General features: G+C 38.8%; 1 non-coding gene across 1 annotated transcript; it reads right to left on the reverse strand.

The window, feature by feature from the left end:
* Positions 1-21816: 21816 nt before the first annotated feature.
* LOC145071880 (small nucleolar RNA R71) lies at positions 21817-21923 on the reverse strand. The gene has a single exon (XR_013690841.1). It is a non-coding gene; the product is annotated as a small nucleolar RNA R71 (small nucleolar RNA).
* Positions 21924-72089: the final 50166 nt, after the last annotated feature.

Consider the following 72089-nt stretch of genomic DNA (forward strand, 5'->3'; position numbering starts at 1 on the left):
GCTACGAGAAAGCAGTCCGTCTAAACCTCCCGTCTAACGAAACGCTTATAGTCTACGGCGACAAACCTGGTGCGAGTCTTCGCATTATATCTAGTATTCAAGCACAGAAATATCTGCGCAAAGAATACCACGCATTCCTTGCTCACGTCGTCGACACGAACCTAGAAACGAAAGAACTAAAGAACCTCCCAGTAGTGAGTGACTTTCCCGACATTTTCCCAGAAGAGCTACCCGGGTTACCTCCGCAACGACAGCTCGAGTTCAGAATCGACTTAGTCCCAGGAGCTACCCCAGTAGCCAAGTCGCCCTACCGTTTAGCACCAGCCGAGATGCAAGAACTCTCTGGTCAACTTAACGAACTGCTCAGCAAGGGCTTTATAAGACCAAGTTTCTCACCCTGGGGAGCACCGGTCTTGTTCGTTAAGAAGAAAGACGGATCATTCCGTATGTGTATTGACTACAGGGAACTCAACAAATTGACGATAAAGAATCGTTATCCTCTGCCACGCATAGATGATCTATTCGACCAACTGCAAGGGGCGAGCTATTTTTCCAAAATTGATCTGAGATCCGGATATCACCAGTTACGAGTGTTAGAGGAGGATGTGCCAAAGACAGCCTTCCGAACTCGTTACGGACACTACGAGTTCGTGGTGATGCCATTCGGATTGACCAATGTGCCTGCAGTCTTCATGGATCTGATGAATAGAGTATGCCGACCTTACTTAGATCAGTTCGTCATCGTTTTCATTGACGACATTCTGATATACTCTAGAAGTAAGAAGGAGCATAGCGATCATCTGCGACAAGTTCTAGAGACACTACGGAAAGAGAAACTTTATGCGAAGTTCTCGAAATGTGAATTTTGGATCCGCAGAGTCGAATTCTTAGGACACGTGGTGAGCGAAGAAGGAATCCACGTGGACCCATCCAAAATAAAAGCCATTGAGAGCTGGTCAGCACCAAAGACGCCTACAAAAATTCGTCAATTTCTAGGTCTTGCTGGCTACTACCGCAGGTTCATTCAGAACTTCTCACGAATAGCAAAGCCTCTTACGACCCTGACCCAGAAAGGCGTGGCCTTTGACTGAGAAGAGAAGCAAGAAAGAGCGTTCCAAACGCTCAAACGAGCCTTGTGCACCGCACCAATACTATCCCTTCCGGAAGGAATAGAAGACTTTGTAGTCTATTGCGATGCATCCAATCAAGGACTCGGATGTGTTCTGATGCAGCGAGGTAAGGTCATCGCCTACGCCTCGAGACAGTTGAAGACACACGAGGTTAACTACACGACCCACGATCTTGAATTAGGAGCAGTAGTGTTTGCTCTGAAGATCTGGAGACATTACTTGTATGGAACGAAGAGCACTATCTTTACCGACCATAAGAGTTTACAACACATTTTCGATCAGAAGGAGCTCAACATGAGACAACGACGGTGGGTCGAACTACTCAGTGACTACGAATGCGATATTCGTTATCATCCGGGTAAAGCCAACGTAGTAGCAGACGCTCTAAGTCGGAAAGAATATTCTGGTCGCAAGGTCAAGTCATTATCCATAAACATCCATTCACACTTGACTAAGCAAATTCAGGCGGCTCAACTAGAGGCCATGAAACCTGAAAATGTGTCGAGTGAATCCCTTAGGGGAATGGACAAGAACTTCGAAGCCAAGGGTGACGGAGCTTTATATTTCATGAACCGGATCTGGACACCGAAACACGGTGGTTTCCGAGACTTGGTCAAGACCGAGGCGCACAACACTCGGTATTCCGTCCACCCAGGTTCAGATAAGATGTATCTGGATCTTAAAAAGCTTTACTGGTGGCCTAATATGAAAGTAGAGATTGCTACCTTCGTGAGTAAATGCCTTACTTGCGCAAAGGTAAAGGTCGAGTACCAGAAGCCCTCTGGTTTACTGCAACAACCAGAAATCCCGGAATGGAAGTGGGAGCGGATCACTATGGATTTCATAACCAAGTTGCCCAAGACGACGGGTGGACTTGACACCATATGGGTCATCGTTGATAGATTGACCAAGTCTGCACACTTCCTACCTATCAAAGAAACCGACAAGATGGAGAAACTTACAAGAACATACATTAGGGAAATTGTACGGTTGCATGGTGTACCTATTTCCATTATCTCCGATAGAGATAGTAGGTTCACTTCAAGATTTTGGCAATCCCTACAACGTTCCCTAGGAACAAGGCTGGACATGAGCACAGCCTACCATCCACAGACCGACGGACAGAGTGAGAGAACCATTCAAACATTGGAAGACATGTTGCGAGCCTATGTGATTAATTTTGGGAAGGCATGGGATAATCGTTTACCCATTGTCGAATTTTCCTATAATAAAAGTTATCACACGAGCATCAAGGCTGCTCCATTCGAAGCTCTCTACGGCCGCAAGTGCAGATCCCCTCTGTGCTGGGCTGAGGTTGGTGATACCCAATTAGCAAGAGGGCAAGCTTTCGACAGTACTCTCACTGGTCTGGAAATCATTCGGGAAACGACAGAGAAGATCGTTCAAATCCGTGAACGATTGAAAGCCTCTAGAGACCGACAGAAGAGCTACGCCGACAAACGAAGAAAACCTTTGGAGTTTCAGGTGGGAGACTGAGTCCTTCTGAAAGTCTCACCCTGGAAAGGCTTGATACGCTTCGGCAAGCGTGGGAAGCTTAATCCGAGGTACATAGGGCCTTTCGAGATTCTTGCCAGAGTCGGCCCCGTAGCTTACAAACTTGATCTACCCGACACACTGCGTAACGTACATTCTACATTCCACGTATCTAACTTGAAAAAGTGCCTGTCCGACGAGACTCTCGTAATCCCACTCGACGAGATCGAGATCAACGAGAGCCTCAACTTCGTGGAAGAACCTGTAGAGATCATGGACCGTGAGGTCAAGCAGACGAAACAAAGCCGTATCCCTATCGTGAAGGTTCGCTGGGACGCCAAGCGAGGACCGGAATTCACTTGGGAACGCGAGGATCAGATGAAGTTGAAATACCCTCATCTTTTCGCTTAATTGTTTGTAACTTTTATTTGCTTAAATTCTAATTTCGGGACGAAATTCCCTCTAACAGGGGGATGATGTAACAACCTGAAATTTCCAATTGTATAAACCTCATCTATTCAATAGAAGCTAGTTCAGTTTCAGTGAATTTCAAGCTTTTCCTAACAAATTTGTGTACATTAGGGTTTATGTTTTAGATGATATCAGGAGAGTGGATACTCCTGGTATTGTGAAACTTGGGCATTTCAAGTTTCATAATGTTACAGTCCAATATCAGGAATAAAAATATTTTCTGCCAAAATATTCCAGGACTATAAATAGTTTTCTGAATTAAATTAATTCATTATTCACAATTCCAAATAGAGAAAAGCCATATTCTCTCTGACGGATCTTCGGGTTTTCATCCCATATTGTGAGTTTACTTTTCTAAGTGTGTTTCAATACTTGTTAGATGCTCATTAACACAAATTACATGTCTAGATATCAAGATCCGGGAGTTTACCGCCCAAGAACGTTCTTGGGGAGTAAACTCCAAAATGGAACATAAATGCTTCCTAGTCCCGATTCCTTGTTAGAAGACTTGTTTAGGAGATAGGGTATGATCTTTATAGGCCAAGAAACATCCAAGAAACATAAAGTTCTAGGAGTTTACGGCCAAGGAACTCCCTTGGGCCGTAAACCCCTTTTCAAGGGCTTAAATGCCCTAAAACTTTCCCCAAATGCTTAAGGACTTTAACTACTAGTACTTGTGCTTGTTTAGAACACCAAAAGCTCATCAAAATCACAAGTTAGTAGGAGTTTACAGCCAAGAACTCCTCTTGGGCCGTAAACCCCTTTTTGTGGGACAAAAATCATTCCAAGCAACCCTTAAGCCTTTAGACAATTTACCTTGAAACCTTGGGACTAGAATGGAGAGTATAACACATAAAAACCACTCCTTGAAAGGAGTTTACGGCCAAGGAACATGTCTTGGGCCGTAAACTCCAAGTGAAGGCACCAAAGTGTGCCTCTTGTCCCCATAAGCCTTAGATAAATTCATGAAAGTAATCCTTGTTGTTTAAGTGCTTCAAATCAATTAAAATCCAAGAGTTTACGGCCGTAAACTCTAGGATGAAGGACTTTAGGCCGTAAACTCCCTTATGGAGTGTTCTAGAGCCTTAAAACTACTTCATGTATTATTCCAACAAAGCTAGGAGTGTTCTAGCAGCAAGATAACACCACAAAACACCCAAAACAACCCTTTGAGGAGTTCACGGCCATAAACCTATGAGTTTACGGCCGTAAACTCCAAGGTGTAGGGTTTGTTGGGTGGTGAACTCCTATACAAGGCCCTTTGATGTTTCAAACCCTTTTTCCTTGTCCCATAGCAACTTAGATGCAACCATTTGGACCATAAACACTCATAAAAGTGTTTAAATGTTTCCTATGTGTATTAACTTATTTACTAAGTTATTATTTGTCTAATTAGTTATATATATGCTTATTATATGATAACTAGGCTCGTGCGTGTAAACCAGTCTCCGTTTGTCACCTAGCACGGTAGCTGACACTGCAATTCAAACGACTCACCACAAGTGAGTTCATACCCCTTGAATCAACCTTTGAAATGATTTTAAATGTTTTATAACACTTTATGGGGGGGGGGAATACAAGTCAAATACTTATAAGTTATTGCTTCAATCACATGTGATTGTGTTTAATCACATGTGATTAATAACTAGGAAAACAACGATTTTCACCACTGTTCAAACTGTTTTTCAAACTGCTTTACTATTGAAATGTTTTACAAACTGTTTTACTATCCAAACTTACTTATAGGTTGTGATTCAATCAAATGCTTCTTATACTTAAACTGCTTTATCAACTTATGCTTTCAAAATGATTTATAGATCGACATCAAGTCAATCTTCTCTTGAAATTATATTTATGCTTCAAAATGTTTTATGAAAACTTATTTATGCTTTATATATACAATTGCATGCCCATATATGTATAGATATATAAATAATGTTCAAAAGGCTTAGGAATGCCATCCGCCCTATTTCCTTTTCCTCGATTTGGATGTGGTTTGGTGGGATTTCGGGTGACCATCCGAAGGTCATTTCCATATTACTTATATATCATATATACATGTATAGACATAAAAGTACTTCCAAATTCATAATCATCAGTACATCATTAGCTGGTTACCATCGGGGTAACGCAGGACAATACATATACAGATATACTAGAAACAATACATATACAGATATACTAGAAACAATACATATACAGATATACTAGAAACAATACATATACAGATATACTAGAAACAATACATATACAGATATACTAGAAACAATACATATACAGAGATACGAGAAACAATACATATACATGAATACGATATCAATTGTGATCCACTGTATCGGTGCATGCCTTAAATGTCATGTCCCGAGTTGTAGCCAGAATCCTCTTGGAGAGAGGGCGTGAGTTTGCGTATAGATCTATACTGGATTGACTATCCTACACCTTGCTGCTAGCTACAGCCGGACTTGCAGGTCTGCGGGTGCCAAACGTCATTTCTTTTATTACGACCGTTCATTATGTCGTTGTTACCAGTCGATAGTATGGTGCAATTTATCACAATATACCTTAATATAAATCCGGTTTAAGGTAGTAGTAATAATTAGTACAGCAGTAGCCTTAATATACAAAGCTACAGTACTACAATGATTTACCCATTACATATTTTAGTGATGACATCACTTAAACCTTAATGTACAAACTATATTTTAACAAATGATAGTTCTATTTGGTAAATTACACACTTTTATAACAGACAGGTTTACAAAACAGCTTAGCCTTGGTAGAAGGTTACTTTTATAGAAAATATAGGATTTTCTGAGAGATTCAAACTGATACAAACACTTTCAAACATTTGCTTACATTTTTTACAAACTTATACATTGAGACAGGTTTAAACGTTTTCACAAGAAACATTGACACTAAAATACTTATGAACTCACCAGCTTTATGCTGATAAACTCTTTCAAAATAACTTGTATTCTCAGGTCATCAGTAGACAGGTACCGAGGCCAGCTTTTGAGAAGATGGAGTGCATTCAAGACTCATCTCATATTATTTTGTGTTTCATTCTTTTTGGTGTCTATAACTGTACAGAACACACTTGTATTAAAAATATATATTTAATGCAATGGATGATGTTGTTTGCTTATTTACATTTACTGTGTTGTGATATTATACATGACGTCCTCCACCCCAGAACGTTTCCGCCGTTCTTGGTTTTGGGGTGTGACAAAAGTGAATTGATGCAATTCCATGAAACGACACTTTGTGCCCTTGCGAAGACGTTAGTGGAGCGTGTGTGGTTTACCGGCACACTAAATGGTTCTAAGAAAAGGTAGCAAAGGGTGACTCAATGTTTTTCATAGTTCGGTGGAGCGTGTTTGGTTTACCGGCACATCGAATAGGTGATTGTAACATGTGGGGGCACCATGTAGATTTGCATGGTCATTCACACCCGCTTTGTGATCCTCAGCATCCCAGTCACAAACTAGAGGGGCATATCGAGATTTAAACATGCCATTGAAATGTTCAATGAATCTCAAAGGATCTAGGAGTTTTCATAGATTTTAAAACTTAAATTTCTTTTTCGTTTTCATGGTGGAAATTAGTGAATCGTCATTCACTTACCTTCAAATATTCTGCAACTAGATTACGTCATCCCTTTTCTAGGTTGTAGCATATTGTGTTGGGTCGTAGCCTTAGTATTTCATTTGGGTGATTTACTAAGGACTCAATCAATCAACTAACTTGAATTCGTTTTCTCCCATTTTGTAGATGTCAAAGTATGACAATTATGGTCTTCCCAAATCCCGTGGAACAAGCATTCCGCATGAAGATGATATTCCACGATTCGATCGAGGAACAAGAGATCATGCTTCTCTTCCTCCACCTCCTCCAATTATTCTCCCTAACCCACAAGTTCGAAGGCTTGAAAAGTTCAAGCTCACTCAAGCCCTTTTGGCAAGTAAACATAAAGAAGGAAAGTCAGTGTGTGCACACGTCCTAGAGATGAAGTCACACATTGATAGGTTAAGAATGTTGGGATTTGTTGTCTGTGAGGAGATGGCTGTTGATTGGGTTCTTTAGTCACTTCCTAACTCATATAGTGAGTTCGTAAGAGAGTAATATATGATGAACTGCGACGTGACCCTTATAGATCTCACCTATATGCTTATTGCTGCTGAATCAGCAATGGTTTGGCGCAATAGAAAAGCAAAGTTGATTGGTGAATCTGCCTTCAAGAAAGACATGCTATGATCGAAAAGTTTGATCATAAGAGAAAGGCAATGTCTGAAGTAGTTCCATGCCCTGTTCCAAAAGAGTCAATTTGCTTTTATTGCCAAGAGAAGGGGCATTGGAGACGAAGCTGCCCTATTTACCTAAGAGATCTAAGAGATGGGAGAGTCAAAACGTATGGCTCTGCTTTAGGTAAAATCCATTGACTAACTCTTTTAAGCTCCTATTCTAGATTCTTAATACATAATGTGATAAGATTACCATTGATGTTTTGTAGGATCGAAGAAAAGAAAGGAAATTTGAGGGAAGAAGTGAGCAGAATCTAACCGTGAAGAAATGGATTTCGATCGCATTACTTGAGGATTAGATTCTCGAGCTGCTACTTAGAGTTAGAATTAGATTGCTAAGAAAGATGTATTAGCATAGTTTTTCAATAAATTGCATTGTAAGGACAAATTTTTCCGCAATAAAATAAATTTTGATTTTATATTATTTATTTATCCTTGCAATGGCGTATATGAAAAATTGATGTTTGAATGTTTCTAATATTAGCAATAATGGATTTGATTCTTAATTATGTTGTTTGTGGAAATGTCGAGAATTTACCAAATAAGGAGAGTTTCTCATCGCCCAAGTTTGAATTGGACAGAAACTTGGAATCATGCAACTTGGTTACATGATGAATGAGAAATTTCATATTTGGAAATTAGACTAATTCATTGACAAAGTGTCAAGTGAAGGACTAGGAGATCGAGTACATAAAGTTGCGTGTTGATCAAGTCCACCATAAGAGTAACAAAGATATTCGTCATGATTTACTAAAAGTTTAGAAAATATGATTATACTTATAAGATTAAGTGTAGTTCTGAATTGATTGAAAAAGTTTAGATCAATAGCAGAACGAATAAGAAGAATCAAGTAGGCAGAAAGATAAAAGTTTCTCTATTCTAAGAAGAAGGGAGAGTACCTTTTATTATGTTTTATGATAGGTCCTAATGATTAAGAACCATATCTCAATTGATCCTCTAAGTGAGTCTTAGTACAATTGTATGTCCAAGAAGAGGAATCAAGAATTGAAGAAATGGTTAAATCAAGAATTCGATCATACTTCGTTCCAAAACAAGTCTTAGAGTTAAGATTGTGACATTGAGTGACAAGTATTAGGAAGGTTTATAATGTTCATCAAATGTGGAAAGTTGTGATGTCTTGGATAAGACAAAGACCAACTAGGACCAATTTATGAAGTGTTTTGATAAAAACTACACTAACTCTTGAATATTTGTTTGTCAAGAAATGTTTATTGACAATAGAATCTTATATGTGAAGGAGTCAGTGGGAGTCTTAATGGTCTTGAAAGGTTTCAAGAACAAATCAAAATAGACCTTATCGATCATCACTAGCACACAAGTTGAGGTTTACAACCTATTGTGTTGACATTATTTTGTTTCTGTATCGTTCCAATAGAGTTAATTATGTATGTGAGCTCTATGAGTTCTCATTTGAATGCATAAATGGCAAGGACCTTGATCAATGAAAAGTACATTGATAGGAAAAGGTGAGCTGCTTAACTACTTGGAAGACATGGTGGGCAGCTGTGTTACCATAAGGCAAGAAGTCAAGATTAAGAAAGTTTGATCCATATGAGTTTGAATTTGTCGTAAAATTTGGTTTAGACAAATTCACATGGATAGGAACACATATTAAAATCTAAGTGTCATAAGATTCCCTCCTTCATGAAAATGATTGTGAGGAAATGCTTTCACTAAGAGAGATTTTAAAAAGATAGTGACTGTGAAAATTAGATTCTCGAATTCGATTAGGGTTACGGTATCCCTTTCCATGATTCGAATTGTGAGATTTGGCAATTAGTCTAAATTGGTTAGACACACATATGAGCTATCTAAGGGAAAGGAGTATAAGCTTAGATAAAGGATTATCAAAGCATTAAGTATTAGAAACATGAACTTAAGAAATTCAATAAGTATTGCTTTTCTGGAAGTTAAGTTGGTTTCTAAATACATGTCAAAGCTAGTGGGAGCATAAGTGTTATGTTTATAATAATTATCATGATAGTGGGAGCATAAATGTTATGATTGCATGATTATTATGGAAAGTATTGCAAGTTAGCAATATTAATTATAGAAAAACAAAAGTCATACTTTGCAAAGTTGTAAAGGTTGAATAGTTGTTTTGCTATAATTAAGGGAGAGAATATTATGCTTCATTTCAAATCTAAAGGCTTAGGTTGTGGAATGTTAATAATTTAGTCAAGGCAACATAGTGTGTTCTCAAATTTCGATTATGATTATAGTCTTCATAGTTCGAATTTTGAGAACGTAGCACATAAAATATTACGGCAGAAGATTGATAAAGTATCAAATCTTTATGTAAGACATTATGCATCGTGTCCCATACGCTTCGGGTAAAGGATCGATTGCAAATGCTATAATATTTGACCATTCTAAAATTTTCCAAATGTCTAGCGCATTTAGAGGGAAAAAGGACAAGAATCGGTTTTGACTAAGATAATTAAACAACTATCAAAGGACAATCCAAAGTTCGCCTTGGATTGGTCGCTTGTGAGTAGTTGGAAGTATAGTATTGGATGGACCATATCGACATTATTATGAATAGATAAGATTCTATTGAGAATGAGTTGTCATATGGTAAGTATGGAAAGTTTTCCATATTGGGAATTGAATATTGAAAATCTATGTCTAGATTAGAAACTTTATGCAAAAGGATGTTCAAAGGAATGTAATTTGAGTGAGAGACATCATCTCTAAGGAATTGTCTTGTAACAATCTCCGATAGAGGACTTTGTAATTTCATTGGCAATAGTCATTGTGACTTTAGTGCAGTGACATTACAAGAGGATCATTGCATAAAATGTTAGAATCTTGCATATTCCATAAGTGGCAAAAATTTGATATTCTTTAACTTATGAAAAAGGATTTGGAGTTGTGAAATGAGTATAATTGGAAATGTGTTCATTTGATCTATTTCACAAAGTAAGAACCATAGATAAACATTGTGTGCATGCTAAGAGCATGGGACAAGTGTTGTAATAATTCAAGTAAAAAGTTGATTACCCGAAACAACAAATAATGAGTAATCGATATGGTGATAAATAAAAGGTGCTTTATTTATGCTCAAAGGTTTGAGGCCATATGGGATTAGTATTATTCTTGTGTTTCACTTTACATGTTTTGACTTCCTGAATAATTTAATTGGTTTAGGACAGTCAAATTATTCGAACGGACCACAGTCGTTCATATGTTGGAAGTAGGTATGAATAAAGACTGTCGTGAATTGGTGTGTGGATTGTCTAAAGAGTATTAGACATAAGCAAATGTTTGCTGCAACGTTCATTGGATTAAACCCACGCTCACTTGGATCACTCCATGAATTGTATCACGAGTGATTGGTGATACGATAACATCTTATATTCTTGAAACCGAGATGTGTGAGTTGTATCTTGCGAATCAGTTGCACATTGATAATATGTAAACGCACTAGTAACTTGGTGTCATAAAACATATTGTTGTGTGTGATTCGGTAAGTGAGTGCAAGCGAGCATTGAATCAAAGTTTATCCGTTCCTTTTATCAAAAGAAGGATAAAAGCGATATCTTTGGGCCCCTCGATGATTTAGTGATGACAAACGTAAATGCTCGGCCGGGCTAGGGCTAATTTGATTTGTTCAATTAGTCAATCGTCATAAATCGGAAGTCGAGAAATAGTACAGAGAGAATGATTAGAAATCATGTCTCATACGATATCTAGAATGGAGGAGTATATGATCCCTTATCTAAAGGACACGCGTATCTGATAGGATCAGAGTTAACAGCGGCTTTGGAAAGCTACGATTGCAGATCAGGATCTGAAGTCATACGCAGAATAGTTATTAGACTTATCCAAGTGGGAGACTGTTGGATTAGTGTCTAAGTCCATAACTATTTTGGTATGTACTTGACCCGATGGTGCATGGTCCTTTTGGGTTGCCTTCACCAAAACAACTTGATAGGATGAATTATGGAGAGAAAGGATTAAATATGATTTATTAATATATTATGAGAATAATATATTAAAGGAGAAATCATATTATTTAATTAATATTAGTCAAGAATTAATAAGAATTAAGTTTGTGACTAAAAGAGATTGATTAAACTTAAGGGACGAGAATTGTAATTATAAGATAATTGCAATTGGGCCATGGATTGCCTTATATTATAAGGTTGGACGAATTCTATGGGGATACCCATTAGAAATCGTCCAAGGCCTTTAAGGAAAGGAGTCCATGGGTTGCTTAGGGCTTAAGCATCCAAATTAGGGTTTCCTTGTTAGATAACGCTAATGGCTCACTATATATAGAGCCCTTATGCCCCAAAAACGTGGACAAGCTTCCTTCTAGGGTTTCCACACATTTTGGGCAGCCTCCTTCTTTTCTCCCCTTCATCCTCTTGCTCTTGGTGTTTGTGAACCATTAGAGGAGTGACATTTGTGACTCTAAGCTTTCTAAAGTTAATACAAGAAGGATTTGAGATTGTTATTGCTACATAACAATCAAGGTATGATCTAAACCCTAATTATATGTTATATTGATTATCATGTACTAGATCTAGGGTTTATAGTCTTGGATAAATTGCATGTACAATAGAGAAACCTAGATCCAAGCATTAGGGTTTGTATGAGCACATAGGATGTTCTTATGACTAAAACCCCTCACGATTAACACTACAACTCCAATCACCATTGCTCCACTACCACCGAATATTTCTATGGGTGTTCCTCTTCCATAGATATCTATTCCTTTTTCTACCCTATCTTTACTATTTCCATTGTTCCTCCAAATTCTACATTCACAAGAACACCATAAATCACTGTTATGAAGTATGTTTCGGAGGAGGTACACACTTCAGGTATTCATGTCAACGTATCTGATATGGGGGCAGATGCCAACATTGGTGTGACTACAGAACCAGACACTTCTACAGCTTCTCCTACTTTTGATTCAGATCTTGTCATTCTGTTTGGGGATGATCAAGATAATTTTCAAGATTTTGTTTTTAGCCCTTTCACCATCAATCTGAATAGTGATGATGATGAAGCCCCGATGACTAAAGGGCAATTTAAACAGTTAAATGAGAAGTTGGATTCTATTTTCGAGTCATCTCAATCCTCATCTAATTATGAGTTTATACTGAAGTCCCATTGGGCAACGGTTGAGATTTTTATGAAGGCTAATGCCAAAGTCCTTGAAGACTTGACCAAGGCAAGTCAAGCTTGCGAGAAGACCATTTCAGAAACGAATGAAAAAGTCGAAAAACTACTCCAAGATGTTCGATCCTTTACGGCTTAGTTCAGATCCTCTACTGACTCCAACACTAAAGCCATGAACATGGTTGTTGTAGGGTTTCAGACTTCCATGCAGGCTAAAAAAGGAAGCTCTTTCCCTTGTCCGTTCCGAGATCAAACAAGAAAACATTGAATTGAATGCATCAGTTGTATCCAAGATTGAGAAGCTTCAGTCTGATCTTGCAGCAGAGAACAAACTTATGGATAAATTGGTTGAGAAGACTGCGAAAGCCAAGGTTCTCATAGTAAAGCTGCAGTATACGAACAAACACCTTGATGATCTGGAATTTGAGAAAACTGTCGTCAAAAGATATGTGTCTGAGATAAACCAGTACTTGCACAAGATTATGGAGACTCGTGATTCCTTGCTCACAGTCTCGGTTCGCCAACATCTTACAGAAAAACTTCAACCTGTTTTTGCGATGCTGAATCAGCTTGATGGTGTTTCGGATAGCAATCCTCTTCCGAAACAAGGGGGAGACAAAGCAAACAAGGAAGAACTTCAACCAAAGAAACCAACTAGTGAATAACATGAAGCAAAACCGAAGCCTCATGATCAGAAGGATAATGAAGCTTCTGCATCAACAAAAGGCAAAGAGAAAGTTGTGTTTGATGACAACGACGAAGAAGAAGAAGAAGAACTTTCAGAAGGAAAAAGGCTAGTCAGAAAGAAGCGTGATAAGGAGCTTGATAATTTGTTGCATCTTCGCAAAGAGTTAGAAGATTAGGAAATGAATGCTGAAATCTCCAAGTAACTCTTGAGACTCAGAATTCGCTCTTTCCTCTTTGGACCATGGAGCGAATTTAGAAGGAGACTATTGATCATCCGAACATCCACTGGCTAGAGCTTTCGGTTTCATTTGATTTGGACAACTCTTCGGAATATCAACTCGATTTCCCTATAACTCTAAGGGCATTTCTGTTTAGATGCTTTGAGGAGATTAAGAAGGCACCTCTCTCAGACTATGATGTCAATCATAAGCTCTTCTCTTTCAACCTTAAATATGCCAAACCTCAGTTCCAGACTTGGAGCTCTCAGAAGATTGTTGCTATGAAGGTTTATGCTCTTATTCCGACTGAAGACTTCATAAACGTCAAGTTCAAAGGATTCAGAGGGGCAAGTCATACCGAAGATGTGTTCACACTTACTGATTTGCCTTGCATGAATCCATATGATTGGATCTCTTTGTTCCTGACTTTGTCCAAAGATGAACAGAAGTACAAGCCAATCGTTGCTCATCTGAAGAGAATGTTGATTTGCAACATTCATGAACTCGTCAAAATGGATGTAGAAATAGCGCCTGTACTGAAGAAAAGGCCAATTCAGAACCCTGATCCAGAACCAGAGGATCTTCATAAGTTCAAACTGAGAAAAATCTGAAAAGACAATTGGTGTGTGGTGTACTAAAGGAAGGAAAATCATAAGGTTCAAAAGAGTATGTTCTTCTTGCAAGATAAATATTTATACTCGACTGTTGCTCTGAACTCTATCCTTGGACTAACCGAAGCTTGCAAAGCCAACAACGTTGCCGATCAGAAATGCTTTTCAGATATGATTCAGTAGTAGCTTGTAGTCAGAAACACACTTCTAAATTTGATGCCGAGACTGTTCAAAGTTCAGAAGAAACAAAAATGAAGAATCTCCTTTCTTATTTGACACAAAGGGGGAGATTGTTGGGCTGATTATTGTATTGTGTCAAATGTATGTGCTAGAATAGTCTCATCTATACCAGTTTGGGCCTATCCATATGTGGTTATTTCTTTATGGGGTTAGGCTATTTATTGTGCATGAATGTATCTTTTAGGGTTAACGATCGTATCACCCTACCTAGCTCTCACAGATAAGTTCATGTTGAACTCTTCTAAAGCTATTATAATTAATGCATTCGAAACTACTTTGATCTTCATTGTTCTTGTTATTTAATTCACTTTTCTTATAGAATCTATCGATCCTAGTAATTATTGTATTCCACAGTGCACCAAATCAATCTCCGGCTCTCAGGCTCTAGCTATGATGCCCTCTAAATCCGACAAGCTAAAAAGCGGACAATCTCCCTTATACCATCGCGCAACATATCATGGTACCTTGTCTTCTTCATCTCCTCATTTGTGGCATACTGTGAAACCAAAAGATCCTTCTCCCTAAAATTGGTAGTGATCTCTGCCACAGTCTCAGTTTTCTAGCGAAAGTCTTAAAACTCCCCCGCCAACTGCTGCACCTCGATAGCTAGTGCTAAATCTGCCTTAAAACCGGGTCATAAACTCCTCCTAAGTCATCGTCTCGATGACATTGCCTCCCAAAGCAAAGACAACCTACTCCCACAATTCTCAGACTATGTCTTTCAAAAGAAAAGAAACAATCTATCCTTTGACCCATCGAGGTAGAAACTTGACCGGAAAGCGTTGACCATATCTGATAACCACCTTTTAATAGAAATGTTGTCCTTCTCCCCAAAGAACTCGAGAGCTCCACGCGCACAATACTTGTAGAAGGAAAGAGTGTGAGGCCACACAATAGCATAAATCTCCGCACATAACGTGCCTAGGCACTCATCCAAAATATCCATAATCCCTTCCTTGACCAAACCATAAGACAAACAAAGGGCATCCCACACTCACTTGCTACTACCATGCTAGGAGATTCTACTCTCACTTTTGGTTTCCTTATGCATGTAAATTATACACAATCTAGGATCAAATAGACTATCGAATAAAAGATTCTACCCTAGGACGACAACCAGACAAGGAACATGAAATAAGGCCAAATCAGTCATTGTAGGGCTATAAGATCCTAACCGTATACAATTTTTAAAGTATACATTTAGCAATTACCGTTACCAATACATATTCCCAATCATAGCATCCAATGCTTCTTAGGCTACAAGGCATCACATATCAAGTTTATCATGCAATTCCTGAAAGTATCCCTAGCCTTATCCTAGCATGTGAACATTCATATCATATTTCATATCAACATGTATGGGTTTTCTGGGAATTACTTACTTGAGCTCAGATGATTGTACGCATCACACCTCCTTTTTATTTATAAAAATCTTTTCAGAAACTTATTTTATTTACAAAAATCTTTTTAGAATTTTATTTTCTTTTAAAAGATTACCTTCCTCCGTTTGAGTTCAAACATACCCAAAAGTGTGCCTGAATCCCTCAAACAAAGGCTCTAATACCAACTTGTAACGTCCTGAAAATCCAAGGTAAATTTTTTTCATTTGTAAAAAAATGAATCATCACATTTCTGATCACTTAGAGGTATAAACTCTCCACCTTACTCATTAATTCTATAGATCTTGTTCTATGTCACTTTATGATATTTTTGGTCTAAATTTTCTTATTCTTGGAGTTTAAGTGAACTCCAGAACCTCTGAGTGAATTTATTGGCTTCTAGACCATGGTGGTTAGAAAGATAACCTACATGAATTAGTTTGATATCCATGCCTTTGGTGCAGCTATTAAGAGCTTAGGTTTAGAGATCTTGGCTTATTGGGATGTTTTAATGGATAAAGTTGGAAACTTTATCCATCAAGACCCTGTAAAGGTTCAGATCTGAGCTTTGGAGCTCTGGGGATTAAGGGTTAAGAGCTTAATCCACTAAGATATGAGATCCAGATTCCACGATGTGGTGGTTGGTGTCACCACGACTATTTTGTCATGAAGCTGCCACATCATGGCCTATGGATGGCCACGACGTGGAGGTCGGATGAGGTTGAATTTGACAATTAAATTTGACCGTTCACTTTTGAGCAAGTTGGCTTTTGGTCAACTTGAGGGTTTTAGGGTGAGGATTGACAAAGTACCTCTATTTGATCTTAGGTGATTCATAGCGCCATCCATCACTGTCTAAGAGTTGTTATGTTTGTCTGCTCTTTGCAAGGTAAGTATTCTCAGTATATTATCTATATGTGCATCCTAAACTAGCTGAGTCTCATTTGTTTTTTAATGTTATATGTTGTTGAGTTGTTGATAACTCTAGGACTGCTGATAGTCCACAGGGTTGTTGATAACCCATAGGGCTGCTGATAGGCCTTAGGGTTGCTGATAGTCCTTAGGGTTGCTGATAGTCCATAGGGTTGCTAATAACCCATAATTGTTTATTTATGTTGTGATGTACATGATATTTTAGCAAACTCACTAAGCTTCGCGCTTACAGTTGTCGATTAAATGTGTTTCAGGTACTTAAGATGATTGGGGAATGCGGAGGCTTGACTGTACACACTCATCGACAACTTGTTGTGATTCCGCATTATGATGATACTTTGATTTTAGGGTGACTATATTTGATACTTATGATTTTCTTGACTTGGGTTTTTATGAAAATGACGTTTTACCTAAATTAAAAATGAAAATTTTGGTTGTGAAAATGGGACGTTACAAGTTGGTATCAAAGCCTTGGTGTGAGGGATTTGGATGAACACATGTGTCATTCCAGACTCAAACTAAGGATCTGAGAGTTTTTACAAGACTTTTTTTAAAAACGATTAATTATTAAACAATGAAAGAGAATATGAGATGTATACATTCAGCCCGAGCTCGAGGAAATTGATCTCCCAAAATATGCATACTTATTATATATGTTGTTATTTGAACTAGTATAGATGTGTGTTGGTTGATAGGCTAAGGATCAGTCGCATGATTTTGTGATGCCTTGTAGCCTAGGTGATTGCAAGTGTTTCCTTACTAGGAGTTGAAATTGAAATCATTAATTGTTATGTGTATACTATATAGTTGTACATAACTAGGATTTTACAGCCCTAGAGTGTTTGGTTTAACCTTACTTCCTATTCCTTGTTCAGTTGTGGACTTGGGGTGGAATAATTTATTTGACATCTATTGGATCATGGATTATGTATGATTGGTATACACAAAGCAATTGGCAATATTAGTGGAGACTTTTAGCGGTGTGGGAACGTGGTCTGGGAGAAACCTAGGATGAGTACCTAGGATTTTAGATGTGGCTCTTCGGAGCATGTAAGTGTGTGTGTGTGTGTGTGTGTATGTTGGTACACCTATTGTGATGTAGCTTAGTGACTTAAAACCTTGGGAGAAATTTTGAGTCGACCACAGATATGTATGGAAGGTAGTATGTGATGGGTTTTAGGTAAAACAAATAAACTAGAAAACAATTCCTAAGTTCACATGCAACCTACTTTGGATCTATGTTTTAACTATTGAACATATAACTTTCAATTGCAAACAAGAACCCTAGAGGAGAGAGGCTAATTTCGAAATTAACAAACTAGCGTTTAAGAGTTACATACCTTTCAATTGTTATAGCAAACAATTGATAATCCTATTGATCTTGATCTTGATTTTCTTGGAAGCTTAGCACCACAAATGTAATGCCTCTAATGGAATCACACCCAAGAACTAGCAAGAAGGAAACTAGAAGGAGAGAGAGAGAGAGAGAGAGAGAGAGTAGGGTATATAATTTCGGCCCTAGGGTTTCTTCAAAGGAGTGGCTAATTTTGGGAGTCAGGAGGCTCCTTATATAGCTGAGGGATCTAGGGTTTAGGGAAAAACCCTAATGCTCCTTACTTAGGGCCTAAGCAAACCCAAGGCCTTATCCAAGCCCCCTTGGACGAAATCCTTAGGGTTTACCCTATAGATTTCGTCCACCTCCTTCCAAGGAGATTCTGGAGCCTTCCACTCAACTATCTGATAATTGCAAACTAGTCCCTGCACTTTATAATTAATACTTTTAACCCCAAAATTAATTTTGATTAATTTCTGGCTAACTATTAATTAAACATAATGATTTCTAATTAATATATTAATCTTTTAACATATTAATAAATCATTTATATTAATTTATTAATCTTATAAATTAATATCTCTCCTTTCATAATTTCCTTGTCCAGTTGCTAGGTTTGAGGGCAACCCAAAAGGAATGTACTGCTATCAATTCAAGTACATACCAATTATAGTTATGGCTTAGACACCTAATCCAACTGTCTCCCACTTGGATAAGTCTGTAACTATAATTGCTAGTATGACTTCTAAATTTGACCGGCAAATTGTAACTTCCAAAAGCTGCTGCCGAACTCTGACCCAGTCAGTTACGTGTCCTAAGATAAGTGATCATATGACCCTTCGTTCTACTAGATATCCCTAGACATAAGACATGGAATACAATCAATCTCTTTGTCCAGAATCTATGTTTCCCGATTTCTGATTTGTGATGATATAGGACTTCTAATCGAACACATCAGTTTAGTCATGGGTGGTCCCAGCACATAAATCAACACCAAAATCATCGAGGGGCCCACAGATATCACTTTTCCCGTTAGGGAAAAAGGAACGAATAGAAATTGACTCATATGCTTGTATCTTTTACTCATCAAACCATACATGACAATACGTTTTATAAACCAAGCTACTGATGCGTTTTCGTATCACCAATGTATAGCCGACTTGCAAATTACAACTCATATATCTCTATTTTAAGATCATAGATATTACCGACTCAGCATTACTCATGATGAATTCCATGAAGTAATAGTCTGAGCATGGGTTTATCCAATACTCAAATCTCACTCTCTGAGTACTCATGAACATTGCAGCAATTCTATTGCTATGTCTATCCTTAGACAATCTGCAATCCAATTCATGACAGTCTTAATTCACTACTTACTTCCAAAAGTACAAACGACTGTGGAGTTTGAACAATCATATTATTCGGGAAGTAAAACATGAATAATATGAAACACAATAATAATCTAATCCAATATCGCCCCAAACTTTTGAGTATAAATAAAACTCCTTTTATTTAGTCACCATATTAATTACACATTATTCATTGTATAATGTTTCGAGTAATCAACCTATCACTTGAATTATAACAAAAATTGTCCCATGCTCCAAGCAAGCATGATATTTCCATATTCATACTTATTTTTAGGCAATATTTAAGTAGATTTTTATTAATAAATTGATAATATGTTTAGAATAATGATACTTATGACTTTAAATTGTTATTTTCAGTCAATATAAAGGATTTTCGAAGAGAGGGACCAAAAGTGCCAAAATGTGGAACATGGGAGGCTTGAAAGACAAGAAAATAATAAATTCACGATAAACACTCAATTCACGACGTGGCGATGAAGTCCACGACGTGGCACGGGTGTTCCAGAAGATAGACATCGCGACGCGGAGGATTTCCTTGAAGGATACGGATTGCTTGAAGCCCATGACGTGGCGCATCTGGCCACGACGTGGCGCGGGTTTTTGAGGATTATATAAGTCCTCCTGATTATTACGAAAAGGAGAAGCTTTTGGCAGAAGGAAAGAGTTCCAGGAGTCGATTCAGAGCGAAAGAAGGGTTCTGGAAGAAGGTTTTCAACACCAAAAAGAATAGAGGTTTATATTTTAGTTAAATAAGAACATGTCTTTCATTATTTTTAGCCGTGTTGGTTTAGTTGCTATGATGAGCAGCTGAATCTAGCTACTCTTGTTTAGCTAGATGAAGCTTTAAACTTATGAATAGTTATATGTTTATGGATTAAGTTTAGTTGGTAAAAATTGCTTGTGTTTGATTTGTATAACCTAGCATGCTATTATTTGTTTGTCTAATTGCTTGACTGCATGTTCTATGTAGCTTAGTGACCATTAAACTGCATGAACCTGTTTACCTAATGATTTAGTGAACATTGAATTGTTAGAGCTAGGATTGACCAATCTTAGTTAGTAATTAGAATAAATAAAGCTTAGCTGTGTTAGAGAACGTGTATTGTGATCATAATTGCGTTTATACAACAAATCTTACATAGCATATTTACATTCATAATTAGTTATGTGTTTAAATATGTGTGAACATACATGGTTTGACATGAATTAGTTAATTATTGGTAAGTTAGAACTAAATTACTAATACAACTAAAAAACCAACTTAATAATCCGTAATCATTAGCTAGCCATAAGGGAGAAGTGGATTCAAACTAAACAAGAGTGTGTTTTTATTTATTGAATTTGATTTAAGTTCATCTGATCTTGTAAAACCAGATAAAACCCCTTTTAAACTTGTTAATAAATTAGGTTAATTTAATAGTAAGTAAATTAATTAGTAACACCGTTCCCTGTGATCGACACCCGACTTACCCAAGCTATACTGTAATCTGACTAGGTACACTGCCTATAAGTGCATAGTTTGTTAAGTTTGTTAGGTTATAAATATTAAAATTAGTGGGTACTTTTGTGCACATCAAGTTTTTGGCGCCGTTGCCGGGGAACGACTTAGTTTTTAGCTTATTTATTTGCATTAAATTGATCGATCCTTTTTGTGGAATAAAAATCACAAAAAGTTAATTTTTTCAGCAAAATAAAAAAATTTCTGTCAGACACAGAGTCCACGACGTGGCGTAATACCTACCACGACATGAACAGATAGAAAACTCAATTTTTACTTTGTAGTTAGTTTTTATTATTTTAGTTCAGTTTTACGTTTTTAGTTTAGCAAGTTGCGGGAGTTCATGACCAGAAGCTCAAACACACACTTGGTGCCACCACTTGAAGACCCCGAGTCTGCACTTCACAAGAAAAAGACGCCCTTGCAAGAATTGAAGTCAGCTTTTTCTAGGAAGTCGGGAAAAAAGATAGGAGAGTCAAGTTCATCAGCAAAGCACAAGAGCAATCCTGAGCATTTGGACCATACACCCGTCCAAACCGAGCCCGAAAGCGATACCGCGCCAGAATTTGAAGAACACATGAGCGAACCCGAGAACGAGCCAAGGAACGAGATGGCAGCGATTGAAGAAATGTCCATGGGAGCTTACAAGAAGTGGATCCGACAAGATGTGGGTCCCGGTTTAGTCCAACCTGCAATACCTGCCACTGCCACATTCGAGCTGAAGGGACACATATTGACCGCACTGAAGGACATCCCATTTTTCGGGAAAGATCATGAGGATGCTTTTAAGCATCTAGATGAAGTCAACGACATTGCGGACTACTTCAATGTCCCAAATGTCAAAAGAAACACAGTCTTGCTTAGGATGCTTCCCATCACTTTCAAAGGAGCTGCTAAGGAGTGGTTGAAAGCACTTCCACCGGGTACAATCACCACTTGGGTTCAAATGCGTGAGCAATTCCTGGACCAGTTTTGCCCTCCATCCAAGATAGCGAAACTCAAAAAGGCGATAGCCAACTTTGAGCAACAGCCGGGGGAGTCAATATACGAAGCATGGGAGCGGTACAAGGGCTTGCTCAGAAATTGCCCTCAACATGACCTAAATGTGTAGCAAGAGATGTCAATCTTTTATGATGGGGTCAATGTGTGACAACCCAAATTGTTACGCTACATTTCCCCGTTACCGTTAACGGAATATTCCAGTTTATAAAAGTTCCATTAGTTAGAGGTCGTCAATTTAATAAACATTCCATTTTTTTACATTTATTTATGTCGTTAAGTCGTGATAAAAGAAAATAAAAACTCGTATTACACAGTTCCATTTAGTTGGAAAAGTTAGTTTTTATTATTACGACCACTAAATCGGGTGCGACCAAAAGCCCCGTATAACGACAGTATTGGGTAGAATTTCACGAAGCTCCAACTCCCACCCATATATAAAGGGGAGTAAACTCCATTTGGAGCTTTTTACCCTCTCTCTCTCTATACTCTCTCTCTAGACTCGTTTTCGAACCGAATCCGCAACCAAACGCTTCCAAATCGTAAGTCCACTTACCCTAGCTTGTTTTAAACATTATGATTCGTGTTTATAGTTTAAAAATTGGACTTGGAAGCTGTTGAAAAGGAGTTTACGGCCTAAGCTCCTCCTTAGGCCGTAAACCCCTAAATAAAGTCCAAAATGACCCCCAAAAGTCCCTAAAGGCTTGGAAATAAATTAAGGGATTTGCCTAGGAGTGTTTAAACATTAAATCACTTGATTATAGGGGTAAAAGAGAGTTTACGGCCCTGGCATATGCCAAGGCCGTAAACACCTCTTAAACATGTCAAAAAGCCCCCAAAACACTCCCAAACCACCCTAGGGCTTCATACATAAATTAGGGGCTTATCATTTCGGGTTTAAACCATTTAAACACACAAAAATGGAGGGAAAAAAGGAGTTTACGGCCCAGGCATGTACCAGGGCCGTAAACACCCCTAAACATGCCCAAATGATAGTTTTAATTCCCCCAAATGGCCTCACACTTCATTATAAATTACTAGCAAGGTATTAAGGGCTTGAAACTTCACAAAACTCAAGGAATGAGAGTTTACGGCCATAAACTCCCTTAGGAGTTGTCCCTGGGCCGTAAACTCCATTAAAATGCCCTTAAAGACCTTAAACTCACTTATGCCTTTTGGATTTGGACTTAGAAAAATTCCACTAACAAGATAGAGCCTTAAAACACACTAGAACCCTTCACCATGATTTTACGGCCGTAAACTCATGGTGAATAGTCCCTGGGCCGTAAACAACATATTACGGGTTTACTCTCGGAGAGTAAACTCCTTTCCTAAGCCATACGCACCTTTAGATGCTACCCGGGACACCCAAACACTTAACCAAAGTGTTTTCCGCTCCTTTGAGCGCGTATACTTGTTTAATTAGTATTAAATATAGTAATTGTATGTGAACATATGTTATCATATGTTAAATAGGTCATTGAGTGTGTTCGAGTCTTTACGTGACACCGAACGCCCAAACGGCACCTTCGTCGGACCTACTTGCACCAGGTGAGTTCATACCCCTGAATGAACCTTTTAAATGTTTTTACATGTTTTATAGGGGGGAATACAAGTTAAACATGCCAATTATCATATCAATCACATGTGATTGATAACCCGCATGCACAAGATTTTACCAATATACACTGTTTTACCGAGTAGGACACTATAATGGGTTTTAATTGCTTCAAAACTCTTACTTATACTGTTTTACCTAAATTCATTCTAAACTGGTTTATGAAAGATTTTCAAAGGTTTTCAAACATATTTTACAAAAGAATACAAACTGTGATTTTCTCCAAATATAAAGGTTATTCATCAAAGTTTCCCTTTCATGACGTATACTTTTACTTATTAGATACTGCTGCTTCGCTTATAGTTGTTTTATACTCCTACTTAGTAACGCTTTCACTTATACCTGTAGTCTCTTATACCTGATAGACGCTCTTACTTCACTTATTGTCGTCTCTACTTCGTGATACGCTTATACTTGTTCGACACTCCTACTTCACTTGTGATCACTCCTACTTCACTTGTTAGATTCTCCTACTTCACAAGAATCACTTCTACTTGATACACACTCAGTCGTAGTTAGATGTATGTATGTGCTTATATAGGTACATATAAGTAATGATTGAAAGACTTAGGAAGGCTCTTCCGCCCTATTTCCTTTTCTTTGTTGAGATGTGGTCTGGTGGGATCGGATGGCCGTTCGAAGGTCGTTTGATTCATTAGTTATATATTATGTATATGAATATGGACATATAGGAAGTCTCTAGTCAGTTCCGTTAAGAGTCTCTACCTCTAGTCTACACTTACATTGGAAACCCACTATTGGGAAGTCTCTACCTCTAGTTCAACACTTACACACTACCCACTATTTGGAAGTCTCTACCCACTATTTGGGATGCATCTTCGGGACACGGCCTTCTCCGTCGTCTAGTTGCTAACCAGAATCTCCTGTAGGGAGAGCGGACATTGTGTGTATAGATCTATACGGGATTGACAACCCCGCACCCAGACTGCTAGCTACAGTCCCGGCCTACCAAGCCAACAAGTGACAAATGTCATATTTAGACGCTTGTAGGGCGTCTGGTACTCTAGTCGGTATGGTTACGAGTATCCTGGGTTACCTTATAATTCATTGGCTTTAAGGTAACGGTATTTCACCGACAATTTACACTGTATGCTGGTAATTCATTTTCAGAGTCACACTGTTTTGACCTTACAAGACGTATCTTTCATTTGATACTGTTCGGGGTCTGTTTTCTCTATTTTGACCTTACAAGACGTATCTTTCATCTGATACTGTCTGGGGTCTGTCTTTCACTGTTTTAGACCTTACCAGCTGTACCTTTCATTTGGTACCTTCTGGGGGTCTGAGTCTCCATTTGATAGACTGAACCAGGCGTGTCGTTGGTTCGATACTCTCCTGGAGTCTATGATTCCTTGCCTTAGTCAGCAGTCCTCACTGCTGAGGCATATGTTATTCCCTAATGTCGTTTGCTTTCCTCAATAATCAAATTCAGTATTTGATAATGATAGCAATTTAGGGAAAATGACTTCTTGCCACATAACACTGACCAGTCTTGGTAGAAGGCTGCTTTATTAAAGAAAATATAGGATTTTCTGGAAAGAACTCTAATACACAGTAAACACTTAAACTACTACTTTATAAAGTTATTTGGATAAATGTCACTAAATACTTATGAACTCACCAGCATTTGTAAAAATGCTGATACTCGCTTTTCAAATAACTTGTATTCTCAGGTTAGCATTAGACAGGTACACCCCTGGAGCTGTTGATGAAGATGGCTTAGTACCTTGCTGTACTTACTTATATTTACTTGTATTCATTGATGTATTGTAATGTAACCATGTAAAACTATTACTATTAATGCAATGTTTTTGTTGTACTTTGATCACTATAATGCATGTGTTGTGATACTTGACATGACGTCATCCACCCCAGAACGTTTCCGCCGTTCCGGTTTTGGGGTGTGACACAATGTGATGACAAGACAACTCCTTGATTCTCAAGGACCGTTGACAAAGAAAAATCCAAGGGAGGTCAAGGAACTAATTGAAGAATTCGCGAAACACTCTCGTGAATACCACAACCCAAGGCAAGATGGAATCAAAGGTAGTGGAGGGGCCCAAACTAAAGAAATTGCAGCTGTCATGGCCATGTTGAATAACGTGGATCGCAGGATAACACAAATGGACCAGTCGATACATGCCATAAGAGTAGGGTGTGAGAGATGCAGTGGTCCACACTTGACCAAGGACTGCAATGTAGATGAGTTTGGGAACAGAAAAGCTCAAGTGTGCTACTCTAGTGGGGATAAGTTTGATGAGGAATGGAGGAAACCGAAGAAGGAGTGGCTGCCATATGAAGAGTATAAGAAGCAAAAAGAAGAAAAATATAGGCAGACAGGTCGAGGCCTTTATCAAAAGGAGCAGCCACCGACCGAGAAGAAACCCGACCTAGAGACCATTTTGATGAAGTTTATGGAGGCTTCGGAAAAGAGACACGATGTCACTAATTCTGCCATTTTGGAACAACAAACTTTGATAAATAACCAGCAAGCCTCCATCCATAACCTTGAAGTACAATTTGGTCAACTAGCCACTCTAGTTCATGAAAAATTGTCCCCGAAGAATCCCGAAGTAAAGACCCAATCTTACATAAGGGCCATCGATACTGAAAAAGATGCAATATCTGAGTTCCTGGAGGCATTGGAAGAAGAACCGCAGCAGCCCAAGAAATCAAGGATCGAAAGTGGAAAAATTGCTGAACCAGGCTCGCCACGACGTGGCACTCCTCTGGCCACGACGTGGCGCATGTCTGATCAAAACCCCTTTGAGACCGTTCCAGCTTATCAGCCACCTTTTCCATTTCCCACCCGAGCTGCACTTAGTCTACTGGAGAAGGAGCATTTAGAGTATGTAAAGCATGTGAAGGGAATCCCAATTAATACCCCCTTTGTCGAATCCTTATCCAAAGCTCCCGAGAACCAGAAATTACTGCAAGACTTAATAGACACTCGAAGGCAATTAAAGAAGCGGTCTACAGTGATTCTACGTGAACAAACTTCAAAAGCTGTGTTGGGAGAAACACCAGAAAAGATGGGGGATCCTGGACGCCTCACTCTTCCATGTGAGTTTGGGAATAAAATGAAGGTTAATGCTTTAGCCGATTCTGGGGCTAGCATTAATCTGATGCCTTTTTCATTTTATCAAAAATTGGAGATTCAGAATATGAAGGCTACAAAAATGAAGATTCACATGGCGAATCTATAACAACCCAAAGTTTTCCATCGCCGAAAAACCCATTCTACCCGTATAACTCGCCGTATATCGAAACGTTCCGATGTCGTTTTTGGGTTTAGTTAATTAAATTTATATGTTTATTATGATCCAATGAGTGTTCAAACCATTTAGAAACTCATGAATTTAGCCCAAAAATATTTATTTCATAATTTTTAGAAACGTCCCCGCCGGGTGACGGAAACTTAATCGGGTGCGACCTAAAGCCTCGTTTAAGGCCGATATCGGGTAGAATTCCACCGTGTCCAAGTTTTGGGAACTATATAAACGTGTTTAAACATTCATTTGAAGCTTTTTCTTCCTCTCTCTACTCTCTCTCTAACCTCTCTCCTAAATCCAAGTTTAAGGGTCAAAATCATCAATTTTAGGTTCCAAATCTTTGAGGTACCTTCCCTAACTTGATATGTAACCTCCCTAGCCTTCAAATTTGAGTTCAAAAGATGGAATAGGACAACATTCATGAGTTTACGGCCCTGGAATAGTCTTAGGCCGTAAACTCATAAGAAATGGGTTTTTAGAGCACAAAAATCCTTCCAAAACACAAATGGACCTTAGATATGGCTAGAAGGCTTTATGGAATGGACTTAGAATGCCTTAAACTATAATTTGGGGACTTGAATAGGAGTTTACGGCCAAGGATAATGTTTAGGCCGTAAACTCATAATAAGTGGGTTTTTAAGCCATAAAACCCTTCCTAAACACAATTGGACTTTAGATATGGCTATATGACTTCATGGAATAGACTTAGAACATTTAAAACATGGATTTTGATGGATTTGAAGGATTTTATGGCCAAGGCACAAGCTTGGGCCGTAAACTCATATTTATGGGGTTTTTGTGACCTTAAACCCTTCCAAATCACTTATAAGGCTTAGATATGAATTTTAGGAATATGGTTTTAGCATTTTGACACCTTAAAAATAATTTTTGAAGGATTTATGTGAGTTTACGGCCAAGGATTGTGCTTGGGCCGTAAAATCCTTGAAACATAGTGTAAATTCATTTTAAGGTGTTAGAAAGCCACTTTAACACCCCTAAAGCCTTAGAATAATTTCTAGAAGTGCATACAAACAAGTTTTTGGCTTTAAAACACATGGAATCACTCTATAAGAGATTTTACGGCCATGAGGGGGGTCTCATAGGCCGTAAACTCCAAAAACTCCTCAAATGTCTCATAAAATCTCATGTAAGGCATTGAAATAATTTTAGCAATCACATGTGATTTGTTTGGAAACCAAAAACACAATTTTTCTTGAGTATTTAGGAGTTTAGGGCCAGGAGCCTATGCTAGGCCGTAAACTCCCTTAAATGGGTCTATTTGATGTTTAAAAATCATTCCAAGTCCTTAAACCAAATTCTAAAATTATTCCCTTAGTGTTTGAAGCCATTTTGTGCCATAACTCACCCCACCATGAGTTTACGGCCGTAAACTCATGGGGAGAGGGTCATTATGGCCGTAAACTCCCTAAGGAGTATTCCTTTGAGGTCCCAATTCAATATCCTAACTATATGTGTACCTAAATGTCACCCGGGTCCCTCCAAACACTTGTATCGGGGTGTTTTCGCGACTAGAAGCAATTGTCCCTATCAAATAATCAAACTAAGTCCTAATTAGATACAAATGTGTATCTTTACATTATACTTAGGAACCTCGTGTGTTCGCAAGCCCCGGACCAACACTTAGCATCCAAATCATCATGTTTCTCGTCCGGTGAGTTCATACCCCTACGCCTTTTTCCGTGATTTTCAATGTTTTCAGGGGGGAATACAAGCAAACTATAACTGTTTTCGAATTATAACATTGACGTGTTTCAAATAATATCTGGCAAACTTATAAACTCTTTTACTCCTTATGTATTATGCTGAGCATAAGGAATGATTTATCAATTACAACTAAATGGATTTTAGTTAAGAAAATAACCAAACTAATCAAATTATTATGGGAATAATTTGGGGTTCGATATTTCTCTTTATATCATGTACTGATATCTGTATAAAGTTATTAGATAAACTATGTATGATTCAGTTTATCTCCGTATCATTTGAATGTATTGCCAGATAGTTTATTGTATGTATCTATTTTCACTGTATCATGTTTCATAATCTTTGTATGTTTGATATCGTATGAGAACCCTGTGAATAATTTAGTACTAGTTTGTGAGATAGTCACTACCCTTTATGGATGATCAGTAAATCCTCTCCAGAAGTGTAACTAGAGTCTCCTGGAGGGAGAGCGAGGAATTTGTGAATAGATCTATTCGGGACTGACAATCCCACACCTTAACTGCTAGCTACAGTTAGGCGGGCACGCCTGGGGTGACAAATTTTGTATATCGTCCGACGTCTGACTAACGTCAAGGAGGTCTCGTTGTCGTATCAGCATGGTTACTCGACTCACAATACGTATTAATATGAACTTATTCACAGCTGGGATTTTTTTTAGAATCTATATCTTGTTCGGGATGATAATCCCATGGTCTTGTATCTATATCTCGTTCGGGATGGTAATCCCATGGTTTTAAATCTATATCTTGTACGGGATGGTAATCCCATGGTTTTGAATCTATATCTTGTACGGGATGGTAATCCCATGATTTTATCTAACTATCTTATATCAAATTCGGGATAGTGATCCCATGGTTTTATCAAACAATCTTATATCTGATTCGGGATAGTAGTCCCATGGTTTTCAATCTATATTTCCTAGTATATCAAACTATCTTGTAACTAGTTCGGGATGTTAGTCCCAAGGTTTTCAAAATTCTTTGTATCTACAGTTCGTGTATATTCTAGTATTCTCGTCTAATTCGGGGTAGTAATCCTATGATTTTCAATATACAGTTTTGTGTATTAAACTATACTCTGTGTTATTCAATCAATCTTGAATTTAGGAAAATATGGGATTTTCCTGGGGTTAACTTATAACGCGTAACTAAATGGTAATGAAAGATAACGAAACTATTTAACATAAGAAAATATGGGATTTTCTTGGATAACAAACTTTTTCGGAAAAACTAAAGGAAACCGATACATTTTCATAAAACAAAACCGCTTATGAACTCACCAGCTTTATGCTGATTTGCAAACTGCTTGTATTCTCAGGTCCAAGTTAGACAGGTACCCGGCGATATCTTTTGGTGAAGACGGAGTGCTCAGAAGACTCGTCTCGTTTAGTTCATATGATATATGTATAACTTTTGTACAATTTACTTTTGAACCAAATGTAAACTTTCATATATATGTAATGTAATGGTTGTTTACTGTGATTACTATGTACATTGGATTTGATACTCAACATGGAGTCAACCCCGGAAACGTTTCCGCCTTTGGTTTTCGGGGTGTGACAGAATCGTTCGGTGACACAACCCCGTGGCATCGTGGAGGATATTTTGGTGAAAATTGGAAAATTTGTTTTTCCAATAGACTTTGTAGTCTTAGACATGAAAGAAGATCCGGATATTCCAATAATCCTTGGTCGGCCATTGCTTAACACTGCTGGAGCCCTTGTTGATATCCGCGAGTCTAAGCTCACTTTGAGGGTTGGAGATGAACAAAAAGTCTTTGGGATAAAAGATGACTTTCAAGAAGATAAAGAAGAGGTGTTCACAATTAATGAAGAGAATGAACTAGAAGAACTGGAAAAGCTTATGGAAGAAGAGATCAAGGCAATTCATCAAGTCAAAAGGACAAAACCGAGGGCATTTGTTCCGTATTTGATTGAAGTCATAGCTTACAAGAGTCCGCCTTCTTGGGTGAGTGAAGAGGATGAGGAAATGACAAGTGATGAAGAAGAGGTCACTTCAAGAGTAACAAGCCCGATGGTGAAAGAGGAGGAGAATGCTATGGAGTGCAAGGAACAAACGAAGGGCACAAAATGCAAGCTTGAAGAAGATGGAAAAGCTAAAAAGGAGAATTCAAAGAAGGCATATAAAAGACGAGTTCAAGCTTACAAGCGGCGGTTCAAGGAACAAAAGATCCTGGTGGTAGACTCTTCCGAAGATTCAACGTAGAAGGCACGAAGTCTAGCTCAAGACTCCAAGAAAAAGAAGCGCTTCTCAGGAGGCAACCCGAGCTTGGTTTGCATTTCCTTTTCTTTTTAATTTTTTTTAGCTTTTAATTAGGAAAGACATCAATTCATCATCTAAAAACTGATAATTGGTAAAGAATTAGCTGTGGGGAACTTTAAATAATGAATGAAATGCAAAGTAATTAGTTAATATGTTAGACTTTATTAAAAATTTTCATTGGGCGGTTTCCACGACGTGGGCATAGCCAGCCACGTCGTGGGTCGAAATGGAAACACGGGACCAGAGAACATATTTAAGGTCCACGACGTGGGCATAGCTAACCACGTCGTGGCCTTTAAAAATCAGGGGGGACCATTTCCTTAAAACCCTTTGACCAATAAGCCCCAATCATACTTAGAAGCTGCTGCATGAACGGGAACAGCATAACCCCACATCCAATTTCTTAATCTACTTCCAATTTCCTTACAAGATCTTGCCAATTAATCTACTTGGTATGTGTTTTACTTATTATTTTGTAGTTAGTTCTTTCAATTTCAAGTTTTCATGGTTAGGGTTTGTATGATTCACGAAATTGGTTGAATCTAGTGGTTGATTTTAGGTTGAATATCCCTTAAATGTCCATAGGAACAAACCCCAAGCATTAATTTTAGTAGAAACGGCATGCACATAGACCGATCTAGAAACTGTGACCGATCGCGGCCCACGACGTGGCGTAGCCTGGCCACGTCGTGACTTCTGTGAAACAGGTTTAAATTGTTTTAATATGTTGCTTGTTTGCATCTTTGGTTTGCTTTTGTATGCAGAAATGGGACCACGACGAGATGTTCCACAGGAGGAAAACCCGATAGATGTAGCAAGCATACATCCCTTATACCAGTTTCCTCAAAACATTCCCCGACCGTTGTTAACTACTTACGAGAATCGGCTTGGATGGCTGTACAATAGGGAGTTTGCAATAGCCCCAATTATCGATTGGGGATGGCTTGGTGGAGTGAGAATGGTTGCAGAGTTGACACGCTATTGGTCGAAAACATATGAAGGGGACCGATTTTCGTTCACTTGTCACGGGTGGAGGAATTTGTTTGCCATCCAAGAACCCGTATACCGGGAATTATTGGTAGAGTTTCTCTCTACCGTATGCTTCGAGGAACACACCCTTGATTTCACCTACAACCGGGCACTTTTGTTTCGTTTGGGTGGTGTATACCGAGAGTGTAGTCTTCGGGAATTTTCTTGGCGTATGGGGCTCTATACAGAAGTGGAGACGCAATCTCCGTTTTTCATTCCGTTCTTGCTTGGCTGCGTACGGGATTTTAATCCCGATGTTTTGGATGTTCAGTTCTGGAGGAGCATTTCTAGCCATGAGTACAACACTCGTGACTCGAGTAAGTCACAAATTCGGAATCCGGTTTTCCGATTTTTACACCGCCTTATCACTTTTTCAATAAATCACAAGCATCATGGTGATAAGGTCCCCATTCAGAATCTGTTTTATTTATGGACTCTTATTACCCCGGGAGTTTGTTGTGATTTACCTTATATGTTGGTGAGATTCATGGGGAAGAAAGCGACCAATTCTAGGCCCGGGAGCCCGATTATAGGGGGGCATTTGGTTACTCGCCTGGCTAGGTCATATCATATTTTGACCCATGACTTTGTGAGGAATCTTACTCGATTCCCGGACACAGACTTGACCATTCATGTCTTGGGTGTTATGCGAGCGGTGGTGAATATCGGGGGTCGTTTTGTTATACCGCCGATAGATGACGAGCAAGAAGAGGCGCAGCCAGGACAACAACCACCAGCCAGACCGCAGCGTCGGAATGTGCGGGCTAGAGGTGAAGCCGAGAGAGAGCGTGTTGCTTCACAGAATGTGTAGGGAGTGCCTACCGACCCTTTTCAGAGTCGGGTGGGAACATATTTGGATAATCTACGGGGGCATGCCATTTACCATACCCAGCTTACTGAGGGTATTTATTCACATCTTGGTGTGACCCGACCACCTTCTATGCCACCTCAGTATCCTTATTTTCCGACGTGGGAGGAGCTATGGTGTCTGCAGAATCACGGGGCAGGGCCAAGTGGAGCACAAGATCAAGATGATGATTGATTTTATTTCTTTTCATTTTATTTTGTTTTTTTTAGTTTGTTTTTATGTTTGAATTTGGTGTGTAATGTAAACCATTCTTAAACTATGATGTTACTTTTTTTTTTCTTTCTTTTGGGTTGTTCCATTTTTTAGATTAGCATTGGAATTCTAAGGAGCATAAAAGGTTAAATTTCGAGTCGTGTTTGTCTATTCAAGGAAGCTTAGAGTCGTGAGTTGGAACCCACAATTCAAGATAAGTGTGGGGTATATTAGGAGAGAGGTTACAGTTGGGAACTATATTTGCATAGAAGCGTCTGAAACCAGTTAGCCATTGGTCAAAGTTGCTAGAGTAAATAAAACAAATAAGCCATTTTCTGTTGATGCCCAGTTTCCACGACGTGGAATCCTTACGCCACGTCGTGGTGTTCTTGCAGTTTGAACAAATTCAACATTTTGGTGTTCGCGCTTTCATCCCATATCACGACGTGTTCCAGATTATCATTGCCCACATTTTTTTCTTACAAATACCCACTTTGAAGAGTTGAAGTTTCGAGTCATGTTCGTGGTTTATTTACATATTCAACCAGTTCTACAACAAGTTTCTATTTTTGGAAGTCCAAAGGCACGTTTTCCACACTTTTGGAGATGCTCACGCCACTATCCCAGGGGAGTCTGTTCCTTTTTCTCCCTTTTCTTTAATTTTGATTTATTTTTATGAATACAATGAGGGCGTTGTATGAAATAAGTGTGGGGTAGGGGTAGAAAAAGTAAAAATTTGCTAGATAATCATAGAATTTGATAGTAAAAAATTGAAAATTTTGAATTTTTAATAATTAAATCTAGTAATAATAATTTGAGCTATAATTGCTAGTATTATGTGGAATGATTCGATGAAAGTTCAAATATTTAGTTGAGCCAATATACGTTATAGTGCATTTGTGGCCTCCCTTATTTTAGTGAAATCATGGAACAAAAACACAACCCCGCTTGGTTTGAGGGATGCAATATGTTTAGCAGCCTAAACCTGAAATGTATCCAGGAAAATTATTACCATTAACCAATAAAGGTTGAGGTTGAGCACCTCTGCTTAAGCATGTAGGTTTTGAGTGAAAAAAAAAGTGAGGTACATGTATAAAAAAAAGAGAAGAAAAGATACAATTACGAGAAAAGTGTGAAGAATTTTGGAGCAAATAAAGTGAAGATCGAAAGATCAAAATTCCAAGAAACTCAAAAGTTGAAGATACCAGAAATCAAATCAAATAAGGTGGTGAATTCAAAGAAATCAAAGATCAAATGTCAAAGAAGTGAAGAATTCCGAAAGAGCTCCATAGTGGTATCAATGATTGTAATTCTAGATTATGTATGCTTAGGTTGCTCAACTAAAAATACCTTGAGGATAAGGAGGTTTTCTGAGGATGGATTCGGAGGGTTGCATAAAATGAGCATTGTTTGGAAAAAGTGGGCGAGTGTTTATGAAGATTGTGAGTATTTAAAGTATGGGGGGGTACTTTAGGAAAATTCTAGACACAAAAGCATGCGTTGAGGTCTTCGCATAATGGCTGAACTAGAGTCGGATTGTTCTGTGTGGTGTTAGTAATTAAGAATTAAGTTTAAATTTGCTTGAGGGCAAGCAAAGCCTAAGTGTGGGGTATTTTGATATTGCCATATTTATACTTATTTTTAGGAAATATTTAAGTACATTTTTATTAATAGATTGATAATATGTTCAGAATAATGATACTTATGACTTTAAATTGTTATTTTCAGTCAATATAAAGGATTTTTGAAGAGAGGGACCAAAAGTGCCAAAATGTGGAACATGGGAGGCTTGAAAGACAAGTAAATAATAAATTCACGATAAACACTCAGTTCACGACGTGGCGATGAAGCCCACGATGTGGAACAGGTGTTCCAGAATATTGACATCGCGACGCAGAGGATTTCCTTGAAGGATACAGATTGCTTGAAGCCCACGACGTGGCGCATCTGGCCACGACGTGGCACGGGTTTTTGAGGATTATATAAGTCCTCCTGATTATTACGAAAAGGAGAAGCTTTTGGCAAAAGGAAAGAGTTCCAAGAGTCGATTCAGAGCGAAAGAAGGGTTCTGGAAGAAGGTTTTCAACACCAAAAAGAATAGAGGTTTATATTTTAGTTAAATAAGAACATGTCTTTCATTATTTTTAGCCGTGTTGGTTTAGTTGCTATGATGACCAGCTGAATCTAGATACTCTTGTTTAGCTAGATGAAGCTTTAAACTTATGAATAGTTATATGTTTATGGATTAAGTTTAGTTGGTAAAAATTGTTTGTGTTTGATTTGTATAACCTAGCATGCTATTATTTGTTTGTCTAATTGCTTGACTGCATGTTCTGTGTAGCTTAGTGACCATTAAACTGCATGAACCTGTTTACCTAATGATTTAGTGAACATTGAATTGTTAGAGCTAGGATTGACCAATCTTAGTTAGTAATTAGAATAAATAAAGCTTAGATGTGTTAGAGAACGTGTATTGTGATCATAATTGCGTTTATACAACAAATCTTACATAGCATATTTACATTCATAATTAGTTATGTGTTTAATTATGTGTGAACATACATGGTTTGACATGAATTAGTTAATTATTGGTAAGTTAGAACTAAATTACTAATACAACTAAAAAAACCAACTTAATAATCCGTAATCATTAGCTAGCCATAAGGGAGAAGTGGATTCAAACTAAACAAGAGTGTGTTTTTATTTATTGAATTTGATTTAAGTTCATCTGATCTTGTAAAACCAGATAAAACCCCTTTTAAACTTATTAATAAATTAGGTTAATTTAATAGTAAGTAAATTAATTAGTAACACCGTTCCCTGTGATCGACACCCGACTTACCCAAGCTATATTGTAATCTGACTAGGTACACTGCCTATAAGTGCATAGTTAGTTAAGTTTGTTAGGTTATAAATATTAAAATTAGTGGGTACTTTTGTGCACATCAATGCACACTTTGTTTCCCATGGTCCTTACTTTGTGAAATAGATCAATTAAAAAAAAACTTTCCAATGATGCTCATTTCACAATTCCCAATCCTTATTATTAGCGTTAGAACACAGGGTTCTTGCTACTACTAGAATATGCTGGATTCTAACATTTTATGCAACGATCCTTTTGCAAAGTCATAGCACAAAAGTCACCAAGACTTGGCCAATGAAATTACAAAGTACTCTTATCAAAAATTGTTACAAGACAATTCTATAGACGCGAAGTCTCACATTCAAAGTACATTCCTTTGAACATCCTTCTTGCATAAAAGTGTCTAATCTAGACATAGCTCTCAACATCCAACTCCCAATTTGGAAACATTTCCATATTTGCCATATGACAACTCATTCTTAATAGAATCTTATCTATTCATAATAATGTTGATATGGTCCATCCAAAACCATACTTCCGACTACTCACAAGCGACCAATCCTCAGCGAACTTTGGATCGTTCTTTGATAGTTGTTTAATTATTTTAGTCAAAACCAATTCTAGTCCTTTTTCCCTCTTGATGTGCTAGACATTTGGAAAATTTAAGAATGGTCAAATATTATAGCATTTGCAATCGATCCTATACCCGAAGCGTATGGGCCACGATGCATAACGTTCTTACATAAAGATATGATACTTTATCAATCTTTTGCCATAATATTTTGATGTGTCACGTTCTCACAATTCGATCTATGAAGAGGGATGCCGTAATCATAATCGAAATTTAAGAACATACTTTGTATCCTTTGACTAAATTTATTAAAATTTCTCAACCTAAGCTTTAGATTTTGAAACGAAGTATAATATTCTCTCCCTTAATTATAGCAAAAATAACTTTTCAACTCATGCAACTTTGCAAATTGAAACTTTTGTTTTTCTATAATTAATATTGCCAACTTGCAATACTTAAAATAATAAGAAAGCCTCTTCCAAACTCTACATTTGATGAGTGTTATAAACCTACTTAAGACTTGTCACTCAATTCACAATCTTGGAATATAATTCTAAGACTTGATATTGGAACGAATTATGATTCACTTCTTGATTTTAACCATTTCTACAATTCTCGATTCCTCTTCTTGGTCATACAAATACAATAAAAGGTACTCTCCCTTCTTCTTAAAATAGAGAAACTTTTATCTTTCTGCCTTCTTGATTCTTCTTGTTCGTTCTGCTATTGATTGGAACTCTTTCAATCAACTCAGAATTATATTTAATCTTATAAGTATAACCATATTCACTAAACTTTAGTAAATCATGATGAATATCTTTATCACTCTTGTGGTTGACTTGATCAATGCACAACCTAGTGTACTCGATCTCCTAGTCCTTCTCTTGACACTTTGTCTGATTTCCAAATATGAAGTTTCTCATTCATCACGCAACCAAGTTGCATGACTCCAAGTTTCTATCCAACTGAAACTTGGGCGATGAGAATCTTCCTTTATTTGGCAAATTCTCGACATTTCCACAAATAACATAATTAAGAATCAAATCCATTATTGATAACAATACACAAACATCAATTTTTTTCATAACGCTTTCATTGCAAGGATATATAAAATTATTCAAACCAAAAATTTTATTTTATTCATAAAAGCAGCGGAAAATATGTCCTTACAATGCAAAATCAATTGAAAAACTATGTAATCAAATATTCCTAACAAATCTATCATAACTTTCTAAGCTCAAAAATCTGATCTTCGAATCCATGCGATCGTGATCCATTTCTTCGTGATCAAACTCATCTTGCTTTTCCATCAAGCTTTCTCTCTTTTCTTTGATCCTGCAAAACATTCAAATGTAATCTTAGCACATTATGTATTAAGAATGAATGAATAGGAACTTAATGGATTTAGATAGTGGATTTTACCTGAAGCAGAGCCATATTCCTTGACTCTCCCATCTCTTAGACTCTTCAAGTTCTCAGGGCAGATTTGTATCCAGCGCCCCTTCTATTGGCAGCAGAAACAGGTGGGTTCTCCTGGAATGTCCTTGAAAGCATGGTTAGTTGATTCACCAAACAAATATGCTCCATTGCTTTGCCAAATCATTTATGATTCAGCAGCAATAAGCATGTAAGTTAGGTCAATGAGGGTTGCGTCAAGATCCATCATATAATACTCTCTTTTGAACTTATTATATGACTCAGGGAGTGACTGAAGAACCCAGTCCATAGCCAAATGAAGAGTTAAGAAACTATTTGATCGTTTAGATCTTTGAACAAGTTAATCACAAAAACGATAATTAGTAATATCAAGCACAAGAATGAATCAAAATATGTCGAATGATTCAATAGATTTAAGCCTCAGTAGAGCTCGATAAAGAACTTCTGCTGTAGAGACCGTTAGGGTTACAAAACGATAAAGATAATAATTGACTCCAAAATCTTACGTACTAAGATGCATGCAAGCACCTATAAATACAAAACCCTAGAAATAACTCTCGGATGGACAGGCCCAATCCGGTGACTAAATGGACTAAAGAGGGAGCCCAAGACGCAACACCTTTCAGACCCTACAATCTCCCCCTTTGCGTCAATTGCAGCGAGACTATTACTTCGGCTTGCTGGGTCCAGCTGCAGGAACTTTCTTAGTGGTTTCAAACAGACGTGGGATGAGAGCAAGGATGGTCTGTCTGAAGCGAAGGTACCACTGGATCATGTCATCAAAATACTTCTTGTCATCCGCTGAATTCTGCTTGCAATGATGAATGATTTCCAGAACATGTTCCAAGCATGCAGTGGTGTAAAGGTGCTTATCTGACAAGGCGAACATGCATTTTTGGCCTTTGTTCCTTGTAAACATGACAAAATTCCGCTTCGGGTCGATTCTTCCCATCTGCATCATGTTCAAATCACTAGCAGAGCCCACAGGAGAGATAGTAGGCTTTTTCTTGAAGATACTAGCAATCTCCTGATCCATCTTGGCAACCTCCATAATGTAACATACAAGCATTCTTTTGAAGTGATCAATGATTGGACCATACTCAGCTTCGTTGGTGAGGAGGATGTTATGCAAAATAATCCAATCATGTGGATTCAGGTTGGGAGGATCAGCAAGTGATATAGCGTTTTCGGTTTTAGCAGAACCCCTCAGCACTTTGAACCGAACGTTCGTGAAGTTCCCCTCACAAAACGGCTTGAGGACCCGAACGTTGATGATTTTCTAAGAGCTCCATGTCTAATACTGAGGTTGAGCAGACTTCAGATAGAATTCGACAAGCTCCCTATCAACCTTTGGATGAGGATGAGGGACATCAGCAACATTATCAAAAGCATGGAAGATAAAGGCTTTTCGGGTCAGTGGCATGTCGAACTGAGAATCGACAGAATTGATTCGATCCAAGGAAATCACTGGTTCGAGCCACAAGATGCTTGGAGTTTCAATTTCTTCTTTTATAAGATTCTCGAGAGTCCACAGAGGAAAAATAGTTTTCCTACTCTCAAGAAGATCATGAGCCTCCTTCATTTTTTGTTCATTCGCCTCAAACTCTCTGGCAACGCGAGCGCTCATGTCAGCATCTTTATCCCGGCCTTGTTTCTTTAAGAGATCAGCGATGGTCTCTTTATCATCATCATCATTGTCTTCAGCAATCTTCTTTCCTTTGTCTTTGACACCCGAACCTGAGGGTTGACCTGCTAGAGGAGGTTCGGTTGTTTTAGTTGCTGTGGAAGTGGGAGGCGGTTCAGAAACATCTTCTCCCCCTTGTTTCAGATGGGCCACGAACTCAAGAAGCCCTTCAAGTTTGCTTAGTAGGGCAAGGGCAGGAGCAAGCTTCTCTGCTAGAGCACGCCTCATTGAGTAGTTCATAATAGGATCATGTGCTTCAATGATGTTGGAGAGAGCAGCGTGAACATCCGAAACACATGATGAAATAACCGCACGCTCAGATCGAAGAGATGCAACTTCCTTTCCATATTGGAAAAGATGAAGACTCTTGACCTTGAGAGCAGTGGTCTTGCGAGCAAGAGCATCCATCACTGAGTTCTCTGAAGCGAGATCTTCATGCAGCTTTGTCAGGCGCTCCTCAATAGTCGCCTGGAATAATTTGTTGTCATAGCTGAGAGACTGACGAAGACTGCAGTTCAGAGGCAACTGAAGTGGCCAGTTTGTTGACAAGAGAGTCAAGCTTCTCTGCCTTGGAGTCTGCGGCTCCCTGTAAAGACTGCAAAAGTGAATTAGCATCAACAAATAGTTTTTCGACTTTTTCGGTCGCAGCAGCACACGTCATGGCTGAGGCGTTAATAGCAGCAGTGGCATTGTTGATGGAGGCTTCATGAGCCTTGGTGAACGTATCAACAAGCCCCTGAAAAGCAGCCTCTGAGATAGTAGACCGAGAGGAAGAGGAGGAGGAAGCAATGAGAGAATCGATTTTCTCATGAAGCTCCTTGAGATGCTTCTTGGTGACGGGAGCATCATCATCATCATCACTTTGCATTTGATACAGACTGTAATAGACCGAGTCAAACGTCATGTCCTCTCCTCCAAGAAAAGGTTCTTCATTTTCTGCTGAGTGAGCGGGAGATGAGGGCGAGGGTGGAGGCTCGGTTGTGGTAGTAGGCTCGGGTGCGGATGTATGTTCGGTAGTGGGAGTGGGTTCGGGTGCTGTAGTAGGAGCCCCCGTATCAGATACGTTGGTTCGAACGCCAGCGGTGGTTGTTGTGGTAGCTTCGATGAAAATGGGAGGTGGTATGGGAATAGAGGTGGGTGGTATTTGAGTAGTGGAGGTTATGGGGGGAATGGAAGTAGAGATGGAGATTGGGGGAGGAGAGACAGGTTTAGAAGAAACAGGTACCTTAGGGGTAGGCGAACGTGGAGGAGTATTTAAGTAACATGTTGAAAATATATTTGGGTGAAATCTCAAAAAAAAAAAAAATTAAAACTGGATTCTAAGGGAAGAAATGTTATGGTTTTTAACAATTTCATAAGAATCACACAAAAATAAAAAATTAGAGATTTCAAGGTACAACCACTTGGGTGAATTCGTTAATTCATTAGTGAAAACTAGAGCAAATTTAATTGTTCACCGTCAATGCATAGTAGGTATTGAATTGTGGGTTTCACTTAGCACATAGTGGCACGAAGCTAAGATCATAAACACGGAAATTGTATAACCATAAACCTCAGTGGTAATTTCTGAGAGTCTCAAGGGTTATGTGTATGAAGCGAATAGGATGGAGAAAAATATTTGAGATGGTGTAAAGAAACCAAAGTACCTCAGCTGTTAAAAATAAGGACCAAGCAGAAAACTCTTATCTCATGTGAGAAGAGAGTAAGGTAGCTCATGATTAGAATAAATATAGTAGCCTAATTGGGAAGACAAGGTTTGTATTTACCAAGTCAGTAAGGCTTTATTTAGAATCAGTTGAGGCTTTGGACAACATACAACAGTATGCTTCTAGGGACACTTAACTAGTAAAAGGTGTGAGAACAATACCTGCCCCATTAATCATCCACAAATGGTAAAAATGAACGGATGTAAAGAAAAATATTTTTAAATTTTATGAAATTTTTTATTCAAAGAGAAAAACAAAAATAAAACAAACAAAATTTTTTTGAACCGAACACGAAATAGACCGAACGCTCGGTTCATTTCGGTTTAAAAAAAATGTTTGAAAAAGAAAAAGAATTGGAAAATAAGTGAGAAAGAATTGAGAAATAATAGTACAAATAAGTTTACAACCAAAGAAACTACCTTTGAGTGATAAGCGAACATAAGTGAATAGGACCGAACCCAAGCGCTCGGTTCATTTCGGTACCTACGTGAACCGAACCCGAAATAGACCGAATGTTCGGTTCATTTCGCTTCCAACTTTTAGTTTTGAGAAGTAGTTTTTGGTATTGACTCCGATTCCATCATACCTAGCCCTTGTAGGATTTTATTAAAACTTGCTTCAGGAAGAGCTTTGGTGAAGATGTCAGCCAGTTGATCAGTAGTGCGAACAAAATGAATTTCTACATTTCCGTCTTCTACGTGATCTTTAATGAAGTGATACCTCAACGCAATGTGTTTGGTTTTGGAATGTTGCATGGGGTTATGACAGATCCTAATTACACTTTCTGAGTCACGATATAGAGGTATCTTTTTCATATTGAGTCCATAATCCCGGAGTTGACTTTGGATCCAAATCACTTGCGATGTGCAAGAGGCGGCTGCAATATATTCTGCTTCGGCTGTAGATAGAGAAACACATGTTTGTTTCTTAGATTGCCAGCTCACCAACTTCCCGTCGAGGAATTGACAGCCTCCTGTAGTGCTTTTCCTGTCTAAACCGCATCCTCCAAGGTCTGCATCTGAGTAGGCTTGAACAAAGAAACCTAAGTTTGAGGGATACCAGACACCAAGAGAAGTGCTTCGCTTCAGATAACGAAGCATGTTTTTCACTGCTAGCATGTGTGGTTCACGGGGATTCGCTTGAAACCTAGCACAATAGCACACATAAAACATTATATCAGGCCTGCTAGCTGTGAGGTACATCAGGGAACCAATCATTTGGCGGTATAGCGTTATGTCGACTGCCGATTTTTCCAAGGATGGTGTGAGCTTGGTGTCGAATGCCATAGGAACTTTGAACTTTGAATCTCCCATCATGCCGAATTTAGCAAGAAGACACTTGGTATATGCTTCCTGGTTGATAAAGATGCCTTCGGGTCCCTGTCTAATGTTTAAACCAAGGAAAAATTTAATCGGACCCATTGAGCTCATTTCAAATTTAGTCTCCATCAGCTTTCTGAATTCAGCTGTTAAGCTGGGATTCGTTGAGCCAAAGATGATATCATCGACATAGATATGAACTATCATAAGGTGGTTACCTTCCTTTTTACGAAAGAAGGTTGGGTCAACCGAACCTTGTTTGAATTTAGACATCTTTAAAAACTTAGTTAGAGTTTCATACCATGCCCTAGGTGCTTGTTTCAGACCATAAACTGCCTTGTCTAGAATGTAGCAGTAATTTGGATGTTTTTCATTCACAAAACCAGGAGGTTGCTCCACGTAAACCGTTTCTTCAAGTTCCCCATTCAGAAAAGCGCACTTCACATCCATTTGGTAGACCTCGAAGTTCTTGTGTGCAGCATAGGCAAGAAATATTCGAACAGATTCCAGCCTTGCTACCGGAGCAAATGTTTCTTCATAATCAATTCCTTCTTCCTGGCAGTATCCTTTCACCACAAGACGAGCTTTATTTCGAATCATTACCGTCCTTATCCATTTTGTTTCTGAATACCCATTTGAGACCAACGACTGAGGCATCTTTCGGTGTTGGAATGAGACGCCAAACCTTATTTCTTTCAAACTCATTGAGTTCATCTTGCATTGCCTGGACCCAATCAGAATGATCAAGAGCAATATTGACGGTCTTTGGCTCAACTTTGGATACGAAGGAATTACATGCAGAACTCTACTTTGGAGAATAGGGAGGTTTGCTTTGCCTTCACTTGAGATTGGGTTAGGACCTTTTCAGACACATTACCCACTATCTGAGATGCAGGATGATCTCTAGTCCATTTGGTGAGTGGAGGAAAGTTTGGATCATAGGATGGATCCAATTCAGCATTGACCATTTCTTCCAACTCTGATTGAATATCATCATCATAGAACATATCGGAATTCTCCCCCTCGACAGATGATGACTCATTTGGATCTTCAGGTTGATTTGGACCTTCGGGTGCTACTGAACTTTCAGGTGTAGCCGGGCCTTCGGGTGCTACAGGACTTTTGGGTGTAGCCGGGCTTTCGGGTGCTACAGGACTTTCGGGTGTAGCCGGGATTTCAGGTGCTACAGGGATTGGATTCTCCCCCTGAAAGTGTGAGTCCTATTGATTTGATGAGAATTGATTCTCCCCCTCAACTGAAGTGCTGTGTTGAGGAGGTTCGTTTCGAACTGGTTCTCCTTCTCCCATTTGTTTGGCTGCATCTTCGACAATCTGCTTCAGATGATCGATTTTGTTGTCTGCTGCCTTGGCTTCCGAGAGAGTGGCATTCTCAGGTTCATCGAATAAGTCTACGAACTGATCAAATAAATTAGCAATCGTAGCTATGACTTGACCTGTTTGAGAGAAAATCTCTCCAATTGCTTATTCAGTAGTCTTTAGTTTCTTGACGAAATTGTCATCGAACGTCACATAATAGGTTTCTTCAATCTTTCTAGAATGTTTATTTAAAACCCTGTATGCCTTTGAAGTAAGAGAATATCCCAGAAAGATTCCTTCATCAGCTTTAACATCAAACTTGTTGCGATGTTCCTTGGAGTTGAAGATGAAGCACCTTGAACCGAACACATGGAAGAATCTTACATTCGGCTTTCTGTTGTTGATGATCTCATAAGGAGTGAGAGAGAAACGCTTGTTGAGATAAGACCTATTCTGCGTAAAACATGCTGCAGCAAGAGCATCAGCCCAGAAATATAAGGGAAGAGAAGCAAAACTTAGCATAGTTCGGGCCGCCTCACACAAGGATCGGTTTCGTCTTTCGACAATACCATTCTGTTGAGGTGTATAGGGGGCTGAGAAGTTATGACTGGTTCCTTTTTCTGCCAAGAAGTCTTTGAATTATTTGTTCTTGAATTCTAGTCCATTGTCGCTCCTAATGTTTCGAACGACTTTTCTCTGTTTTACTTCGACCTGCTTGATAAACATCTTCAGCTTAGGAGTGGCCTCAGATTTGTGCTTTAGAACAAACACAAATATGAAGATTATGTCGAATGATCACTCAATTTATTAAAACAAGAGGAATAAATTACACTTAAAGCATAGAATAAAGAATCTACCAATACATAAGAAACCTCACGTGGTGGCAACATTTTGCCTCACTCTTGGATGACACCCTGCTTATTTGGTCAGTTAGATTAGAATTTGTGACCCATGTTTGCGTTAAACAACTATCTAGATTTGAAATTCTTGAATTCAAGTTATTTAACTCCTTTTCATATGATTTTTGTGGTATATTAAATGAGACAAAAACAGATTGTACCTTCTTGATCAGTTCATCAAGTTCACTGATCTGCACACTAAGAGGTTTTGCTGTAAAGCTTAAGTCCTCTCGCTCCTTGGCCTCTTTATCTCCACCATCAGTGTTGTATCCCCTCATATGAGATACATCGGTCACCATCAGACATCTTCCATCGGTTTCACCACCTTTCGCAACATAAGCCTTTCCATGAGAAGGCTTTCTCACTTCATCGTCTTCTGAGTCAGTCGACCACACCTGTACGCCACCGAACTCATTATCATCTACCGAACCCTGCACAATAAGAGCATTCATTGAGGAATTAGTAGCAGCTTTCTTCCTTTTTATCTCTTCCAGTCTTTTCAAAAGACTTGCTTCTTCATCTTTCTCTTCCATCTTCTTCAGCATGCAATCTTTTGCGTAGTGATTCTTCCCAACACAGTAGAAGCAACTGACACCAGAGTCAGCTTCACCCTTCGCTTCCTTTTTCGATTCCTCAACCTTCGGTTCGTCTTTCACCTTTTCAGAACTATAGCTCCCCTACCAATTACGATTTTTGTTGGAAGGGAACTTTTTCTTGATGAACCTTCTAGGATTTGACACCATCATTGCATAGTCTTCGGCTGTCAGATCATGATCTCCCAGATTTAGATCCTCTTCATCTTCTTCTACACTTTTACCCTTGGACAGAAGCGCTATAGACCCCAGATTTGAAACCACGCTTTTCTCTTGCAACACTGTCTTTTCTTGGGATTTCAGAATTCCCACCAGTTTCGCCAGCGAGTACGATTTGAAATGCTCGTGTGCTTTGACCGTTGACACAACAGCTCTCCATTCGGATCTTAGACCATTCAGAAAAGTGACCTTCTGTTCAATGAGCTTCCTTTCAATATCATGTTTGATCATCTTGCTGAGAAGATGATTGAAGCGATCAAATATCTGCGTAACAGACTCATCAGGATTTTGCTTGAACTCTCCAAATTCAGACAGCAGTAAGGTCTGAATTGAGTGCTCTTGATCTTCATCTGTGGAATACAGCTCTCGCAGCCGATCCTAGATTTCTTTAGCTGTACTACAGGAACTCACCAATCTAAACGTGTCAGATTGAAGAGTGAATCGAATTAGTCTTAGTCCCTTGATGTTGCACTGAAACTTCTCCTTTTCGTCCTGAGCAACATCTTTCACATCTTTCAACAAATCATTATACTCCTTTTGAGTTTTAATAATTCTGGATGTTCCTGAATGAGCAAATGGACTAGTCACAATAGCTTCCCATATCAGATACCCATTATCTTCAGATCCAATGACGTAGTCTTCAAAGTGGTGCGTCCAAACCTCGTAATCTTGAGTGTAGAGAATTGGAATCTTGGTTGTAGATCCAATACTGTTTGAGATGTTGATAGGATTGGATTGAGAATCGTCCATGCTTGATCGTTTAACCTGTTATAAGATCCGACTTGTAATACGTAATATTAGGGCAAGATGAATAAGTAATGAGATACGTCAATTATGGAGTGACGGCTCAATAAATATCAATAAATGCAGAATAAACCCTAATCACTTCTTTCACAGAAGAGATGTGTATGAATTACACAGTCTCCTGCTCTGATACCAATTGAAGAGTTAAGAAACTCTTTGATTATTTAGATCTTTGAACAGGCTAATCACAAAAACGATAATCAGTAATATCAAGCACAAGAATGAATCAAAATATGTCGAATGATTCAATAGATTCAAGCCTCAGCAGAGCTCGATAAAGAACTTCCGCTGTAGAGACTGTTAGGGTTACAAAACGATAAAGATAATAATTGACTCCAAAATCTTACATACTAAGATGCATGCAAGCACCTATAAATACAAAACCCTAGAAATAACTATCGGATGGACAGGCCAAATCCGGAGACTAAATGGACTAAAGAGCGAGCCCAAGACGCAACACCTTTCAGAACCTACACCAACTTCTTGGGAAAGGTCACACCCAACATTACCAACCTATCGATGTGTGACTTCATTCATAGGACGTGAGCACACACGGGTTTACCATCTTCATGTTTCATTGCCAATAGGGCATTAGTGATATTGAACTTTTCAATCCTTCGGTCTTGTGGGTTTGGGAGAACAACGGGAGGAGGTGGAGGAAGTGAAGTCAAGCTAGTCCACATGGCAGGGATTGATCTTTCACCTTCATTGTGGAAGAGACTTTCACTTTGAGCAGGAATACCTTTTCCTTTGGATTCGGGAAGACCATGCTTAGATTCAAACATCTACACAACGGGAGAAATCAAGTTAGTTAATTGAATCCTTAATAAAACACCCAAAAGAGATATTAAGGCTAGGATCCAACACAACATTCCACAAATTGGAAGAGGGATGCCGTAATCCAATTTGCATAATATTTGAAGGTAGGTAAATGGCGATTTACCAATTTCCACCATAAAAAACGAAAAAGAAGGTTAAGTTTTAAATGTATTGGAAACTCCTAGATCTTTTGAGATACATTGAAACTATTCAATGGCATGTTTTAATCTCGGATTATGCTCTTCTATTTGTGTCTGGGATGCCGAGGATCACAAACAAGATGTGAATAACCATGCAAATGTGCTTGGTAACCTCATTGTCTTTATAATTAACTATTGATGTGTTGGTAAACCACACACGCTCCATCAAAATGACACTTATGAGATACCCATTACTACTCTTTATTAGTGCCTTTTAGTGTGTTGGTTAACCACACACGCTCCACTAACGACCAATAAAGCATAATGTGCAATTTCATGGATTAACTTACTTTTCACATTTTCCTAAAGTAACTAGAGTTGGGATTTTGTAAAATAATGTTCTAGTACTTTTTTTAATAACATTATACTTTTAATGAGATGTAGTTTTCCTATCAAACCCGTTATGCTAACGACCCTCCACTAATCAAGGAAGCGGTGGGTGAGAGTGGACACCCATTCAACTACCATTTTATAGGCAATTTCCTTATACCCTCTTATAGTCTAGCTTCGTGAATGAGGCATACTAGCGATTTGACTGACCATATTCTTATACATATATAATATTTAACTTTTAATTATAATATATATATATATATATAAGGTGTGTTTTAAACTTTTTAAAACTTTAGGGTTTATATATAAATTTCGAAAATTTAGATATTAATTTCAAATTTAAAATAAACCAAATAACTAGATTTAATATTTATCTATTAATTAATTAATTAAATCTTGTAAGGATTATCTAATTAAATTAAACAATTAATTTAATCCTAATCCATATCCCTTCTAGATTTCGAAAATATGGGGATAAGATAATTTCCTTATTTTTCTCAATTATCCAATAAGGCAACTATTATCCAAAACAAAGAAACCCTAAAAGGGGTAGCATATTTCGAAATTTCAAGGGGAGGAGGCTAGGGTTTTCAAAACTCTAACCCTAATTTCGATTAGGGTTCATGGAGGCTAGGGTTTTCAAAAACCCTTTGCACCAAAACCCTAAAATCGAAAATTTTAGGCTTTAGGGTTTAATGGCTACAAACCCTAATTTGCAATTCAACTATTATAGCAATTCAATTTAAAACAACAATGGCTTTGATACCACTGATGGGTTTTAGGTAAAACAAATAAACTAGAAAACAATTCCTAAGTTCACATGCAACCTACTTTGGATCTATGTTTTAACTATTGAACATATAATTTTGAATTGAAAACAAGAACCCTAGAGGAGAAAGGCTAATTTCGAAATTAACAAACTAGGGTTTAAGAGTTACATACCTTTCAATTGTTATAGCAAACAATTGATAATCCTCTTGATCTTGATCTTGATTTTCTTGGAAGCTTAGCACCACAAATGTAATGCCTCTAATGGAATCACACCCAAGAACTAGCAAGAAGGAAACTAGAAGGAGAGAGAGAGAGAGAGAGAGAGAGAGAGAGTAGGGTATGCAATTTCGGCCCTAGGGTTTCATTAAAGGAGTGACTAATTTTGGGAGTCAGGAGGCTCCTTATATAGCTGAGGGATCTAGGGTTTAGGGAAAAACCCTAATGCTCCTTGCTTAGGGCCTAAGCAAACCCAAGGCCTTATCCAAGCCCCCTTGGACGAAATCCTTAGGGTTTACCCTATAGATTTCGTCCACCTCCTTCCAAGGAGGTTCTGGAGCCTTCCACTAAACTATCTGATAATTACAAACTAGTCCCTGCACTTTATAATTAATACTTTTAACCCCAAAATTAATTCTGATTAATTTCTGGCTAACTATTAATTAAACATAATGATTTCTAATTAATATATTAATCATTTAACATATTGATAAATCAATTATATTAATTTATTAATCTTATAAATTAATATCTCTCCTTTCATAATTTCCTTGTCCAGTTGCTAGGTTTGAGGGCAACCCAAAAGGACTATGTTGCTATCAATTCAAGTACATATCAATTATAGTTGTGGGCTTAGACACCTAATCCAACAGTATGGGCACATACTACTGAAAGCACAAGATCCATACGAGATTCAGGAAGAGTCATGAGGCTACTAAGGAACTAGTATGAGTGTGTATAGTATAACGTCTCATTTTCACAACCAAAAATTTGGTTTTATTAAGGTGAATCTCCATATTATAAAATATGTATTAAGAAAATTGTTTGTTCCAAATTACATTTGTTGAAAATCAGAGTAATATAATAACGCGAAATCTTCATTACTGTTGATGAATGTGTACAGTCATGCCTTTGTCTTCCCATAATAACCAATGATACCTGAAAAACAATAACAGCTGGGTAAGCACGAAGCTTAGTGAGTTCCCCAAAAATCCCCACACAATAAAAAAAAACAAACAAGGATGTATATCGGGTCCTCAGTCATCGGATTGGAATACCCCGGGTTTGTTGGCATGCCGCCTCAACCCAACTGCTCTTCCCAAGCCTCTGTGCCTACTGCTTACAGCCAACCGACACCTCGTATCTTTGCCTACAACACAAGTAGGACTGCCTCAACCTTATCTTCCCCTATATGTGTACATATAAACAATCAAGAATCAAGTAGGCACATAATACATGCAATTACCAATCATACAACTCACTACTGCCTACTACAACCCTCACAGCACACTGCTCCACTAGCATCTAATCTCCATAGAATGCATAGCCATAAGTAACTAGAGGTGAGATAGCCACCCAAGCAGATGATCCTACTATAGAGCCCACAACCAAACCAGGAACATGCAAGAAAGCCTAGATTAGTTCTCAGGTTATCCTACATGACTACATACAACCCCTAGGGCACTACACTAGAAGACACCTAGCTTACTGGTACTCTAACCAACATACAACTATTGTTTCATCCTAACACACAAGGATATATATATATATATATATATATATATATATATATATATATAAACCAAGCAGATCACTACAACACAATAACATCCTATACACAAGGATACATAATCAAAACTCCAAGGAATGCATAACCATATGTACCTAGAGGCGAGATAGACACCCAACCAGATGATCCTATTCTAGAGCCATAACCAAACAAGGAACATGCAAAAAAGCCTAGATCAGTAGTCCTCAGTCTATCCTACGTGACTACATACAGTCCCTATGTCGGCATTTGGTATCTTCGACCTATCGATACAATGAGGAAAACTCACCTGAAACGAAGAATCCAGAAACAATACGACACACTCCTCTTTCTATATTGCTTGCTCCCATGAGCCCTCTAGCACCAAAACATGGGAGAATCTTAATCAACAACCCAAATCCTTCAAGTTGGACCCCAAGTCAAACTGGTCAAAAAGTCAACGATCAACAGTCAACAAAAGTCAACAGCCAACTGCCCCTCAAGACGTGACAATCCATTGGTCACGTCGTGAGCCACTAAAAGACAAAATAGTTGGGACTCTTTGATCCTCATGAAGTGACAGGCATAACCTCAGGTCGTGAGATTTGTCTGAATGAAATTTTGATGAATAAAACCCCTTAATCCATTAAGCCACTATTCCATCTTTTCCAGAAGGCTTCCTAACATCCCAATAACCATAAAAATTGATGCTTTAAGGTCTTGCATGTCTAATTCAAGACTTGAGCTCAAATTAGGGAATTCATGAAGAAAAAGGAGGTCAAACTGAAGCGTAAGCTCAAACATTACCCAAACCTTAGATCCACCACATATAATCAACAAGGGACTCTAAGGACCTACAAAGTTGCTAACTTTATGGAGTCCCAACACTCTAACACATCTAACGATGGATAATCATGTATAACACCTTAGATCTAGCAACAAGAAATCATATAGTTTGAATCTTGGTTACTCACAAAGGTTTAGAGAGGTTGTAAGAAGGTGCAAATGAAGCTTCCAAGTTGGATCTATGCTCCAATGGTGATCCCTTCTTCTTCAAGCCACCAAAATACCATCAAAAGCTAAAAAATCACAAGGAGAGTCCAGGGTTAGGGTTTTTCTATGTTTGAGGACGACTGAGGCTGTTAATGAACCAAAAAAAATGAGGATTATGAGGTTTAAATAAGAAGAAAACCCTAAAAGATCATGGGCTTGGGCTGCAACGCATCTCACGTAGTGAGCACTTATGTCTCACATCGTAAGCTCGGTTAAATCAGCATTTTTCATTTAATCACTTGTCATGTCGTGACCTCTCTATGGTTATGCTATGACACTTGGTTTTACCCAAAAACAATGCCTTTGATTCCTTGAAGCCCTAAATAGATCCGTTCTAGAAAGTGGGTGTTATATATAGTGCGTGTATGTGTACGATATGGCCTGGGTTTGGCCTTTTTCTTTGCCTGTTTCAGTATGGTGGTGATTACCTGAGGTTCTAGCACTAGCGATTTGAAGAGTCGAGTGCTAGAGATCAGGAGATTCGTAGGATCATTGCTACCGAGGTGCACACGACGATCAGGGAGGCTGTCTCTGAGATATTTAGGTCTATCAAGACCATGCTAACTGAGTTGTTTGATGAGCGCAACACAACCGTCACAGAGGTTGTCGTTGCCGCAACCACCACAGCCGTTGCCGCAGCAAGACCACATGGGGGTGATTCAATGCAATACCGGAAATTCAACAACATGAAGCCCCAAGAATTCAATCGGGTCAATGACCCAATTATTGATATGTTAATGGATATCTCTACATGTGTTCGTATGCATATCTCATGACTTGATAATTTATGTGAGTGAGGCGTACCTATAGTATCACTTTTCTATAACCATAACAATTTTTTAATAAATGAAATGAATTAGAAATATAAGAAAATTATTATATTCGATTTAGAATAATTCAACTAAATTTTATTGCTATGACGAATATAAGAAACAGTCATGGACCACCAAAATAATGATTTTGGTGATATACGAACTCTCATTTTGTTCAAATAAACTTTCTTTTTATATATGTTAATGTTAATATGTATGAATAGATAAATATATAGGTTAATGGAGTCATATTCTCCAGGTTAAGTAGACTTTTGGTGCACCTTTGAGAATGCGTAAACGGCAAAATAGAGTCAAGTCAACTACTTAAATCGTTTGTCTTTGTGGATATATCTATTGTACCGATATATATATATATATATATATATATATATATATATATATATATATATATATATATATATATATATATATATATATATATATACACACGGTTCACTTGAGATTAAAAAAAAAAAATTAAAGATCTTCAGATTCAACCCAAGCCATACATTTCTCATTTGTCGTTCTAACTCTCTAATGTTTATGACAGTTAGTGTCAGAAAATGTGGTGGTGACAGATGTGACAATGGTATAAATAACGGATGTGACAGCGGTGTGGTCGACTGGTGTCAGAGGTGGTAGTAGTGGTGGCGGTGGTGGTTATCGTGGTGAGGATGATGGCAGAGGAGAAAGGAATGAGCGACGCTATATAATCTTATAATTCAACTTCTAACTTGATTTATTTCATGGATTTTTATAAATTTCACATTTATCTCCCTCTTACATAATTTTCATTTTCAAATATAATATATATAGCTTAAGAGGTGTTCGTCAAAAAGATCTGATGTAAGAGGAAGATAATATTAAAAATTTGAAAATCTTAAAAGTAATCAAGTTAATGATTGAAGTTTAAGAATATTATAACAAATATATCAAACAAAACGACGTATTATAGTGACTTTGGGTACCTAAGCTTATATACCCTTAAAGGTATATTCACTTTTCCCATATATATATATATATATATATATATATATATATATATATATATATATATATATATATATATATATATATATATATATATATATATATATATATGTTCATTTAAGATCATGTTAATTTTATAAGACTGTGAGACGCAATCTAAAAATAAATTTAAAATGCAAAATAAAAGGAAAAATTCAAAAATTATTTTTTTAATTATTATTTTCGTTATTTTATTTACCTAAAAAAGTAATAATAAATTAAAAAAATATATAACTAATAAATAAATATTACCATTTTTTGAAAATACATTGAATATTTTAATAATATCTTACACTATAAATATTTTAATGTGATTATTAGAATGTTAGAATATTAGAATATTCTAGTATTCATCTACATTTGTCAGATATATAAAATATTCTAATATTCTACTAGAATATTTTACAGATATTACAAAAAACGGTAACTCTTTTTATTTATTTATTTTTTTGGAAAATATAAATGACGAAAATAATATTCAAAAAAATTCGAAAATTTTCAATTATTTTACATTTTAAAAATGTTTTTTTTATCTACAAAATGAGTGGTTAGGATTGTGTCTCCTCGTCTCACAAAATATATTGGTCTCACATTAACCTAACCTTGTGTGTGTATATATATATATATATATATATATATATATATATATATATATATATATATATATATATATAGGGTTAAGTTCAAATGAAAACACTATTTAATGTGAGAACGTGAGAACACTACTTTATGTTACTATTCTACTATGAATTTTTTATATACAATAATATGACATTTTTCATCAACAAATATACGAACAATCACACATTAATATTCACATTAAAATTTTGTATGTACAACTTTATGACATTATTCATCACCAAATATATGAACAATCACATATTTAACATTCACATTAGAATTTACTAAATGACTATATATATATATATATATATATATATATATATATATATATATTATAGTAGAATAGCAATATAAAATTGAATATATTCATATTATAATTACTATAATACTATACATATAAAATTCATAGTAGAATAGTAACATAAAGTAGTGTTCTCACGTTCTCATATATATATATATATATATATATATATATATATATATATATATATATATATATATATATATATGAGAATAGATTCGTACACAACAGTTTTTTGTCATACACAACAATTTATGCATTATAGAGTTGTACAATACAACACTTTAAGGCACATATTGTTGTGTACGTAAAAAAAGTGTTGTGTACGAATCAGTTCCGTATATATATATATATATATATATATATATATATATATATATATATGCACACACACACATATATATATATATATATATATGTATATATATATATATGTATATATACATATATATATATATATATATACATATATATATATATGTGTATATATACACATATATATACATATATATATATATATATATATATATAGAGAGAGAGAGAGAGAGAGCTAGGTTCAAATATGCATGGATTAACATCTATTGTGCGGACATGTGGACAATGTTATTCTGTGAGAATGAGAATGAGTGAAAAATGATGTGTGATAACAAAAATGAATAAGAATTAATGAGAATGTATGAAAATAATGATAGTTGTGTGAGGTTGAACTTATTCACATTACTAAACAACTTATGCTCTTAGTAATTTTTATAAGATATCACTGTCCACACGTCCGTACAATAGTTGTTCATCTACATTAAAACCTAGCCCTATATATATATATATATATATATATATATATATATATATATATTAGATGCGTGCCCGTGTAAAGCGACAGAGATAAATAGCTCTTTGGCGAATAGTTTCTTACGGAAAAATAATTATTGGATTTTATTATTAGTTATTATGTAACAAAAAATAGCACTTTTAAATTACTTTTGGTCACTAAATTATTTTCCGTGCTTTATTAAACATTAAACTTGTTGAAATGTGTATACTATACCAGTATGACCAATAATAATGGGCTTTGCCGGTTTCCGACATTTTTTTCGGCCAAACATGAGTTGTCTGATCATCTTCTCCGGTCAAAATGCATTCCACCGTCAACACCTCCCAAATCAGCCACCATTCACTACCCTTACCTCCAACATTCCCACCTAAAACCATCGTTAACCACCTCCAATTACCCACTGTAACCCACTAAAACCACCACCGGTTTACTACCAATATAATCACACCTGCAAATCAAAAATAAGAAAAGGATTAAATCTCATTTTCTCTATAAACCCCGTCAACCCACAGACCCTTCTCCATTTTTCATCCATCAAAACTACAAGTCGAACCGCCAGGGGGGGAATAGGATGTCTGCAACTGATTTTGAGAGAAGAAGAAGGTAACGATGACCTCGTCAAAGAAATCCCAGACGAGATCCAAAACTGCAGAAACCTCACGGTGAGCTCCCGTTGGATCTTAGTGACAGTTCATAGCTTGGCAACTGTTTATAGCTCCCGCCATAACAACTTCGTCAAATCAATGCCGGTAGAAATCGAAAGGAACATGAGAATGTGTCGTGACTGGAGGTTGTGAAAGACATTTCATATTCACATATGAATATTACATTCCTCAATAGCGGTGGTACGCTGGATGGTTGTGTGAGGTTGAACGTATTCACATTACTAAACAACTTATTCTCTTAGTAATTCTCATAGAATAGCACTGTCAACACGTCCGCATAATAGTTGTCCATCCACATTATAACCTAACCCTATATATATATATATATATATATATATATATATATATATATATATATTAGGTTAGAGACCTATGAAACCACATGTTTATAAGATAGACAATAAAAATAGATTGATAAAATAAAAAAAATAAAAAATTTAATACTAAAATATATTGAAGTGTAATTGTAAATATAAGATAATAGTGTACTTTAATAAATGAGACTTGAATGATTCATAATTTTATTTTGTTTTTTACTTTTTTAACAGAAGAGTTAAGATTATCGTAAGATAATATAATATGAATAAAAAAATATTATCTTTTGATGACAGAAAGAAATAAACATCCAATAAATCTAATAATTAGTTACTTCAACAAATATTTGTATATGATTTGTGTAGAATTATGCCTTCTAAATATAGCAAAAGATCAATACTTTACGGACTTAAGTTGTAACTTTGAAGTTAGCGGCTCAAAATATGTGAACTTTTTCCTCAAGGTGAAGGACATTTGAGATACAAAAAGAAAATATTGTACTTTTTATAAGATATAGAAGTACGTAAACAAATAATGATTAATGATTTCAAAATTCAAGTCCTACTTTGGCTTTTAAAACTCAAAATATGAATATTGATATTTACATATTTTTTTAAAGTATTAAATGTGAAATTTTTTTATGGATGTCACGTGACATTATTATAATCATATTTTAGATAAGTGTCACTTAAGACTTAGTGATATATATATATATATATATATATATATATATATATATATATATATATATAAAGATTTTCAAGATCGGGATCCTACATAGAATCGTCTTTGGGTTTGCAAGATCGAGATCGTAAGATCGGGATACTAAGATGCCACAAAAAAAACATAATTTTAATTTATAATTTTAAAACAAGAAAAATATTTCAAAAATTCAAATTTTCGTTCAAAACTTATAAAAACATTAAAATATTAGTCATAAGTCACAACAAAAAATGATAAACGGTAAATTGATAATGGGTAAAAGACATAAAGTGGTAAAATAAATTTATTTGAAAAAAGAAAAAAATCAAGGGAAGGTAGGATCAGATCGGATCCCGCTCCTACTATCCTACCTATGATATTATGATCTTACCTGCGATCGTACCCCAAATACGATCCGTTTACGACCAAACTCGTTTTCCATACCTAGAATTGTAGGATCGTACGATCCTATGATTAGGATCACGATTTTAACACCCTATTCTGAATCATTTCCTAATTCGGGGCCGTGACCCGAGGATCAGATATCATAAGGCTTAGGGCCTTCGGGAAAGAGAGACTTAGACCATTTTGGGTGTAGGTAATATAGGTTAGATTATCTGGGGGTCCAGTGACCCGAGCAGTTATTTGATTATCAACGGATTGAGATGAGTCTCCTCATTGTACATGTGGTTTGAAGGAACCAATGTCGGCCCACTAGGTTCTGTTATGTTAGATGTCTTTATAACTCTTGCATGGTATGCTGGGCTAGGCCTATTTGTATGATGGGTTAGGCCTATTATATGATGGATTAGGCTCATTTATATGTAGGGCTAGGCCCATGGCTCAGGAAGGGTTTGGCTCATTGTATATTATATAGGTGCGAACCGTCTTTGTGACTTTTGCATTTGGATTATCGGGCAGGGCCTATTGGTTTAGCAGGGCTAGGCCCATTATGGTGGTATGGGCCCAATATGCGGGCTAGGCCCAATGGTATGTATGGTATGTGGTCTTTTTGTGACAACCCGAAATTTTTATCTTGTACAGTTAAACACTTCAATAAAAGTCAAACTTACTTCTGCTAACTTTCAGCACAATTTAGAATCTGGTTGAGCATTCTGAGCTTAATTCATCAAAAGAATAAGAGAAAGGAAGTGTCAATTGAAGTTGTAAACTATCAAGCAAGCCCTAGAAATCATCATGTGGAGTTTACGACCACACCATGTGGGTTTACGGCCGTAAACACATGGTGGCCGTAAACCCCTAGTATATATATATATATATATATATATATATATATATATATATGACACTTAGTCATTTTACATTCATTCTTCACCTTCCTAGCTAGAGAAATCGGATTCTCTCCCAAGGATCTTCAAGATTTTTCTTCCAATATTCACAAATGTAAGTAAATCCTTCCATCTATGTGTAGTTACATCACTTCTTCTTGATTCATCCTTGAAATCCATCCACAACTTCCATCTTTTGATCTAGATCTTCAAGAACACCAAGAACACAAAAGTGTTTTTGGCCGAAAACACCCCTCTCTAGCCTTCAAATCGTAAGTCCTTACCTCCTTTACATGTTTATTAGTTAGAATATTGAGTTAAGGACTTGAAAACACCAAGAATCCAAGAACAAAGGGAGTTTACGGCCAAGGCAATCTCCCTTGGCCGTAAACCCTAATGATGGGTGCAATGTTGCCTTAAACTCCTTCCTAAGGCTTGGAACTTGGTCTAGAACACTTCCAACTTGAATTAAGGACCTTCAACATCAAATGGTAGAAGTCACCATGGGCTTATGGCCGTAAACTCATTAGGGCCGCAAACCCTAGGCCATAAACTCATGGAGAGTTTACTCTTGGACCGTAAACTCCAAAGCAAGACCCTACAACCCTTAGATGCAACCCTATGATCTACTAACAATTGAATCAAAGTGTTTTCCATGTTCTAAGGTGTCTTTACTTGCTTAATTAGTGGTATAATCACTAATTAGATACATATATGTGTCTTTATATGTTAAATAGGATCAGTGTGTGTGTTCAAGTCTTCACTTGACACCTAGCACCTTATCCAACACTTTTACCCAAACCACTCACTACAGGTGAGTTCAAACCCCCTTAATCTACCTTTCAAATGATTTTATGTGCTTTTATGGGGGGATACAAGTTGAAACATTATAGTTATTATATCAATCACATGTGATTAACAACTATCAAACAAATGGATTTACTATACTCTTAGCTGTTTTATCAAACAAACTAGTTCAAAATGTTTATCAAACCCTTTTACACATTAAAACTCTTTATCAAGCTTGTTTCTATATGCTAATCTGCTTTTAAACCATTTTATAAAATGACATCAAGTCATCAATATTTATTAAACTTTTCAGAAAGTTTTACAAAACTTCTGTTAAACTTATATATATTGTCAAAATCATGTCTAGTGCATATATAATTATATAAGTAAGGTTTGAAGGACTTAGGACTGATAACACACTTTGTTTCATGTTCCTTGTTTGGTTGTGGACTTAGAGTATCCTATAATGGGTATAGTTTAGAAAGATACTACTCATTACTTCTAGTACAAGAAAACATACAAAGAGTCAGTTCATACATGAGTCAATACTTACTATGACGAGAAACATTCATAACTTACTATTATGAGGAACAAACAAGAACATATACATATACATTTACATGTAAACAGAAAGAACATACACCAACATAACAATTAGAATATGAGATTTACTTCTACTTGACGCGGATTTCACAATTGTCGTGTTGGTAACCATAGTCTCCTGGAGGGAGAGCAGGCATTGTGTGTATAGATCTATATGGGAAAAACTATCCCGCACCCCGACTGTTAGCTACAGTCCCCGGCCAACCAAGCCAAGGAGTGACAAATGTCACTTTTATTTCAACGTCTTTCATCGTTGTGTTCTAAAGCAGTCAATCATTATGGTTACAAATCTCACATTACCTTATAATTCATAGGCTTTAAGGTAAGTAGTATTATGGTAGCTTCCATATGCAAAAATATAGTTCTATAATATTTTCCCTAATATATTTACCTTGAAACGTTTTCACATGAAACGATAATGTAAACTATATTTTGATAACGATAACTATACTTGGGAAAACTCATACATTTACAAAAGAACAACATACGAACAGTTGGGTCTTGGTAGAAGACTACATTTCAGTAGAAAATATAGGATTTTCTAGGAAGTACAAACATTTACAAACAATTACAAACACTTACATTCCACTATTTCAAACATTTTTACACAGGCAATGACACTAAATACTTATGAACTCACCAGCATTTTATGCTCATACTTTCTTTCAAAATAACTTGTATTCTCAGGGAACCAATAAGGCAGGTACACCCACGCCGCTTTTGAAGGACGGAATGGATCCAAGACTCGTCTTTATATTTTGATTGTACATTTTTGGTGTCATTTAAACTTTACAAAGGAACACACATGTATCTAACTATTAAATTAATGCAATGGATATTGTTTACTTGTTTACTATTCTGTTGTGTCGTGATACTAAACATGACGTCCTCCACCCCCGAACGTTTCTTCCGTTTTGGTTTTGGGGTGTGACATATTGGTATCAGAGCATTGTTTATAGTGAATTGAGTATATCAACCCATAAAAGATATGCTAACTATAAACACAATGGGATTAAAAATACTTTGACCAAGAGTTTAAACTTTTAAATAATAAAATATTTAACTAAGTATACATACTTGCATTCATACTAAAATCAGTGTCACTAAGACAGAACAAAAGTATTACGATTGTTGGACAACACAATTAGGCTTAGAGACATATAGTCAAATCTGGGAGTGATATAGCCTGATCAACTATATCTTTCCGAGGAGTGACTAGCATGTGCCTAAGAATGGTTGTGAGGTTGCAACAAGTCTAAAAACTTACCATAACTACTACAATGATAACATTAGAACAGAACATAAACCGAAAATACTATAGGAGTATTTTAGATCACTATAGTTACTTGCTTGAGAATTAAAAAGGTCCTTACTAAGTAGGTCAATAGTTGCTAAGTGGATACGCTAAGGTTATATGAGATTAAGGTGTCATAGACTTAGAATATGTGATCTTTGCTTTACTTCCTGTTCCTTGTTTGGTTGTGGATTTGGAGTTAGGGTCACTTATTCGAAGGTCTGTCCTGTTTTGATTTCATATAACTGGTATACACTATACAATTATTGAGGTAACTGGTAAGAATCATATCATCATAAGTAGTACGCTTATTTATATAAGATTCTTATACCCCTTTTCTCGCGTAGATAGCATGGCTGGATTCCATCCTCCAGGCGACCCGTACTTTCCAAATCAAGGCAATGTTGGATGGCTCGATGACGAGCCATAAGATGATCACCCAATCCCTTTGGATGATCACCTCGCAGAAGGCTTTTTGGATAGTTCTGACTCTGAGCCAGAAGTCAACAACCTACCCCAAGAGGGTCAAGCCCCCAATCTCAACCCTCGACCAGCATTTCAAGGTCCCACACCCTTGTGGGCGACAAACTTGAATCGTTGGAGTGATGAACAAGGTCAACCTTTACCTTACAATGTGGATTGAAGCTTTTACAACCTAAGCGAGGGTGGCTCAGCTGACCAAGTCCTGCCCATCATAGTCCGTAGGCTTGCTCGGAACGTCGAACAAGGTCGGGCAACCATCGACCGAGTCATTGAAATTGACGCCAACTCTGGCATTAATACGGTCCGCGTTCGCCAACTCGAAGAGGCCATGGAAAGGACTAGGGGAACTAATGAGGATCTACAACAACAACTAGCTGCATCCCGAGCCGAAGTCATTGAACTCCGAGCGCATTAGAGGGCGCATGAGCGACATCTTCAAGAAGTGGTACGTCAACTGTCGGATATGAGGATTCACCCGAGGAATGCCCGTCGCCGGTAGAAGATTTTTGACTCATCTTTTCTTTTGGTTTAAGGAATAGCCTTTCTTAGCTATGCTCTATGAAGCACTTGTCTGTAGAATATTCCCAACTTTAAGTACTTTAACTAGACTTCTAAACTATCAACATTTCCCCTTTATGGTTTGATGTAAGAACTACTGTTAGGTCATTTTTCCCGAACTTGTTTACATCATTAATACCAGTAATATTAACAGTTATGTAATCTCTTGAAAAGCCTCTACTATTGTGTCTCTGTATCAAACATACACTCAACCAATGATTGAGTTACGCCGATTTATCCCTAGGAGCACTCTCATTATACTTACAATTGGTTCTTACTATATTCATCATCTCTTTAAACTTTCAGTAAAAGATGCCGCCTCACAAGCGTCCGGCCAGAGGCATGCCTGTATGTCAAACTCCACCACCACCACCCCTCCGCAGTTCGATGCGGTGATGTTTCAGGCTATTGTGACCATAGTTATGGCCGAAGCCATGACTCAAGTAAACTCTAGCGGTGCCAGTGGAGCTGGAACAGGCACCAACTCTAATCATGGGGAAAGCCAACCACGTACACAGGAGTGTACCTACAATGACTTCATCAGCTGCAAACCCGAGTTCTTTAATGGAACCGGAGGGATCATTGCACTATCCCAATTGATAGAAAGAACGGAAGCAATCTTTGAGATGTGCTCTTGTCCTGAGGGAAGCAAGATAAAATTTGTTGCTTGCACCTTCACTAAAAGAGCCTTGACGTGGTGGAATGACCATGTCAAATCAATCTCCCGAGTAGCGGCTAACGCTATGGGCTGGGAAACACTGAAGGATCTGATGGCAAACGAGTACTACCCGAGGGGCGAGGTTCAGAAACTCGAGGAGGAATTTTGGAACCTCAAGATGAAGGGTTCTGACATAGTGGCTTACACAGCCAGGTTCAGCGACCTAGTGACTCTATGTCCCAACATGATCCCCACCGAAAGCAAGAAAATTGAGAGATACATCTGGGGTTCGGTACCCTCGTATTGAGGAAATGTTCTAGCATTGAACCCTGCGACCTTTGATAGTGCCAAGGAATTGGCCCAAAGGCTTATCGATCAAGAGATTCCTTCTACTCCAACAACAACTACAACCACCATCTCAGCACCAACTAAAGCGGTCGACAATAAAAGGAAGCGTTGGGACCGAAAGAAGGGAAAATCAGCTCAACCCTCTTCCAAGAACCAACAGGTGGTGGCTGTCCGTGCTGCCACCACTCCTACTGCCCATGTGCCAGCAAAGCCATATGCAGGGAGCCTACCCAAGTGCACTAAGTGCAACTTCCATCACAACGGCCCCTACCGGGAAATACACTGCACCAACTGTGACCGGAAGGGGCATACAATCCGGTTTTGCAAAGCACCACCCAAACCCATCACCCAGGTCCCTGGTACAGGAGTAAGCCAGACCCCATAGTAGTCACGGGTACGTTTATCGTCAATAACTCATATGCATACGTTCTATTTGATAGTGGGACAGAAAGAAGCTTCGTGAACCAAAAAATTTAAACACTTACTTAATCAAGCACCTCAAGCACTAAAAGAAACCTTCATCGTAGAAATGGCTAATGGAAATACAGAGAGTTCTAACAAGATTTACATAGGTTGCACTCTCACACTAGATAATTATTCATTCCCAATCGACCTCATCCCTGTGGTAATCAAGAGTTTCGATGTCATTGTGGGCACGAACTGGTTGAGTCTCCATCGTACTGATATTCTGTGTTTCAAGAAGGCAGTCCGTCTAAACCTACCGAATAACGAGACCTTGTTGATCTATGTAGACAAACCCAACATGAGCCTTAGTTTCATCTCAAGTATTCAAGCACAAAAGTACCCACGTAAGGAATATCGTGCATTCCTAGCACACGTTATTGATACGAGCCAAGAAACAAAAGACCTGAAGAACATCCCCGTAGTACGCGAATTTCCCAACATCTTTCCAGAAGAACTACCAGGATTACATCCGTAACGACAAGTCGAGTTCATAATCGACTTAGTTCCAGGAGCTACCCCAGTAGCCAAATCGCCTTATCATCTAGCACCAGCCGAAATGCAGGAACTATCTGGTCAACTTAACGAACTGCTTAGCAAGGGCTTTATAAGACCAAGCTTCTCACCATGGGGAGCACCGATCTTATTCATGAAGAAGAAGGACGGGTCGTTTCGTATGTGCATCGACTACACGGAATTGAACAAGTTAACCGTCAAAAAGCGTTATACTCTACCCCGCATAAACGACTTGTTCGACCAACTGCAAGGGGCGAGCTACTTTTCAAAGATTGATCTAAGATCTAGGTATCACCAATTGCAAGTGTTAGAGGAGGGTGTTCTAAAGACAGCCTTCCGAACTCGTTACGGGCACTACGAGTTCGTAGTGATGCCATTCGGATTAACCAATGCGCCCGCAGTATTCATGGACTTAATGAATAGGGTGTGTCGTCCTTACTTGGATCAGTTCATCATCATATTCATTGATGACATACTTATCTAATCTCGTAGTGAGGAGGAGCATACTAAGCACCTACAGCTGATCTTAGAAACACTATGGTCAGAGAAGCTCTACGCAAAGTTCTCTAATTGCGAATTTTGGATCAGAAGAGTTGAATTCTTAGGACACGTAGTTAGCGAAGAAGGAATCCACGTGGACCCTTCCAAAATCAAAGCCATTGAGAACTGGTCAGCACTGAAGACACCTACCGAAATTCGTCAATTTCTAGGCCTTGCTGGCTACTATCGCAGGATCATTCAGAACTTCTCTCGAATTGTGAAACCTCTTACGACTTTGACCCAGAAGGGCGTGGCCTTTGACTGGGAAGAGAAGCAAGAGAAAGCGTTCCAAACACTGAAGTGAGCCTTATGCACTCCACCGATACTATCCCTCCCAGAAGGAATAGAAGAGTTTGTGTGTAACACCGTAAAAATTTAAACAAGGGATAATGACCTGAGAAGGTAACATATTTTATCCTTTGATTACATTTGGTCACTAAATTATTTTTCGTGATTTATGAACCCTTGAACTTGTTGAAATGTTCGCATTATACCATTATGACCGGTTATAGTAGGTTTTCCCGGTTCCGGCGTTGTTCCGGCCAAACATGAGTTTTCCAGTATCTTCTCCGGCCTCACCAAGAGTTCAACCAACCGCCACCCCTAATTCAGAAACCCCACAAATCGACCCCATGATTTCGATTCTTCATCTAAGCAATCACCAAGAACAACCTACCTTCCATTTACGTGATTACCGAGATCGTCGTTTTCATTTGTAGCATATGGATCCTAACATAAATCTTCTGAATCACGGTCCAAAATCGAGCCATTATTGTCGAATTTCAGGTTCTTCTTCTCCCATCTAGCAAATTTTGGTTTGCATCTAACTCCGACATTAGGTCTAATCTTCGAATATGTCTGCCATATCCAGGTTTGAAACTGCAGAAACCATAGAGAGGAAACAATGATTGTGCTCACGCTTTCTCTGCCACCGTATCCTCACCCAGACCACCTCCGACAACCCACATCAACGCACTATAGTTTTATTTAAGTCAAACCTTTTGCCTTCTGGATATCTAGCCTCCAAACCCATCTTAACTGAGAAAAGCCCTCTTCTACCTTCCATCGATGAAGCACCTACGCATCCCAATCGGTGCCTCCTCTCCTACGACACAACTCTCATATCATCCTCCTTCCCCATAGAAACAAAGGGTTTTGGTGGGTTTGAAATCTTGAAAACTCAAATTATTTGAAATCGATTTCAGCAACAAATAATTTTTCTGAAATAGATTTCGGTGATATTTTGCTGAAATCGTTTTAGAAAATCATCAGGAAGAACACCTAAATTGAAATCAACGATGCATTTGGGGCTTTTTTCCTATGAATCGGCTTCCTAGTTTAGCATTACCGGAGTTTAAATAAGAAATCAAGCATGAAACTAGGTTTGTTTTTAATTCTTGGAATGAAGAGTCAATCAATTTCAGCGGATGCCCATCTTCCTGGAATAGAATCATGTGCAATGGTGGTAATGTTGACGAAGAGATTGGTAGAACTCTTGGGGGTGACGCCGAAGAAGATGACATGGGATATCGTTGGACTTGAATCTGCCGGAAATTGTCGCCGTAGGTGCATCTCAAACCCCTAAAAACAGGTTTTACCTGCTATTACAGGTAATAATGGTATATTTTAAACAATAAAACAAGTTTAAGGGTTAATAGTGTACTAAAAAAAGTTAAGTGACCAAATATGTAAAAAATGTATAATTGGTTACCATTTCAAGTCATTATCCCTTTAAACAATTTTTCACATTTAAAAAACCATATAATTTCATTAACATCCACATTTTAAACATTGTATCATCATTTTCTTAATACAAAACTCCAAGATCTAAACATATGAACTCCAGTGTGCGTGTGTACGAATCATGTCGGCGCCTTCCCGTGATCATCACTAGTACCTGAAACATAACACATAACACTGTAAGCATAATTGCTATGTGAGTTCCCCAAAATACCACACTAACACATATTAGCCACTCGAGGCTATAACTTTGTTGACCCTTTGGGCAATGTGTCTCAGGGGAACCTTCCAGTCCCAACTCTCTATGGGCCCTCTGGCCCTAACTCTATGGACCCATTGGTCCTGCTCTGTATACTCTGAATCATGCATACCACATATCACAATAAATCACAACACATAAATAGCATGCAAATATAGTGGCACATAACTCTAAAATACATTGTCGCATATCTCTGTACCACACTAGGTAAAGTATAGTGAGAAGACTCACCTCAGATGTCTCGGTAAATCTCTGACTCGGTAGAAATACGATTTAGCCTCCGCATAATCACATAAAGTAAATATTCTCATAAATATAACTCTCGAGACTAGACCCAACCCTCTCTTGGCACCCTCAGAAGGAAAAAGACCATTTTACCCCTGTTATGGCTCAATGGCCACATTACTGACCATATCCTAAAGTCAACATAAGTCAAAGGTCAAACTTTGACCCGACTCGTCGAGTGCACTTGGGCGACTCGGCGAGTCTACAAGTGTCCACTAACTCTCTAGTCTCGCTTGGCACGTCGAGTCCCTCCCCTTGCTCGACAAGTCACACCTGGCATGAATCGCGGGGCCACCCGACTCAACTCGTCAAGTCTCAAGATCAACTCGGCGAGTTCCGCTTTGAACTCCATTCCTCTAATACCCCTCTGACTCACTGAGTTATCCCCTAACTTGGCAAGTCCACTCACTGAGTGATTTACGAGAAACCCTAACCCTACTCGCCGAGTCTGCCCATGGACTCGGCGAGTTCCTGCCATGCACGAACTCAAATGGCCTCCTGAGGTCAGATCTGTTCCTTTGATCCATAGATCTGACCTTCCCAAGCCTGATAAACACGTAAAGTTCGAATCTTGACACTCATTGGACGTCTAGGAGGCTTCACTTGGTGATTTAGCCCCAAAAGTAACATCCTTAGCTCAACACCTCCATAGTTCAACATAAAGCAAGCTGAGATAAGCTCTTTAGACCACTATGGGTCCAGATCTGAAGTCTCAAAGTGAATAGGGGCCATATCCTCACAATTTTCTTCCAATAAAGGTCATAAAACTCTACATCTATGGATTCCTTCAACAAAACAGATAAAGGGGCGATATAATACCTCAAAGATGAAGTCTCTTGCTCAAAAATGCACAGATGCACAAAGATCAAGAAATGGCTCCTTTCCTCTCACAAACGCTCTAACTCCTTTAGGGTTTCTCTCTGGGGTTTGGTAGCCGCAAATGACGGCCCTAAGGGCCTTTAAATAGGTCCCAAACCCAGGAAATTAGGGTTTCATTAAATAGCATGGACTTGCCGAGTCCACTCATTAACTCGCCGAGTCCAGTCATGAACCCGGATAAGAATCCGCGACCCTACTCGGCGAGTCTAAGCACCAACTCGCCGAGTCCCTTCACAACCTCCAAAAATAAAAGAATAAAATAATATACCTGGGAATCCAGATGTTACAATTCTTCCCCACTAGAATCAGACTTCGTCCTCGAAGTCTTACTCTGCAAACAACTCGGGATGCTGCTCCCGCATCTCTCGCTCCGGCTCCCAAGTCAACTCTGACCCTTTCCGATGCTGCTACTGGACCTGCACCAGAGGCACCTCCTTGTTTCTCAGAACCTTGATCTTCCGATCCCTAATCGCCACCGGTCTCTCAACATAGTTCAGGCTCGCATCCAACTGAATATCCTCTAATGGCACCACTGCCGTCTCGTCGGCTATACACTTCCTTAGCTGCGACACGTGGAAGGTGTCTTGAATCGGATTCAACTCCGCAGGTAGCTCCAACCGGTAGGCTACCTTTCCTACTCTCGCGATCACCCTGAAAGGACCAATATATAGGTGCCCCAGCTTGCCCCTCTTCCTGAATCGGATCACTCCTTTCCAAGGAGAGACCTTCAGGAGCACGATGTCGCCGACCTTAAATTAAAGCTCTGACCGGCGCCCGTCCGCATAACTCTTCTGGCGACTCTGAGCGGTCAACAACCTCTTTCTGACCTGCTGTATCTGCTCTGTCGTCTGAAGAACGATCTCTATACTACCCATCACACGCTGCCCTACCTCTCCCCAGCAAATGGGGGTTCGACACCTCCTCCCATACAACAGCTCAAAGGGTGGCATACCAATGCTCGAATGATGGTTGTTGTTGTAGGAAAACTCTATCAAGGGCAAGTAAGAGTCCCAACTCCCGCCGAAATCCAACACACATTCTCGGAGCATGTCCTCGAGTGTCTGAATCATCCGCTCACTCTGCCTGTCGGTCTGTGGGTGGTATGCGGTACTAAAATGCAGTCTCATACCCAATTCCTCATGAAATTTCTTCCAGAATCTAGAAGTGAAACGCACATCTCGATCTGAGACAATAGAGATCGGCACCCCATGCCGCGATACCACCTCTCTCACGTACATCTTTGCCAACCTCTCAGCGGAAGAGCTCTCACTGATAGCAAGGAATGAGCGCTCTTCGTCAACCTGTCCACAATCACCCAAATTGCATCGACACCTCTCGCAGTCCTCGGAAATTTGGTGATGAAATCCATGGTAATCTGTTCCTATTTCCACTCGGGAATCTCTAACGGCTGCAGCTTACCATGTGGACGCTGATGCTCGGCCTTAACCCTATGACAAGTCAAGCATCTCTCTACAAACCATGCAACATCCCTCTTCATACAAGGCCACCAATACCCCCTCTTCAGGTCCAAATACATCTTAGTGGCCCCGAGATGGATCAAGAACTTCGATCGATGAGCCTCTTCCATCAAAATGGTATGCGTCCCGCCCACAAATGGTACCTATATCCGACCTTGAAATGTCATAAGCCCCCGGCTATCGGTAACAAACTCCGATACTAGCCCGACAACTCGCTCTCTCTTCTGGATTTCTAGTCTCACGGCCTTAGCCTGGGCCCCACGAATGGTGTCCAACACCGGAGTTATTACTTCAATCTCAAACAAACATCTCGCATCGGGGCGCCCTCCGCCCTACGGCTCAGTGCATCGGCTAGAACATTAGCCTTGCCCGGGTGGTACAAGATCTCACAATCGTAATCCTTCACCACATCCAACCATCTCCTCTGGCGAATATTCAGGTTGGGCCGGTCCATTAAATACCTCAGGCTCTTGTGGTCCGTGTATGTGGTACACCGAACCCCATACAGATAGTGACGCTAGATCTTGAGGGCGAACACTATTGCCCCCAACTCCAGATCGTGGGTGGCATACCTCATCTCATGAGGCTTCAGCTTCCTCGATGCGTATGCTATCACATAACCCCTCTGCATAAGCACCGCTCCCAACCCCAATATCGACGCGTCACAAAACACTACGAAGTCCTCCATCCCCTCTGGAAGGGCTAACATCGGGGCTTCGCATAGTCTTTGGCGAAGTGTCTCGAAGGAGGCCTGCTGCTCTGGACCCCATGAAAAGGCAACCCCCTTCCGGGTAAACTTGGTGAGTGGCACGACGATCTTGGAGAAATCCTTGATGAATCTACGATAATAACCAGCCAACCCTAGGAAACTCCTGATCTCGGTAGGCGACCTCGGCACCTCCCAACTCATCATTGCCTCAATCTTGGCCGGGTCCACCAATATCCCTTCCTGGTTAACGAGGTGCTCTAGGAACTAGACCTCTCGCAACCAGAAATCACACTTGGAGAATTTGGCATAAAGCCTCTCCGATCTCAGAACTTCGAGGATCTCCCTCAAATGCTCCTCATGCTGCTCTATGGATCTCGAATACACGAATATGTCGTCGATGAACACGATCACCGAGCGATCCAACATTGGCCTGCACACTCTGTTCATGAGATCCATGAACACTGTCGGTGCATTCGTGAGTCCAAAACGCATCACCACGAACTCGTAATGCCCATAACGAGTCCTGAATGTTGTCTTCTGGATGTCCTCATCTCGCACCCTCACCTGATGATATCCAGACCTCAAATCGATCTTGGAGAACCAAGATGCTCCCTGCAACTGATCGAACAAATCGTTGATCCTCGGCAACGGGTAACGGTTCCTGACTGTTAGCTTGTTCAACTCCCGGTAATCAATGCACATCCGGTGTGAACCATCCTTCTTCTTGACAAAAAGGATAGGCGCTCCCCATGGCGAACTGCTCAGCCGAATAAACCGCTTTCCCAGCAGCTCTTGAAGCTGCGAGGATAACTCCTGCATCTCTGGAGGCGCAAGGCGATAAGGTGCCTTGGCGATAGGCACAGCCCCCAGAACCAAATCGATACTGAGCTCTACCTGCCTCTCGGGAGGCACACCCGGCAACTCTTCTGGAAATACATCCGGAAACTCACGCACTATCGGGACCTCATCAACTGACCTCGTTCTCTCTGAATCAACCCTCGCATCCATCACATACGCTACAAATCCCCTACACCCCTGCTGTAGACTTTGTCTCGCTCTGGTAGCCGAACAAAATGCTGACCCAGAACATGTACCCTCGCCATACACCGAAAGAACTCCTCCACTAGGGTCTCGTATAGTCACCAGATGTCTCTCGCAGTCGATGAACGCTCCAACTTTGCTCAACCAGTCCATGCCCACGATGACACAGACATCTCCCATCGCAATAGGAACTAAATCAATCAGGAACTCAACGCCGAAAATCTTGAGTACACATCCTCGAATCACTTCGGCGGCATACACCGTCCTCTCGTCAGCTATGGAAACTCTCAGAGGTCGACTCAACGCCTCTCGGCTAATACTGATGTGCTGACTAAAAGCCAAAGATACAAAAGACCGACTCGCACCCGAGTCAAATAACACCTAGGCAGGTACAAAATTCACAAGAAAAGTACCGATGCATAACATAAAATAAACACAATATCCCAACATCAAAATAAATACAAGAAAGGATACATACCAGCCACGACATTGGGTGTCGCGCGGACCTCCTCCGCAGTCAACTGAAAGGCTCTCCCTCGTGCCTTCGGTACCTCGGCCTTCACTGGCCGGCTCTCAGTAGCTCTGATAGTAGCAGGGGCAGATCCCTGAGGTGCTCCCTGGGCTGTCCCTCGCAACTGTGGACACTCTGCCTTGAGGTGTCCGGTCTGGTTGCAGTGAAAGCATACTACAAACCCCTTGGGGCAATCCTTGGCCATATGCCCCTCCTTGCCACATTTGTAGCAAGATCCCGCTCTGCACACCCCATCATGGCTCTTGCCGTACTTGCCACAAGTGCGGCCCTTCTGACTCCCAGATCTCGAATCAGTGAGTTTGGCCCGCTTGGCTACCGGCTGAGACTGCACCGGTCGCCGATCCCTCTCCTAAGACTCAGCCTCCTCTCTAGCCTGGGTCTCCAGCTCTATCTCCCTCTTCCGGGCATTTGCCTGAAGCTCATCAAATGTCCGGTACGTTGAGTTTGCCACGAACTCCCGTATATCCCTCCTCAAAATGCTCAGATATCGGCTCATACGTGCCTGCTCAGAGGACACGTGCTCTGAGCAGAATATCTCCCGCTCATGGAACATCCTCGTAATCACTGTGACAGACTCAGTACCCTGATTGAGGGTCAGAAAATCCTGGGCCAAACGCTCCCTCTCCACCTGGGGAACGTACTCATCTCGGAACATAGCAGTGAACCTCTCCCAAGTCACTGCAGCAAGCTCATCAGGCGAATAATGTGCCGTCACAAACTTCCACCAGTCCTTCGCTCCCAAGCAAAGCTGGTTCAACGCGAACCGGACTCTCAAATGATCTGGAGATGAGCAGGTGAAGAAACACCCTTCGATGTCTGAAATCCACCTAATCGATGCAATCGGGTCCTGGGTCCCATCAAACTCTGGTGGTTTTGTGTTGCTGAACTCCCGGAACAGCAACGCATCACCACCCTGCGGTCTAGCCACAGCTACAGCTGCAGTGGCCGCAGCATCAGAAAGAGCATCATATCTATCATCAACTGTCTCTATCAGGATGGTCTTGATAGACCCGAAAATCTCTGGAATCTCTACACGGATGACAACAACCACCTCATCATGAATCATCTGGCAGAGCTCCTCGTCGCTCACACCCCCTCCACTAGTCCCTGGTCTGTGGCGCGTCCCCACCATGATGCATCTCTGAAATACAACACAAGATATCGAA

This window comes from Lactuca serriola, chromosome 8 (assembly GCF_051521515.1).
Source record: "Lactuca serriola cultivar US96UC23 chromosome 8, Lser_US96UC23_V15, whole genome shotgun sequence".
In the NCBI taxonomy this organism is placed as follows: Eukaryota; Viridiplantae; Streptophyta; class Magnoliopsida; order Asterales; family Asteraceae; genus Lactuca; species Lactuca serriola.